Below are 72,089 nucleotides of genomic sequence, written 5' to 3' on the forward strand. Positions count from 1 at the left end.
ATGGGGTGGTGTCACATGGGTCAGCTACATTTTTTTTAAAAGATTTTATTTATTCATTTGAGAGAGAGAGACAGAGAGAGCACAAGGTGGGGGCGCAGAGAGAGGGAGAAGCAGACTCCCCACTAAGCTGGAAGCCCAAAGTGGGGCTTGATCCCTGAGTCAAAGGCAGACCCTCCATCCATCTGAGCTGTCCAGGTGCCCCAGCTATGCCATTTCTAATGGTGTCAAGTCATACAATTTACTAAACATCTCTAAGTATCACTTTCCTCTTCTGTAAATCAGAAAAAAAATAACAGGTTCCAACCTCACCACACCATTTTAAGGAATAAATGAAATAATGTGTGTAAATGTCTTAATATAATGCCATTAGTGAGAAAAGTTAATTAATTTATTAACTTAATGCATGTTAACTATCATCATCATCATCACTATTTTGGAAACACACTCCAGGAAAACAATGCATATCTATTTAACCAAAACAAGCCACTGTAACCCTAAACACTGTAACAAACTCCTTTTAGTCTAATGTAAGGTTTTCGGTAATGTTCAGTACCTATAAATCCTGTAATTGTCTTCTTCAGCAAGATACCTATGTAATACAAAATGTACTTGCTGGACCAGTTGATCAGGCTTTCAGATATGACCCAACCAATGAAAGCTGTGCCACCGAAGAAAAGACACTTACCTTACTGCTTTAATTTACTCATATAGAACGTAAAAGAATTGGAACATATATATACAGCAAAAACTTCTTCCAAAACAAAGGTCCGAGATTATCTCTTGGCCCGCTCCATTTTATGATAAATAATTAACATCAGTGGTAGCAAAGAATAAATTATTCTCCAGTCCCAGTTCACTAAATTGATTCCTAGCTCGCAGAGAGAATTATTACATCATTTTAACTCCAAAAATAACAAGACACAAAGGCCTTTCTCTCTAGTAGAAATTAATAAAGTATTTACTCCCCAAAAATCAATGCAATGTCAACTAGACATAGTGGTGCATTCTTTGGAATAAGTATACTCACCTGCTATGATTTATTTCCTTATTAACTCGTACAAAATCCCTATAAATTACTCAAGTAGCAGGTTGCAGAAACATTTTTTTGTTTTAGAAGAAGAAAAATAAAAGCCACCTGTATGTAAAATGAGGAAATACATATTTTGCCTAAATTTTCCCAGAACATTGAGTAGAAATCTAGAAAAAGAAACTAAATTTGTGAGCTACCATTCCAGCACACCTAAGGAAGATGAGAGATAGTGAGCTAAACAGATGAGAAATATAGGGAAAGGATAGATCATTTCCCTTCCTTTCTTCAAGTCTGGACTGCCCCCAAAACCCAGATCAGGCAAGTTTCCAAAGTGTCCAATCTTCTCAAAGAAGTTTACTAATAGTGCTATTGTCTTCACACAGTGAAACTGCACAAAAACTGAATTTTTCTTCTCAGTGAGTCACTGGGAAGACATCTGGTCTTATCTGACTGTTAAACTAGTCATTTGTATTGCTCCTGTTACTGAGAGCTGCCCTTCCCAGACAGTCACGGTTCTTCAGAGCAGAGAAGCCTTGATTCCCAAGCAAGGGGCTTAGACACCCATTCAGGCAGCTCTGTGCTAATGTTTCCCTCCCTCCCTTCCTCCTCCCTCCCTTTCTCCTTCCTTCCTTCCTTCTTTCCTTTCTTCTTTTCTTCCTTCCTTCCTTCCTTCCTCAGTCTTTGTCTCTGTCTCTGTCCTTACTTCCATACTCTTCTTTCTAAGCCAGACTCTTACCCTAATTTCACAGGATATTTAGGTTACTGCATAGTTATTGTTGAAACCCACAGGGCCTATCAGTAGGAAATTTTTCTGTAGTTAGCTTGTACTGTCGTTTACACAGTGTAATATGAGATCTCACCTTGTAGGTTCAAAGGTTGACAGCAATTAGAAAAACTAAATTCAAAAGCAGAGTGCAAACAAACTGGCATATTGATACAGAAGTAAAAATCTTGAAAAGACAACTTCAGTGTCAGGATTCAATTAAAAAGCCTGATAATTTGAGTTCTCTAGATATGTCCAAATACATTTTAAACCAAAATGAAACAAACTATAACATTTTTTAAAAGGAGTATCTGGAAGAATATACACATGTCCTGACTTCCTTTATTGTTTGTGGTCTTTTGTGAGACATGGAGCAGATGAAATGCGAAAGGCTGCTTTAATCAGCTATAGCTCCAGAAGTTCTAGCATGTTCCCTGATCACCTAGAAAATGTTCATGAAATGTACTCAGTAAATTGTAAAGGCACTTCACTATTGCTACTTGCTCATTTTAGATTATCTTGATGAGGTCAGTTCATAAACATAAGACAGCCCCAGTATTTGACAATAACTTGAGTTATTGAGTTACATAACTTGAGTATAATATTTTTTCAACCTAAAAGTTAATGTATTTGTCCCCATTTGAAACAAATGTGTCTCCTATTTATTATTTAAAAATCCCTTGGTGTCTGACAAGTTCTGCACTATGTTGTTTCCAATCTCAAATGAAAATGAAAGGGAGAGTTGAAGCAAATAAATAAATAAATAAATATATATATATTCGTAGGCTTCTGACATAAAGATGGCCAGTTTGAATTCTACAACCTAACATATATGATTTGTTGCAGTTTGTGTTATTAGATCCAGTATAGCAGAGACCTACATTGTAAATTTCATAGTACCAGTAAGTGTTATATCTAGCCTCCATATTATTTTCTTTCTAGTGATTTTAATTACATTGTTATAAAGTAATACCACTCTTTAGCAATAGTTCAAGAGCAGAGAGCATGTGGTAAGTGGGATGGGCAGATGTGAACCTCTGCAGCTTATGGTCTCCACTTTACCCAAGCCATGATGTTACAGGTGAGAACACTGAGCATTTGATCTGCAAATGTGCAGGCAGCGTATTCACATCAGCCCAAATGAGGGCAAATTCGCTTGACTTCCAAGTCACAAATCCTACAAGTTTCCAAGGCTAGATTTCTATGATATATCTATCCCTCGGTACCAAAAATGGATTCACTGATTGTGTCTTCACCTTACTCTATGAAGTCTCTTAGGTTTACTATCTTAAAATCTCTAAGAATTTGCAAAACATAGGAAATCACTTATTAAAAAAAGTTTAGGCAATGAGCTTCTGAAATGTGGCCCATATTGTTACCAGATACTGAAGACCAGGACCTGTGGTGGCATCTCCTGAAAAAAATTCTCATGGCTAAGGGCACATCGCAACATGTGCACATTCTAGACTCCAAATCTTCCCTCCACAGAGGACTCTGGTTGTGTATTTGAGGGTATTGAGACTTAGGTCAGTTGTGTTGGTACTTTTCAGAAGTCTCCATGTCTAATAAGACCTCCTATTACACAACCACAAAAATAGAAGAAGTTGTTCTCTCCCCTCTGTTTAGGAAGATCTAAAAATGATAAGGAATCCCTTACATGTGGGAAACTTGAATTTCATTCTCCTCATCATACTGTGAAATGTGATTACTCTTCTCTGACCAAGATTGTTAAATTGTCAAAGGGCCAGTCCTAAAAGATTTTCTAGAATTCTACTCCAAAATTCAGCAAGAATAAATACCCTCCCACATGGGGAACAGCTCAGCCGAATACAAAAAAATTTCCTTCCCCAAATTTAAGACCCAAATGTACAAGCCCTGACATCCAGAATTATATACAACATTTTTTTTCATTGTTATACAGACTACTGCCAACTCAAAATAGAAAACAGACCAATGGAAATGTGAATGGGTGACTGTCCCCAGAACTTTCACTGACATTCTTCCACTTGATTCTGTCCTGTCAGGTTGATTTTTGTGGTCGGCATCGTATTGGAGTCTTACTGGTGCGCTAATTCCCCTGTTCTTCCCAAACCCCTAAATTCTGTTAACAGTAAAACAGGATAAATACAGTTGATCTGCTCCTCTTGCCCCTGACTACAGCTCATTCTCCAAGCACAGCCTAAGATAATCTTTCAAACACCCACATCTGAGAGGTCTCTCAGGTTTTTAAAGCCATCCAGTGACTTGCTATCATCTGAGAGTGAAATCTGAAGCTGATTTCATGCCTTCAAAGGTTCTCCATGGTCTGACTCTTGCGTTTTTCTCCAGCCTCATCTTCTGCACGCCCACCATCATCCCAAACTCTTCTCTTTCTCCTGACTGTTTGAATACCTAGACCTCTCCTTCCTTCGAGGTCCTAGAATCTTCAGATCTACACTTTCTCCTGCTCTCTGAGGAGTGGTTTCAGGAGAACTAGCACTTTCTCTGGAAGACTTGCCTCTCCCCAGTCGCACCTTCTAGGTTAAGCTTCTCTGACCCCTGCTCCCACACGCCTGCCTGTGTCCCAATGAGTGTCTGCCTCCCCAGCCAGGTTAGGTTACAAGCTCTATGGAGGGTAGGACCATGTGTTTTATTGATGGCACGTCCTTGTGTCCTAGTGCAGGACATATCTTTGGTGCCTAGGACACATTTGTTGAGTAAATCATACAAACTGTATAAGCATAGCATAGTAAGTAGAAGTTAACTCTGAGCCGTCGTTTATAACTGATTCCAGCTGGTACTGGGTACAGCAATTATTCAGATTCTTTTCTCTCAATCCTCAGATCACTGGCAAAAGAGGAATTTCTTTCTCTCTCCCTCCTTGGCCCAGTTTACCGACACGGGTATAATCTTGACCACTCTCCTCCCATGTCTCTGGCCTCCCAGTTCTTTCCAGTCACAGGAATGTGTGATGCCTTGGTGATCACATGCTACAAAACAGGCTCAATCCTTACTACATTTATAGGGCTCTCCAATAGAGTTTATTTATTTTTTTAAAAGAGTTTATATATTTCTTTAACAGAGAGAGAGAGAGAGAACACAACAAGGGGAGTGGGAGAGGGAGAAGCAGGCTTCCCACTGAGCCGGGAGCCCGATGTGGGACTCGATCCAAGGACCCTGGGATCATGACCTGAGCGGAAGGCAGACGCCTAATGACTGAGCCACCCAGGAGCGCCCCCCCTGCCCCCGCCAATAGAGCTTAGTCAATAAGTAGACTTCCATTTCCAAACCAGAAAACCCATCTGTTGTGGGCTGAATTGTGTCACCACCTGCCTCCTAAAGGCATCTGTTGAAGCCCCCAGTACCTTAGAAAGTGACAGGGTTACATTAAATATGCTTACATTAAAGGAGGCCTTTAGGGGTGTCCCTAATACAATCTGACTTGTATCCTTGTCTGAAGAAGAATCTGAATAGGCAGGGAGACACCAGGAGCTCGTGCACAGAGGGAAGACCAGGAAAAGACGCAGGGAGAAGGCAGCCATCTGCAAACCCTGGAGAGAGATTTCAGGGGGAACCAAACCTGCTGACACCTTGATCTTGGACTTCCAGCCTCCAGACCCGTGAGAAAACAAATTTCTCTCATTTAAGTTGCAGAGACTGTGGTATTTTGTTATGGGAACCCCTGTAGACTAATACACTATGAAAGTTTAACACTTGTACCTGTATCTTGGAGCTGAAACTCTACCCTTAACACCACTGTTTTCCCATTTTGAATGAAGTCTTTATATCTAAGTCCAGAAAGAAATATGAACATTAAGGAAGAAAAATCTAATAGTAATAATTCATGGGTCACCAAATATGTGCCAGGCATATTTGTATGGAGCTCTGTGGTCTGTCAAAATTTTCTCCATCTCACAGCTCAGGGAACTCAGGACTACAGAGGTTGAGTAATCGTAATTGGCCCAAGATCATAAGATTAGCAAAGAAGAAGAGACTGCATTTGAGCATACACCTAAGACAGCTGAGTAGAACAGAAACAGCAAAGGCTCTGGGAGTCACATGACTTGGGTTTGAACTCGGGTTTGTTGCTAAATGACAGAGTGTGACTTTGGGCAGGTCACTTGCCTTCCATGAGTCTCAGTGTCTTCAACTGTAGAATGAGTATAATACTATGTATCTTATAGGACTAAATGTGGTAACACACGAAAGACTAAGAACATAGTATAGATTCAAGCATAGAGAGGTCCTTTGTTCTAGTTCACGCAGGCAAAGCCAGAACAAGGATCCCTGATCCCAACATTTGTAGAAGCTGCCTTATTTCAGCAGAGCTTTTTGGTTTTATTAAAAAAAAAAAAAAAAAAAAAAAAAAGTCTGCTATATTGATTTATATGCGTTCATTTAAAAATTAAACAAGTTGATCGCTAGCAGGTGGCTGATTTGTCTCTATCTTTAACTTGGCCCATGATGAGTTGCATCTTGGAATGTCTATGCACACCCCAGGCATGGGTTGAAGGAGAATCAAGTTAAGAGTGGTTTGTTTTAGTGGGTCAGAACTGAGCCAACAGAGACAAGTGTGTGTTTGGAAACATATATGTGATTAGGAATTCTGACTTGAATTTAAGTCTATTTTTACCTTGCCTTTCTTAAGGAAATCACTATTCAATCATGGCTAAAACTACTGCTCAGCTATAATTATCTCAAAAGTTTAATTAAAAAAAAAAAAGAAGAAGAAGTACCACTCAGTATCACACCTTGACTCAAAACCGCCTCCTTCCATTTTCTAGATCAGTGACCGTGGCCAAATTCCCTAGCGTCCTTAATCTTATTTTCCTCATCTGTGAAATGACCACAATAACAACTATGTCACTGTTTGGTTGTAAATAATAAATGCAACTATATATTTGCAGTGTTTAGTGACAATAACATTTTCAGAGCATTTGCTATGTGCCAGTCACGGGACCAAGCACTTCACTTGAATTTATTTATCTCAATATAGTCTTTACAACGACTTTGTGAAATAAATATCATTTCATCCTCATTTAACTGATGTAAAAGCTGAGATTCAGAGAAGTTGAGTAATTTATTCATGGTCACACACCTAGGAGGCAGCAGAGCTGAATTCAGAGCCAGGCAGTTTGATTCCTGAGGCTATGATTTTAGCTTTTATGAGATGAGTAAATGTTCAGTACCCAATACTTGGAATTATATTGAGAGAAGAACCATCTCTTTTAATCTGTTATTTAATTTTTAAAGAGAATTTTGTTCAGTTACTTAATAAAGTATAACAGTAAATAGGAATGCTTCACAAAATTACATGAATGTTGGTTTGTCCCAGATTTAACTTAGTCTCACCTAAGAATTATTTTTTTTTATTTACACAAATTACATTGATGATAAAATTGTATAGTTAGTGTCAATGAAACTGAATAATGTTATCAGCACATAAGCTGAGAAATGTATATCAGAAACCACAGGGGGATGTGTTTACTGGGTAAGGAGGACTTAGTCTGGTTTTAGAATATACATATATAGAGTCCTACAGGTATTTTTAAGTCAAAATGTACATTTGATAAAAATATGAAAAACTATCAAGACACTCTGCTTCAAAAAATACCATACCAATGTATTTTTTCCAGTCTTAACTTGTAAGTTGTATAAAAAGGTAATCACAATAGAGGGGGGAATCTCACCATCTAGTTCAAATTTTCCATCTTCTCTCAAACATATATCTCTATTTATCTGTACTTTTCTTCATTCAACATGTACAAGCACACACTTCGGGTGACCCTATGCTGGATGGTGGAGATATCCAGAAAAAAAGACTCAGTTCTTCCTTTAAGGGAAGCTGGAGAGACAGAGATAGAGATAGATCATTAAAATAAAGAGATTGGTGTTTCCACTGCAAAATTTTCATAGCTGAGTTGGAAGACAAGTGAAGAAACGAGGAAGGGAATCATTCTCAGGTGAGAAAACAGAAAATGGCAGGGGTCTGAGGTTTGGAGAGTGGGGTAGGTTTTAACTGATTTCACTTCCTAGACTCTAAAGAGGGGCTGTAAGAAGGACACGGGGCATGGAAGGCTAGGCTGTGCCCCCTCCTATGCAGTGCCCTAGAGTTTGGATAGTTTACAGATTTTGAAAATGAGAATGTCCAGACATGACTAGATCTATCAGTTACAATGTTTCCTGGGAGCAGTGTGGAAGCTAAATTGGATTTAGGAAATTTGTGGGCAAAGTAATTTAGGATGTTAACTTAACTACTATGGCTATCATAGGAGAAAGTTAAGGGTCTGAACAAAGATGGTGACAATGGAAGCTGAGAGAAAAGGGACTGAAAGGTTCTCGCTGCCCTAGATCCCAATTCTTCCCATGTACTATAAATACATAAATAAATAAATAAATACCCAAACCAACCAACCAACCAACTTGTTCTCACGTTTCCTTTTCTATCTCACATGTATTATTTATGAATTATCCAGAAGTAATTATTTAGAACAGATATTTATTGCATGACTTTGTGCCAGAAACTGGAAGAGTGCTTTATAGGTATTACCTAACTTAATTTTCACCAAATTCTTACAGAAACTGCTACTCTACTAAGAAGAAGTCTGAGGCACAGAGAGTTGAAGCCACTTGCCCAAGGTCACACTGCTGGTCAGAAACAGAGGTAAGAGCCAAATCCACACTGTGTGAGTCTGAAGCAGACGCTCTCCTGCACTGCAGTGGCTTCGGGTTCCTCTGCCTCTCACGGACTGCTTGCCTTTTAAGCTGAATCAGTCCTCCTGTCCTTCTCTCTCATCTTTCCGACTACTGTCCAATCTATTTCTTTCCACTTAATGTCTTGAACTCCTGCGATACCCATCTTCTCCCCAGCCATGTTCTCTTTAAATTTCAGCCATTTGGTCCTTGTAAATTTATTCACACTGATTCTTTTCTTGAAAAATTCAAAGCATTCCTCCATCTGTTTTTCCCTTTTGCTCCTTAGTCTGTATAATTAACCACTCCTTTCTTCTTGAAGCTATTTTTCCCCATATGTACTGCAACACATTGTTCCCCCGGCATGGTCCAATGTTCTTCTAGTGGTTCCTTCTGTGATTGGTTCCTTCCTGCTGAGGAGCTTGTCCCTTTTCTTCTCTGTTCTGTGCATGCCACTAGAGGTATTGGGTTTTTGTTTTGTTTCCTTTTTTTTTTTTTTTGTCCTCTGCTTTTCCCTTTCAATATGATCCTTCAACGTACTCTTCACATTGTGACTATTCATTATCATAATAGAATGTAAATCTCTTTTCCTGTCTTAACTTCTCAGCATTTTTTGAAGACCCAGTTTCAGATCAACTTGGAAGTCTTTCTTCTGCAGCTTACTTACAACACGTATTTCACACAGCCCTCCAAAACGCCTTCACTGCCGACCCAGTCACCTTTAACCATATCTCCAGTAAACAGCAAAGATGTACACAAAGGATTCATTCTGCTCTTAGTTAAGCCTTTTGCCTGACTTTCATGTCCCCAAATGCTTAAGTTTCTTTGTTCATAATACATGCCAACCAGGTATTAAGCTTACGGAATTAAAATTGAAGCCTGCAGGTGATAACAAGAAAAGGAGTGGTTAGGTCAGAAGAACAGCCCATCTTGGATACACAGCTTATACTCAAGTTCCTGGAGGACTGAGAACCTCTTTCCATTCTGGCGACTCTGAGCCTTCAAAGCTAGTATGATTCAATGAGTAAGCATTCCATTGAGCCAACAGTTCACCAGGCTAACAGCGACTCTGGAAGTCCTGTGCAAGTACATGATTACCGCCCTTGGGGAGCCCTCTCAAGATGACACACAAATGACACTCCAGTCTCCAAGACCTGGGATTTCAGACATAAACTTAGATTGAGACAAAAAGCAACATCCCTAAGATTTTGCTCTGTTTGCTTGCTTTTTATTTTATTTTATTTTTACTTTTATTTTGAGGAAGGGAGCGTGAGAGAGGGGAAGACAGACGTTAGGGTAGGAGGAGGAAACCAAGCTCCTGAGCCCCTCCTCTCCCTCCTCTTCTCAGGGTGGTCTTTGAGGACTGAAGCGTTTTTTTTTTTTTTTTGTTTTTTTGTTTTTTTGTTTTTTTTAGAAATAACCTTTCTGTTTTTCCTGTCAGCGTCCTGCCAGCCACTCAGCCAGACACCAAGGGGAGGCTTTGACCGGAGCTGCGAGTCAGGAAGGCAAAGATCGCGAAGCTTGGCCAGGTAACACAGCCGTGGGTTCCCCGGCGCGGGCTTGACAGTTTCATCCCCGCCCACTCGCAGGAGAGCGCCCGGCAGGGCTGCACGCGCGCGCGCAGGGGGCCATAAAAGCCGCGGCGGCGCCGAGACGCGGAGCTCGCCCACCGCCCCGGAGCCCCGGCCGCACCATGCACGTGAACGGCAAAGTGGCGCTGGTGACCGGCGCGGCGCAGGGCATCGGCAGAGCCTTTGCGGAGGCGCTCCTGCACAAGGGCGCTAAGGTAAGCGTGGCGCCCGGCCGCGGAAACTTGTCCTCCCACCCCGAGACTCCGCACCAACCGAAGGACTCCCGCAGGAGACAGGCGGCCGCGCCCCGGGCTGCCCACCGTGCCGCTTTCAAAAGCTGCCAAGGCTGACGGTCTCGAGCAGACCTCCAAAGCGGCTAGGGAGAGACCCCGAACTTTAACTGCAGAATCTGAGGTCCAAGAGGGGGAGCGTCCTGGTGTTTATTTACTGTTCTTCTGTTTCACTAGCTGCGATGACCTCGATGCCTCCCTCTCCTCTCGTCCGTAGGTAGCGCTGGTCGATTGGAATCTTGAAGCAGGTGTAAAATGTAAAGCTGCCTTGGATGAGCAGTTTGAACCTCAGAAGACTCTCTTCATTCAGTGCGATGTGGCTGACCAGGAACAACTGAGAGGTAAGAGAGGGGAATCAATCCATCAACACCGAACGCGCCTTGAACAAGCAACGACCTGAAGGCAGCCCGGGCCAAAAAGCCAGCCTCGCTCGGTGCAGGCAGATCGGCTTCCTCCTGGAGAGCAGCCACTTCTGAACTCCACTAGATAGCCTGGACTGTTATGTTCCTACTGACAACCCGATAGTCATAAAAACTAAGGGGGGAAAACCAAGATTGCTTGAGAAATCTTTTATTTTAGTCATTTGGCAGCACATGATGTAATCAAAATTCCTTTATATAGTCAAACACTGTGCTGCTGCAGTGATGACTGAAAGACTGAAATTGCAGATGGAACTTGGAAAGTTGAAATAGGCTAAGGAACTGTGGCAAACAACTCCCAGAAGGCTGGAAGATGCAAAGTTCAATGACAACCAAATGTGGCAATGTTTCCTTTTAAACATACTAGAATGCAAGTTCAAGGATCGTATCACAGACGTGCTAGATATTTCAAACCCAATGTTCTCTCTGGTTTCCCCCTCTGATATGGTACTTTAAGAATAATAATAGCCATACTGCAGTGTTAGAATTACAGAAGAAAAGTTTCTGTCAGGCTTTCCTCAATGCTTTCCTGTTTCTGGTCTCCTCCCTTAAAATAGAACAATCTGCTTGTGAGGACATACCAAGAACAATATTGGTGTGCACGATAAAGAGATTTGGTCATATGGAGCCCTGATAGATTTGTATGAAAAAAATTTTTCTGGAAAAAAAAGTAGAAAAATAAAATATATGTATTTCACAAAGTTTATTTGAAAGACTAAATTGGGGGCACCTGGGTGGCTCAGTGGGTTAAAGCCTCTGCCTTCAGCTCAGGTCATGATCCCAGGGTTCTGGGATCGAGCCCTGCATCGGGCTCTCTGCTCAGTGGGGAGCCTGCTTCCCTTCCTCTCTCTCTCTCTGCCTGCCTCTCTGCCTACTTGTGATCTCTGTCTGTCAAATAAATAAATAAAATCTTAAAAAAAAAAAGAAAGATTAAATTGTTAGGCACTTCATTAATCAAGGGGCCAAAAATCTTCCATAAAAGTCATTCTAGCACCCCATCCTTAAATAAACACTGACATGTGAATTTCTTTGAAACGTTGGGATATTCTGTATGAGGATGAAAATGAAGAGGTACCTTAGAAGGGAATGTTCCCCTATAGCTAAAGGTAATTGCTTTAAAGGAAATTATGTAATTAAATCTGAAAACGCTAATAAAGACCTATAACGTGAATTACAAGCACGACTAGAAGAGATCTGTGAACCACAGTGCTAGTGGAATATATTTTGCCAGAGGATAAAGTTTTGTTGATTGTGCATGATATTTTGGATCAAGGATAAAGTCATGCCAAATTCCAACATCCATGCTGATGAAATAGGAAACAGTATAGATCATCTGAAAGCTATTTCTGCCTGAATTTATGTAGTTTCACATGTGACATTTAACCTTAATTGTTTTGCTTCCCAGTATTTAAAATTAGTATCTTGGCTGTAAACACATTCCTTAAGGTAAGTGATTGTGGAGGAGGAAACTCAGACACATCATGAGTGACCAGGAGAAAGCATGTTTGTCATGAGAAATCCACATGTTGTCTGAACATCAACATTTATTTGCATGTAAGGAAGACATGGCCTTGAATCAAACAATTTTAGGATATAATGCTATCTATAGCTTTTGAAGCTGTTTAGGCTGTGGCCAAGGGAGACTTCTTTGAAATCACATAAATACAGAAGTGAAAAGTTTCTTGGAGATGATCTGGATATAACTCATATTGCAAATGAAAATAATACAATGTCGAGAGTGTAAGTAAATTATAGAGTCTCCCAAGCTTCTAAATGTCAACAAGAGCTGAATTGTAAACTGTCTGAGCCCAAAATTCTGTGGTATGCCAGAGAGAAGATGATGAATTAGATATTGATAAGGGCAGAGTATAAGGAATGCAATAGAGACCAGAATGAGAAAGAAAATTAAAGAAGCAATTAGATTTATGAACTTAACAATCTAATTTCCTATAAGATGGATGTGATTTTTGAAGAGTAGAACATGGTTCAGGTGGAATGCCAAAAAAAAAAAAAAAGTATTCCTTAGATGTTTTCTGCTAGAGGGCCTTTCTGGAATCAATTTGAGATTTCAAGCAGTTTAAAAATTCCATGAAAAAGTAAACAGTTTTTATTTTGTTGTTTTCTATTCCAGTATGGTACAATACTGTATATAATGGCCTTTGCAATATTTTTGACAATTAACTTGCCTAGTAATTTATCTATTTGGGAACTGATGAATCCATGCCCTCTTCAGTATGCGTGGCAGTTGTTAATAATTCTAGATTTTATTCAATCAAAATAAAGTTTGTGTGGATTTACTGTTTTCAGGGAACTCATAGATGGGCCCTAAGACCAGAGAATACATTCTGGTATCTGGAAGAACAACCATGATTGTTATCTAAAGCCTCAGGTAATAGAGCTAGAACCAATGGTAAAAGGCCCAACAAAAGAGTTTAAATCTATAGAACTCTTGTCAAAGGCTGCTTTGAGAAATAATGTGTTTCCTGATACAAAAGTGGTAAAGCCAAGTATGAAATGGCTGAGGAAGATTTACAAGGACTGGACTGGGTATGTGGATTTTGGACAACGTAATGGATGAACTTCTGGCCTGAGGATCTATGCAGACTTCACCAGGTCCAACGGAGATTTTACACAAATGAGTAATACAAAGTAGCAATAATAGTGAGAAAGAGAAAAGAATGAATAGTCAATATTGAAGTTACAGTATCCATATCAACTGGATGAAAAGTATACTTTTACTAGCTGGGGTATCAGACTCTGAAATGATCATAAGGGATCTGAATACATGAGACAACTTGTGTTTAATATAACACATATTAAAAAAAGGATTTTTGTCATAGTCTAAGCCACAGAACTTCGGTAATTTCTTCAGGAAAGAATTTTAGAGTCTGTGAGTGCACATGAGTCAGGGTAGGGGGGAGGGAGAGAATCCAAGCAGACTCCCACTGAGCACAGAGCCCCCAGCGGAGCTCAGCCTCACTCGACCTGAACCCAGGTCAGATTTTCAACCACCCAAGCCACCCAGGCACCCCAGATGATGCATTTCTAACAGGTGTCTAGGTAATGTTGTGAATACTGTTGGCTCACAAACCATGCTTCGGGAAGCAAGGCATTAAGTCTCAGTATAAGAGCATATTTTTTATTACAAAAGTAGATAAATGAAAATTAATTTCAAGACACAGGGTGGGATTGAAATGTACATATGGAACACAAGACCATATCTATAATGTCTTCTTCTTCTTTTTTTTTTTTTTTTCTTAGATACCTTTAGAAAAGTTGTAGACCACTTTGGAAGATTGGACATTTTGGTCAATAATGCTGGTGTGAATAATGAGAAAAACTGGGAAAAAACTGTGCAGATTAATTTGGTAAGCTATCTTCGCCATGTTTATTGTCTAAACTTGTGTAATAAAACAATGCTTCTAAAGAAGAAAAGGTTCTTACGTTCATGGAATCAATACAATGACTTACAACATAGAAAAAGGCAAGTTTCAGAAAGCTGGAAAAGAAGCATTTCCTTTTACAAATGGGAAGACATTTGAGGCTTCTAATTATGCAAATAAATCTGTCTTAAAAATATTAAAAGGAAATATGAAAAAAAAAAACAACCCTGTAGTTTACTGCATAACTTAGATGTGAGCAAACTATGGTCCATAGGTGAAACTAGCCTGCCACCTGTTTTTGTACGACTTAAAGCTAAAAATGGGTCTTACATTTTTTAATTGTTGAAAAAATGTAAAAGTAATATGAAATACATGAATATATGAAACTCAAATTTTAGCATCTGTAGTTTTCTTCGAGCACAGCTCTGGTCATCCACATATGTATTGTCTGTGGCTACTTTTTGCTGCAACAGCAGAGTTGAATAGCTGTGACAATGACCCCATGATGTGCACTAACTAAACTATTTACCATCTGGTCCCTTACAAAAAAATGTTTGTCAAGCCTGGCTTAACTTGTTTAAAAACTAAGTCTTAATTTAATTCCAGAAATGTAACAGAAAGCAAGATTAAAGTGACTGTTACTTTGTAATTATTAGAATTTTTATCTGAAAGTCGGTGTTTGTGTGTGTGTGTTTATGTATAATTTCTACAATGTTTGATGATCAGTTAGCTCTTAAATTACAGAACTGTAGAATTAGAAAATAAAATTTCTCTTTTATCCTCTGTATCACAAGTTGATTGGTTATCCCATTTTATAAACACACTTGACATAAGATATTGGGGTTCAGTAAAACTTAAGCCTCAGCCAAAGAAAGCTGTAAGAGCTAGGCTGTGTGGAGGGGTCACCCTGCCCTTGCTAAGGTCATTCTACAAGTCTTGCAAAGCAGGCATGTGTTAAGTACAGAAGGACCACTGTGTGTGTATCAACATACAGGGAGTGGCCCCCTACTTCATGATAAGCTCCTTAAAAACAGGATGCGTTATGTTTTTTCTTTCTTTCTTTCTCAGTAAACACAATATCTTGAAGATAGTGCTTAGTCATAGTGCATAGTGCTTAGAATGAATCTACATTCCCATGAATAATTTCTTAACTCTAATAACTTGATGGGAGTAATGAAAATTACACTACCTCACGAAAGAGCTGAACCACTTTGATAAGGGTACAAAGTTTCTCCCCAAACTTGACAGATACCTGAAGTTCTTTAATTGAGAATGAAAGGTACTCCTTCCAGCTCTTTTTAAAATTTGTCCAGTGTTCCTAGATATCATCAGTTTTCAGAATAACCTTAAAATTTATGTGTCAAATTTCTCCCAAAGTCTTTCTGGGATATGTGTGTGTGTTTAGAGACCTGACCTGTCAACATTTACGTTAAATTTGCCGCTTGCTGACAGTATAGCATGAGCTCTTACTTTTTAAGTCACATCTGAGCATATCTACATTTTATATTTGTGGATTTAAGCCACTTATACTTATCATCACCCTTTATTGGGATTTATGTCTTACACTTTTGTTCATGTTTTATTTTTAAATTAATCTTTTAAAGACTTTATTTTGGAGAGAAGAGAATGAGTAAGGGGAAGGGCAGCAAGAGAGGGAGAGAGAAAGAGAAACAGACTTCCTGCTGAGTACAGAGCGAGATGTAGGGCTCAATCCCAAGACCTGTGAGATCATGACCTGAGCTGAAATCACGAGTTGAATACTTAACCGACTGAGCCACCCAAGCGTCTCTTCAGTTCATATTTTGAATTTACTAAGTTCTCTTATTTTTGCTTTTGATCTTTTTCCATTCCTTTCTTAAATTCCACTGGATACCTCTAATTCTTTTCTGCTGATAAGAAAATTGAACATTTTATTTTATTTATTTTTTTAAGATTTTATTTATTTGTGAGAGAGAGAGAGAGCGTGCATGCAAACGAGTTGATGGGGGAGGGGCAGACAGAGAAGGAGAAGCAAATTCCCCATGGAGCGGGGAGCCTGACTCAGAGCTGGATCGCAGGACCCTGGAATCATGACTTGAACCAAAGGCAGATGCTTAACTGATTGACACACCCAAGTGCCCTGAAAATTTATTAATCTTTGGTGGTTGTCCCTGACTTATTATGAACCATATTTCATTGCATCCTTTGGTTGCCAGATGGAAAAAAAAATGAATCGAAAACTTCAGGAATATTTAAGAATATATTTTTATAAACTTAATGGCACTTTCCACAACCACATAAAGTGACAATAATTTCTTTGCATCAAGCTCTGCTAGTGAAAAAGCATGAATCACACAACAATTTTCTCACTACTGATATTTTTAATAGTTTCATCTGTAATATCTATAGATATTTCATAGACAAAGATCACTACATTATGAAGTTCCTATATTCATTGCATTCATAATGGACACCTACTATGTCTTTTCCTTAAGAAATCAGTTGTCAGGGTGTCTATGTGGCCCTGTCAGTTAAAAGATTAAGCATCTGCCTTAGGCTTAGGTCCTGATCCTGGGGTCCTGGGATGGAGTCCCTCATTAGGCTCCCTGCTTAGTGGAGAGTCTGCTTCTCCTTCTCCCACTCCCCTCTCCCCACTTGTGCTATCTCTGTCTTTGAAATAAACAAATAAAATATTTAAAAAAAAAGACAGAAATCAGCTCTCAGAAAACTGCAATGATGTGAGTTAATATAAAGAACATGAAAATAATGAAGACATTATCACAAAGAAAATGGGATTAGAATTATCAATCTTCATCTGGCTGAGAGGGCATGTTTGCTCTAACATGTCCTGGGTGAATAAACACTTCCTGCAGGCTAGAAATCCGTACAGTATCTGCAAATAGAAAATTCTAGAAGACCAGGAGAATTTTATTTGACTCCTTTGGTTACAACTCACTGTCTTGGATCCTTCCTCATTGAAATTATCTGGCCTTTATTTTTCTTCGAACTCTGCTGACATAGGGCACTCCTTAGCTTAACTCCAGGAACTAATGACATTTATTTAATTTACATCTAGAGAGCAAGATATAAGCTTTGTTACCTATATATAACTTGAAAACATGTTACTTCCCCTCCTACCTGCAACACCCAGTTCAAGACTAGATTGGAGTCTGACCTATCATTATCCTTCCAACTTGATTATCTTGAAAATATTTGTGTTTGGTTTGTATATTTTTTAGACTCTGGATGTAACTTTCACGAGACCAGGCATGTTCTGTTGCATGTTCCTCTATGTTCTTGTCTCTGTCAGAGTAACCACTTAGTTAAAGGACTTTACTACATATCTCTTCCTCTTCTGGAATCTTGTATGCCCTAATGATACCTATAGGGGTTACAAATTTTAAAATTTTATTAGAATTACTTTTATACCTGTGCAATTTATTTCAGTAGGCTATAAGCTCTTTCAAGGCATAAAATTTTTGTTTTGTGTACAGAGTAGATGTTCAATATTTATATTTACTAGAGACATAAATTACCATTCTATGATATTTTACATACATGGATATTCATTTTCGTATTTTAATACAATGTTTGGATTATTTCCTAATACATCAGTGTTGCCAAGCTCTACCATTTGTCCTTCTACTTTTACTACTTACCAAACTTACCACTTCCTTATCCGTAACTTAGCAGAACTCATCGCTCTTCCCACACAAGGGATACATTAAACCTCTTCCCATTCTTTTGTTTTCATTAGGCTATTCGGTGCTTCCTCCTTAATCTGAAGCCAACTGCAGTAGCTTTATTTATAGCTACCCAGAGCTCATTAGGAATGTTCAGGGAAGACTGAATCTTTGACTATCAAAGGTTACTCTGGCAATTGGGCGGGTGGAGGTAGATTTAACTTTGAATATTGATAAGCCCATTCTGTAATATACTTCTTTACTTTCTGATCTTTAATAAGCCTGAATAAATTCATTCCCATTCATATGGGATTTATAATATAATTTGGATATGTAACTAACTTACTGAATCGCTTAGTGTACTCAAATAAAAACGAAACAAAATAGATGGCTTATTGTGGTTGATTATTTTTTTCAGAAATACAAGGGTTGACAAAAGATTTGTACTAATAAGAGTATGCATTTAGAGTCCATCCAAACTAGATGACAGTTCTGAATTTAGAATTCATGAACTTTTATTTCATGTCTCTGGTCTTCAATTTCCCAGTTGTATAAGGATGAAGATAATTTCCTTACCCAGAAGGATGGTTAAGCTTAAGTAAGCCCTAATTTACATGAAGTATCCAGCAGGCTACTACATAGCATCACTCAATAAATTATATTTCTCCTCCTTACATTTTCTTCATTGTCACAATCTCATTTATATACAAAGTGGGTTCCTCTGTCGTACTCTGCCTCTAAGGAAGAGTTGAGGAGATGGGGAGAAATGTGGTCAAATGTACTCCTGTTTCTTGGCTCCCAAGGATGCTGATTACAAATTAAATTAGTAACTGCTCTCTGTTTTGTTACTCCTACTCCATAATGTTTAAAGATCTAGTGGAACTATTATGGTTAGGCAGAACTTGCTAAATTTTAAGTAGCGCTGCAAAGGGGAATACAATGATATTTCTCATATTTTAAAAAAAGTGAAAAAAGACTGAACACAGAGAAACAAAAGCTGAAGAAGGATTTCAGAGAAAAAAAAAAAGTGGTCACCTGTATTAGTACTCCTCAAGAACTGGGCTGAAGAAAAGACAAGAAACCTTAAAGGCAATTATTTCATGATTTAGATGACAGAATTTTTTAAATGAGAGTTAAGAGTGTAGCACAAGAACCAGAAATAAACTAAAAGGAACCTCAGAAGGGAGGGAGCTAAGATAAGGAAAATGATATATTAGGAAATTTCAGTAGTGAATACATGCACATGTGTTTTTTGTATATAGGTTATGGAAATATACATATAATATATAGCATATTATGTATTATATATACAATATATACTGCATTGCACATATAATACATGATTTAATTAATATTAATTAATTGTGGTTAATTAATATTAGCAATATAATTAATATAACATAATATATTAATATGAATATATTTAATATATATTAATATATATTAAGAAGACATGACGCCTGGTAAGAGTTAAACAAATATGCTATTACCATTTATCCATTTGTCTTTGTTACTTAATAATTATTCCCAGTACAGGGAAATTTATGAGTGGTTTTAATTTATAGGGTACTTAAATCTGTGGGAAAAACTAATTTAAGATTTAGAATACAGCACAGTTATAATTTTGGTATTATATTTAGAAATTATTCATAATCAAAACTTGAGTAAGCATGTGTTAATTAGATCATTTTGTCAGTAAGTGAATTTTTATTCACACTATGTGAAATTAACCATAAAATTTTCTTTTTCTCTTTTTGAGAGTCAAATCCCAATTTTTTGGAGGTCAAATACAAAATTGAGAGTACCTTTATGATAGACTAAAATAATACTATAGATCCCCGCTACTTTGTGTTTGTAGCTAGAACATGCCTGTAACTTTTATTTTCTTTTTTTCCCCCCTTGATGCTTGATATTTTAATGACCCAATCTATGTGCTATATAAATATTGCCAAGGAATAAGAAATATATTTAGAATATTAACAAAAACATTTTATTCTGTGGCTTCCTAACATTTCCCTGATTATACTGCCTGGGATAATACGGAAGAGATTGTTGTAGGAGAGGAGGTGAAAATATTACCTATGCCCCAGCCAAAGCATTAAACCCTGTTTTATTCAGAGGAAAACTCTCATTTGAAAAGTTACCCAGTTCTTAACTTGATAATGGATGGGAAAATAATCCTTTATCCTCCTCCACCAAAGACCTGGAAATAAATCTTCCTTTTTAAAAAAAATTAAAGCTGAAGTATTCCCAAATTTTTTATTTGGCTGCATCTAGTAGATCTAGAAAACACAAAAGCAGGGTGTCAGCAAAGCCGTAAATACCTGAGAATAAAAGCATAGCGCCAATATGCGTAAACAGAAATTCTGTCTGGACATGCTAGAAACTTAGGCAGAAACGACCAGAATCTAACTGACTTCAGTTATTTCAGCCATGTACATTTTTTCCTTCTTATATAAACCATTTAATGTTTTGTATTTTTTCTTTGTAAAGGAACTCGTGGAGATTTTACTCATTCTCCCTAAGCCTACTTAATATCATACTGACACATGGCTTAAGTGAATAGAATCTTCAATTTACTTTTTTGTTCTAGAACTAGTATTAGGGAGAATGGCAACATTGACTGTGTGTCAGGAAAACTCCAAAGGGACTTTTTTTAAAATAAAAAGAAGGTAACCACCACTGTATGCCCTCTGTTCCAGACTCATTACTGTCATGTCATTTTCTTTGCAGTATTGTAAAGAATGCAAAAAGTAGGAATTAAGATGTCAAAGGAAAATGTTCACCTTCTCAAAGTCAAATTGGAAGGAAGAGTTCTTAAATCTAAAATGGAAAATGAGGCTTCAAGTAGAAGTTTCGGACCACAAGTTGTTTTTGTAGTGGTAAATTCTCCAATGTTAGAATACAACAGGGAAGCCTGAGGAGCTCCATCGGTTAAGCGGCTGCCTTAGGCTCAACTCATGAACCCAGGGTCCTGGGATCGAGTCCCATGTTGGGCTCCTTGCTCAGCTTCTCCCTCTGCCTGCCACTACCCGCTGCTTGTGCACACGCGCTCTCTCTCTGACAAATAAATAAGCAAAACCTTAAAAAAACAAAACAAAACAAAACAAAACAAAAAAACCAGAAAGGTTGCCTACATGGGGAGGAGAGTAACCAATCAGAGTAAACTCTCAAAAAGCCAACGCAAGAGTGATGAACAAGTTTAAGTGGCGGACATTACAGAAGACCCCTTGTCCAACTGACCAAGAAGTCAAGGTCTTGAAACGGAGTGAAAGAGTTATGTGATCTCACACAACACAGAAGTCAGGAGTGCTTAATATTGCCACGCAGTGATCCCAGAATGCAGTTTCTTTTCATTTCTCTGGTCTGTCTCTCTTCACAGAGTTTCATCTTAAGAATGTTAGCAATGTAACTATGTATTCCTGCCATCACACCCATACAGAGGGGTGGGAAAGGACTAATCGTATCTTTCTGGTTTTCTTAAAAGCAACAGTCTTTTCAGCCACATTCTCTCTCACTGCCCTTTCTTGACCTGGACCTCCTCCTGCTGACTGCTCCTCAGGTCTCACTGGCTAGAAATGGGTCACCTGTGGGCTCTTAAGCCAGTCACTAGCAAAGAGAATGGGATTTCTGCAACTGAATGAAATTAATCAGTGACCACACTAAACCTGGGGTGATCACCTTCCTCTGTGTTACATGGGGAAGGAGTAGATACAAATGCCAAATAGACTTTTTATTAGAAAATTTTTTTTAAAATGACATGAAAATGGTGTAGGAAATCAAGGGTTTCCACTATTATGTATCCCAAAATCCAAGAGAATTAAACAGAGCAGATGTATGTGTGTGAAAGACCTGGATTTGAGAATGATATGCTAAGTAGGGTAAATAAATTTTGTGCCCAGTATTTAGAGAAGTAAAAGAATACTGCATATACAGTTCTCGAAGGCTCTGAGATTTGAGGTCAAGTGACAAAGCACTATGGGAATACAATTTTTCTCATAAAGTTTCAGATTGGGCAACTAAGTGAACTTTTGGGGAGGAGTGAGAAGCTCGGCTACTGTAGGCAAACAAAAGAAAAGCTACACAATGACTCGCTTTTAAAAAAAAGCAAACAGCCACTTGAAAGCCTTTCAGAGGTAGTATGTGCAGAAATCTCCCTGGGTGTCTACAATCACCATAAAAACTTCAGTCTGTGATATATAATAAAGCATAATGGCTATGTTGCTATTCCCGTTTATGTCTCTGGATTAGGTTTCTGTTATCAGCGGAACCTACCTTGGCTTGGATTACATGAGTAAGCAAAACGGAGGTGAAGGCGGCATCATTATCAATATGTCCTCTTTAGCAGGTAAGAACAAGTATGACATTCATAACAATTTCCTATTGGTAATTTGGACCACAAAAATAAATCTTCATTAATAATAACTTCCTACTGGGGCGCCTGGGTGGCTCAGTGGGTTAAAGCCTCTGCCTTCGGCTCAGGTCATGGTCCCACGGTCCTGAGATCGAGCCCCGCATCGGGCTCTCTGCTCAGCGGGGAGCCTGCTTCCTCCTCTCTCGCTGCCTGTCCCTCTGCCTACTTGTGATCTCTATCTGTCAAATGAATAAATAAAAATTTTTTTTAAAAATAAATAATAACTTCCTACTGATAATTTGGATCACAGAAGTAGATATTCAAAGTACATTTATTATCAACTTGGGAACTTAAAATTTGTTTAATTACTTGGTTTTGTTTTTACTGGCTCTGTCGACTTTTCTATTGCATAATATCAGGAGTTTGGAGTATAGGTTTACTTCTGTCACTTTAAATTATGACTTTTTAAGCTCACTTACTGTGGCACTGAGCAGTAATGCATATGAAAACATCTTTGACAAAGTAAAAGAGTGCTAGAGCCAGTAAGGTATCTCTACTCCCATGTGACTTTAGAAAGAGTATATCGTAATTGAAATCTGTTGTAGGGGAGGCCAGACTTTACCTGTAGTTTCTTAGGGTCTCTGGCCAGGCCTGAGAATTAAACTGACATAAGACAGATGAGCAAGGAAAAAGTGTATAGATTCTTAAATGTACATGAGAGTCCCCATAGAAAAACCAAAACCCAGGAATGACTAGGCCTAAGCATTTATAAACAAGGGTGAACAAAGAGAGGTAATTATGGGAAAGCCACTAAAATATATAGGGAGCTTAAAGGAAGGTGAGAATTATTTTAAGAAGGTCTGTACAGATTTCCGCTGGCCTGGACTCCCCATCTCTGATGATAAGAATGTTTCTTTCCTACTGGTATAGGAAGGACATATTTTACATGGGAGTTTCATCACCTGCTTTCAGGAGCAAAAGGAGAGGTCAGAAAGCCCATCTTACTTACACCTGCTGTTTTTCAAGTGCCTTTAGTTCTAAATAATCCTTATGCCAAAGTGGTACATTTTGGGGTGAATTATTCTGCCATCCTTCAATGCTAAACGGCTGTAATACATAGACCCAAAAATGTAATGGCTTAAATTTAGGATAAGCATATTTCTCACTCATGTATCGGTCCCAGGCAAGATTCTTGTTGCTGGGACCCTCTTCTATAGGCAGTCATTGGGAAAACTGGCTGGCTGAGGTCTCTGACATGGAGTTTCCATAGTTATGCTGGTGGGGGTGGGGTGCCGTGGGATGGGGGACTCCTTTCTCTGCAGCAGAAATAGAGAACACTGGGGGAAAGGGGGGAGAAGCTGCTTTTCTAAACCCTTTTACCCCTAGCCCAGTAATGGCAAACCTCACTCTTGTTGAGGTTCCAGAACAGAATTTGATCTCATGGCTCATCTAACTACAAGAGGGCCAGAGAATGTAGTCTAGCTCTGTGCCTAAGAAAGGAACGGATTCCAGTCCACGGCTAACCATCTTTACCACAATGTGCAATCCAAACTCTGTCTTAGGACAGTAGGATTTAGTACCACCTGATACCATATTACTCAATAGTGGCTTTAAGTCTTTGGCAGAAACTTTGGAACAACTCAACCAGATGATTTGACTTCTAAAATTCTAGGGGGGAAAAAATCACCAATGCTTTTTCAGTAGTTCAAATGATCATTTCATTTGAAGTTTTAGAAGTCTGACCAGTATTGACAGTGAGTGGTCTAAACTCTGCTTGTCCCAAAGTAGGGACACTTCCTTACATTATCTGGTTTCAGTCATGTGGTAATTTCAAAACAGGTGCTCAAAACAGGTTTTCCCCGCCTCTCCCACTGTGCCTCACCTCCCAGCTCCAGTTGTATGTCAGGGGTCAGGTGTGGAGACACCTGTGACGACACCAGAGATCTGCTTCCCAGCATTGTTCTTCCTCCCTCCTCTGCGTGTCATTGTCAGATGGTCCTTAAGTCTCTTTAAACTGCCACCAAGGGAGGCTTAGAAAGCTCCTTCCTGAGAAGTTCTCAAAAAACAAATGAGCATTTCCATTTCTGGGTTGCTTAAAGACAAAATAACACCCCTAAAGTTATTATAGAATGAATTCTACAAGCTTTTCAGGGTAAATTGGTTATTTTTCCTAATGTAATATCTACTTATAAACGATAAGATTTCAGTTCTGAGGATGTGGTAAAAGGTGAGAGCATGGGCAAGACTTAGATATTTGGCCTAAGAGAGAGCCACATTTAAATTCTGGGAGTCTGAAGCCCTAGAGTCAAATTGCCATGGCTATATCTGCACTATTTTGAAATAAAATTATAAAGAAAAATACATAAACCGTTAGAGAATTAATAAGAAGTATTCGATATCTTAATAAAAATAGAAATGTACAAAAACCTGGGGTGGTGATCAAGAGATAATCCCATGGGTTGTGTCTTAAAGCTAAAGGGCTAACAAGGACTGGAGAAGCTTGAATCCTGTTCAGGGAGCCCCTTGTCCTTCTGTCACTGGAAGTACTTCTTTCATTCCCAGGAAGTCTGGAAGCCTCAAGGTTGAATCAATTTAGAACTCTATTCAAGACATTCTGTACCATAAGAGGAGGCTTTAAAAAAAAAAAAAAAAAAAAAGGAGGCTTATTTGCCTCAGAGCATGAATAAAGATATACAATGCAGTACTGCATTTTAGCCAATAAAAATATTTAAAGGTGTCATCACACTTAACATTCATTGAACACTTACTGTTTACATGCTACTATTTTAAACATTGTGTGTGCCTTACCTCATTTAATACAACCACCCCACAAAGTGGATTCTATAATCTCCCTTTTGTAGGGAAGGAAATCCAGGTAGGAGAATTTAAGTATCTTGCACAAGCTTACACAGCAAGGAAGCAGTAAAGCTGGAATTCCCACGTAAGCAACCTGATTCAGGACCTCTTCTGTCTTAACCACCGGGTTATCTAACTCTTCTGTCCATGAGATTGTTAATTTGGCTCTCTATCCCTGATGAGTTTAGCCCAACTCTGAGGTAAAAGAAACTGAATTCGTCTAATTCCATTAAACCAAGGAAATGTGCTAGTTATCTTCAAGCCTTCTGGGCACTGCTTTAATTTCAAGACCACATGACTAACCCTCAGTGATATCTTAAGCTTTTGCCCCATTTGGCACACAGAGTAAAGCCCTGAAAACATCTGAGGAGCTTACCAAAGGCACAAGTCAAAACACATCTTTGGCAAGCTCAATTTAAGGATTACAATTAGACATCCACTTTGCTCTCTTGGCGAAGAGCTTGCTTTATCACACTACCCACCTCTGGGTGTTCATTGGCTTCTACCTGTTTCAGAGTCAACATTGGGAACCATGTGTGGATCTTTCTCTAGTCATGCAGATGAAACTGAATAAATACAGATTCAGCAATAAGATCATTTTGGTTTCAAATTACCTTTCTGGCACTCTTACAATTTAATGAATATCATAGCATTCCAGACTTCTTCTCCACCTACTATTCCTCCCAGCCAGCAGGGTGTCTCTGCTTATAATGGTTGCATAGCTTATCTTTGTCCATTGTGTTTAATTTGGTGCCTTCATGCTTATGTAGGGACGTACCCTCCCTCCATAATGCCCAACCTCCATACCTGATGCCTTTATACTGTTTCTTTTTTGTCACTGGCCAACCTGCACAGGCTTTGCCACCTTTCTTCCCACCTGGGCTTTGGCATTAATGTCCTTTAATCTCACAAAGAGGATGAAGATAAATTGCCCTGTAGTCTATCCAATTAGCAAGAACATCTCTTCTTCCCACAGTGAGATGAGTTTGATAAACACTCAGGATTTTGTAATAGTAGAAAAAGATCAGTGAGAACCTCTCTGGCTTTACATTTTCCTCAGAAATGTTACCAAGAGTTTTATACCCTTGAAGTCATAGCCTGTTGGGAGAGGTCAGATGACCAAAATGTCTGAGGAGTTGCCAGAGTCAAAGTATTTTTTCCCCTCAGCTTTATTGAGGTATAAATGACCAAATTTCTAATGCTTACTTCCTCTGTGTTTTCCGAAAGTGTTTTCTGAACTTTCTTTCTTCAGATTTGCTCCTATTTCCCTCCCACTGGTCAGTCCACTAATGGAATAGCTGTGGGTGCCGTTCAACTCTACCAGTCTTTCCTCACAGTCTCTTATGCTGTCAGTAAAACCTTAAGTTGAAACACTGGTTTGGGCAGAGAAGTTAATGAGTAATGACCACTGACGCAGACCAAGTATCAAATGCAATTAATAAGTTTAACAAACAGGAGTCAAATGGAGAGTGATTCCACCATGTATTGAGGGAAGGGTGTGCGCCAGCTGGGAGCTCCAGAAGATGTTCTGAGCGCTGTTGACCACCTAGACTCCTCTCTATGAGTTTCTGTCTATAAACACAGTATGTAAAGCTGCGCTCATGTTGACATAGTCATCCTTAACTATTAAAAAAAAAAATTGAGAGGAACAACAACAGATCAGCCTGAAGTCGGGTTTGACACCCATCATCTGGCACAAGACATCCCATGAGAGTCAAGTGTGCTTCTTATACAGTTCATTGCTTCTGACAGTGGGAAGGAAGAAGTAGTTGTCACAGGAAAAGCAATCTGCCTGCTAATCCTTCTCCCACTTGCCTATGTACTTAGCTGCAGAGGTCCTAGTGAGCTCTGGGGGTATCCTCCTCTGTGCCTTTGGGACAGCCACTCAGGGGCATTTTGTGAGAGATCCTGTTAGGGTCTCATTTCCTGAGATGGAAAATAGTAAGAAAACTTAAAAACATTTAGAGTCTCAAGAAAATACTTGAAAAATCATTGATTTCTAAAATACCAACCCAGGGATGCCTGGGTGGCTCAGTTGGTTAGGCAGCTGCCTTCGGCTCAGGTCATGATCCCAGCGTCCTGGGATCGAGTCCCACATCGGGCTTCTTGCTTGGCAGGGAGCCTGCTTCTCCCTCTGCCTCTGCCTGCCATTCTGTCTGCCTGTGCTCGCTCTCTCTCCTTCTCTCTCTCTGATAAATAAATAAAATCTTAAAAAAAAAAATTAAAAAAAAATAAAATACCAACCCAGTATCTTACTTACTTGGCTATACATTTCATCTAAACTGATATAATTAGCTTGATGTTTGTGTTGAGGTGAATGTGCTAAAGATACCTCTCTGTAAGGAGCAGCTTCTACTTAAACCTACATTAAGCATGTACAGAAAGGAGAAGGGGGATATGAGAGTAACTAGGTAAATATTCTACATGAAGAGCTACATATCAGTATCTCTTATGAGCATGGTGGAACCAAATGGATAGCATGGCACAGACTTTTTAAACAGAAACAGGATACTGAATTTCAAGGCCCTGGGTCTCCCATGGCCTGAAGAGCAGTAGTGGGACTGGAATGTTATAACAGAGCAGAAATTTCAGGTGAGCTAAAATACTCATCACCTTCTTTCATCTCCAGGCCAAAAGTAAAAAGAAGACCTAACATATTTAGGAAATGCCAAGTCACAGGCATTGTGATAAACTCTTGGTTATATGAGTTTTACCTTTTACCAACTCCCTACAACTTATTTCAAACAACTGTATATAACTTGGAAAATGTGATGAGAATTAGCAGTAGTAATAACAGCAGATTTTATTTTGCCATTATTATAAGTGTATGCCATAGAGTAGGTGATCCTACATTATCTTGAACTTTATTGGCCAGATGCCAACTGTTAAGAACCTGCGAGCCACCTTTCTTGTTTAGTACAGTCAACGTGCTTCATGGTGTCCATTGTGCTGTCTTATGGCTTAAAATGATTAAGAAGGTACAGACTAGAAGGAATCAATAAGAAAGATGAAATATATATGAATTGGCCTTTTGAGGAATGGATAAAAATGTTTAGGGTTTCCTAGCCAGATTAGGCAATGAATAGTCTTCTGGAACTAACATGCATAGATGATTACCTAGATGCTTAGATACCTAGGGATTTTGTTCAGATGTAAATTCTGACTCAGTAGGTCTGGGAGAGGTCATGAAATTCTGGTGCTAGTCCAAGGACTAGCCACACTTTGAGCAACTAGCCTCCAGTTTACAGAGATTCATGGAATGGCTATGGAAGTTCATCTCCGTTTCCTCTGATCACAGCACAGGCAATGCCTGAACTTCTAGGAAGGAGAATTTTGTTGGAACATTAGAAGCCACTTTCCAAGAATTAATAAAGTTAATTATTAACAAACAAAATTACCTTTCTGGAGAAATTTTTATTATAGAAGATGTAGTGGTTTTAGGAAGGTTTAGACCACTTTTTATGTCCTGTCACACTTTAAAACATGATTTAGGGGCACCTGGGTGTCTCAGTCAGTTAAGCATCTGATTCCTGATTTCAGCTCAGGTCATGATCTCCAAGTTGTGAGATCAAGCCCCGCGGAGGGCTCCATGCTCAGCTGGGAATCTGCATGGGATTCTTTCCCCTCCTTCTCCCTCCCCCTCTGCCCCTCCCACTGCTTGCTTGTGCGCTCTCTCTCTCTCTCTCAAATAAATAAATAAAACACGGTTTGTTAATGGCAGACAATATACTGAGAGAAAAAAAAGCAGCATTGGATAATGTGTTCTGTTATGTGGAACATCACATAATGGGGAAGTGTCCCCATTACTTTGGTCACCTTTCTGCAGGAACATAAACAGATTCTCACCAGTTCTCCCTTTTCCCTCCTCTTAGAGAAGTGATAGTTAAAAACAGAAAGGTCGGTACATGGTTTCCTTTTGCATTGTAAAGAAAACATGAGGGGCTCAGTTTCCTGCTTTTTGGCATAGCTGTTGAGCTACCATTTATCATGCAAAGACTGGTATCCTTAGACTCTCAATTTATTTTCCTAAGCTGAATTTCTTTAGCATTTCTGTGTAATCTGTTTCCTATGGCTTCTACCCATTTAAAAGAAAATCTGTTTGGAGGTCCAGTACAATTGCCCTGTCCGAACGGATTTCAGTTTTTTACACAAGATCTTTTTGAGTTTTTAACTTCTATGAGACATAGGGATTAAAGCTATCTGTTGTAAATATGGGCAGAAAGGATATTAACGATGGAAGAACTAATGTGGAAACGGAAACTATATTTTTCTAAATGACTTCCTTGTATGTTATGTAATTGCATATGTAATTTTCAGGTATTTAAATTTTTCTTCGTAATTATCTCATCAGTCAGTGACTATTTGGTGTTATTATCCTGAGTGGTTGTAGAAACTATTTCTCTATTTTGTGGGTAGCATTTCTCCTTCTTTTGATTTTTTTTTTCTAAACCTATTGTCATGATAAACAATCCTGTAACTAATTAGACATGTTATATTTTGGTGAGAGTCGTTTTGGGATTCTGTAGGTGAACGTTGCACCATTCTGGGTCTACAGTGAACTTTGTACCATTCTGGGTCTAGAGTTTTAAAGATAAAAGCTTCAGAGAGTTTAGAGAGAGAGTTTTAGAGATAAATACTCTATTCTTGACCTTTTAAATATAAATAAAAATGTCTTACAATATTTTTTTTAAAATGTCATTTCTTTGGAGACTGCCATCTTGTTGCCACAATCCCTTGTTTTGTTGTTAAGTCCTTTAACATGAAGAGCCTGTGTCTATAGGTATCAATTTGCAAGATGTTAGAAACCCAAATTAATTCCAGCAGCTGGTCATGGAGTTCTAATACTGGCAAAAGTCCCTTGAAGTCAGATGACAGGCACCAATCTAGCAGTTCAGCCAATGAAGGTCTACTCTCCGCCCTGCACCAGGGGTCTTCTCATTAGTCTGACAGATTTCAATAGAGTATTTAATTTTTTATTTATTTGAAAAAAAGAAAAAGAGAGTGAGAGCGAGTGAGCACAGGAGCAGGGGCAGAGGCAGAAGGAGAAGCAGACTCCCCACTGGGCAGGGAGCCTGATGCAGGACTCGATCCCAGGACCCCGAGATCATGACTTGGGCTGAAGGCAGATGCTCAACCAACTGAGCCACCCAGGCGCCCCTCAATATATTTTAAAGACTACTTCTCTATGCCTTGTACTTGAAAGCTACTAAACACACAGATCTTAAATGAATGTACTTCTGTAAATCCTCTTGAATTAGGATTAACAACAGCCCACGGTTTGCCAGGGTTCAGAAACCAAAGCAAGTTAGGACATGGACCAGATTTGTGGCATTTTAATTCAAATGTCAAAATGTACATTCTGATAAAAAGATACAATGTGGATAAGTAAGTCTATAAAACAAGATCTGGAGATGTTTCATCCCAAGGAAAAAAATTTATATAAAATAATAGCAAATTGTACAGCTTATTATGTGCCAGGCACTGCTTAAAGAATTTTATGTAAATTAGCTCATTTGGGACTCAGCTGCTACCATGATGGCTCTAGTTTACAGAACAGAAACATCTTGGTAGCCCTCACTTCTTCAAAGGTCACATAGCTCATTGTGATGGATTCAAAATTTGAATTTGGGGACACCTGAGTGACTGCTCAGTCAGTTAAGCATCTGCCTTCAACTCAGGTCATGATCCCAGGGTCCTAAGATCCAGTCCCACATCCGGCTCCCCTGCTCAGCGGGGAATCTGCTTCTCCCTCTCCCTCTGTCACTCCCCCTGCTTGTGCTTGCATGCATTCTTTCTCTCAAATAAATTTTAAAAAAGAATCTTAAAAGTAAAATGTTCTCACTGAAAAAAAAGTTTTTTTTTTCTTAACTCAGTCAGCCTAGCACCCAAAGTCCAAACCACTGTGCTATAGTCCCTCTCGACAACTTTGATTAAAAGGACATTTTTGAGTGGTTAAATAGTATAAGAAAATGTTGGCCATGAGATCTGTTTGATGGGAGCGGTGAAATGAAAATTCGAGTAGAGTGAGTTGGGCAGCAAATGGGAAGCAAGGAGAGTAGAAACAAGGAGTAGAGAAACTCTTTTCAGTACTTTGTGTTGTCAAGAGATACAGAACTGTAGCTGGAGGAAAATGTGAGACTATGGGTGTTACTTATAGATAAGTGATCTTGAGACATGTTCATATCTTAAGGGGCGTGACTCTCATTTGATTTTGCTCTTGATAACAGTGACCACTCTTGGCTTCTTAGAATACTATCTTTAATTTCTATGACAGGGTACCTAACTTGTTTTCTTCCTACCTCCACTGGTTCTTTCTTCACAGTCTCTTTTGTTCAGTCATCCTCCTCTACCAGAGATGGCTGCCACGTATAGTTGTGCAGGTTGTAAACCGCAGAAATTTGGCGGAGGTGGGAGCATAGGGGGTGGGAGGGCTAGGGCAGGGCACAATTTACACAGCCAAGTTAATGGTGTTTCCAGAGTCATAACATGCACACCCTGCACAATTCTATGTGCTGACCCTGAGTCCCAGCCTCAGAATATATTTTTATTTGAAGCACATAGAAACAACATATATTAGTATTGTAGGGTGAAGGTAAATAAAAGAAGTACAGTTGACCAATACTGAAACTAAACCACAATAGCAATAATATTGTGTGTAAAAGAGAAGTGGCTCTTGAGGTCTAATAGAAAATGTTGGATGTCTGAAATATTCAGAAAAAATCATAGTTAAAAATAAAAACAAAACCTTAAAAAAAAACTTTCTTGATCCATTTTGTCTTCTTTTCACAATAGCAAACTGAGGTACAGATGGTAAGTATCCACCTGGACTGTCCATTGGCAAGCTGGGGAGAAAATACGGCAGATCACTAACCCACCCTACCTGTTTGAAACATAAGAAGCAACAGTGAAAATCTATATGTATGGGAAGATAAAGAAAAAAAAAAATCTCTATTTAACTAAGTTAACTGTGACTTGCTTAAGTAATTGAAAAAAAGAATTCTCTTAACTTATAATACCCTAAAAGTAAAAACAATCCAGATATCTATCAACAGGTGAATGTATATGCAATTGATGGGTATATCTTTACAGTGGAATACTATTCAGAAAAAAAAGGAAAAATGAGCTATTAATATACACTACAGCATAGATAAAGCTTCTAATAATTATCCCGAGTGAAAGAAGTCAGACCAAAAGATTTTATAATATATGATTACGTTTGTATAAACTTCTAGAAAAGGCAAACTACAGTGACACAAAGCAGAACAGTGTTTGCCTAGAGGGAGGGGGAAAGCAGAAGGAAGAGACGACAAAGGGGCAAGAGGAGACTTTTTGGTGATGGATATGTTCATTATCTTGATTTCCATGAAACCATTGTCATGGTTTCATGAGTGTATACATATGTCAGAATTTATCAGACTGAATGCTTTAAATATATGGAGTTTATTGTGTGTCCGTTATACCTTAGTAAAGCTGTAAAAAAATTAAAATGGACACAATTTCTGAATGTTTGATACTGACTTATACAGCCTTTGAGCTAATATCAGAAAGGGAAAGCAATGCACAAGTAGACATTTTTCAGGATGTCAGTGAAAATGTCATTATAACGTTAAGATTCATAAAGGCAAGTGCCACTTTAAAAATGCAAACAAACTTTTCACATTCTGGTCACCTCTCCAATTGTACCTTTAGAGGAATGTCTGTGTTTTGTGCTTGCTTCTTAAATGGAACCACCTTATTTGATTTATTTCACTTCTGTGACACTTTGAACTAGCTTGGGTTCAGAAGTTCAGTACCTTCACACAAGTAACAAAAATTCATCCCAAATTCATCTTTGACAACATTTATGAATGGTGTCCTTATGCTTTTTGTTTCGGTGGCTGCGTCAGCTTATCTCTGATGAAGGGTCATTCTGCATTTCCTGCCATCCGTGAACACCATTCTTCAACCGACTTCCTTTGTCTTGTAAAGTTTTACAGAGAGGCAAACAGCAAGGAACTTAGAGCACGCAGCCCTAATGCCTGGCTGCTCCTACTTTATTCCCTTTGTCCACAACCCCAAACATACCTGTGTACCCTGTGCAGGCATCATAAATTCTTGCTGACTGACATCGATGAACTTAATTAACTCACACATTTTACTTAACCTAAGAAACAACAACAAGAGAGCCATACGGTACAGTCCTTTGAGATCACTGGGTGGACGCGCTATGTGTGATCTACCGTCCTCAGTGATTTAAAGTGCTCTTGAGCAAACATACTTTATAAATTGAGACCTGGCAGGCACCCAGGGAGTGGTTAAGGTCCGCATTTATTGCTGAACTTTGGCATAACACACTCAACAACTGATTGGTGGTGCTCTGGGACTGGTTAGCTGGGTGGAGATGAACATGTCTCAGCAGAATAATTTAGTCTTATTAGCGTGACATTTGATATTAATAACATTATAGTAATCAGAGATCACTGTTTCTTGACTCAGAAATCACCAACTGGAAAAATGTTAAAATGAGTTAATGGGGGAAATTTGTTAAAAACTGAAATGTACAGATGGCTCTAATTTAAAGCCTTGCTGTTGATCATGGAATTGACAATGATGAGAAATAAACTAGATAGTAACATTTCAGTAAAAGGTCTTGCCTATTGTTTTGTATCTTTTTGAGGGTTGGGTAGGAGGTAGGGGGGAAGAGATGCTAAGTGTGTTACAATTACTGTTTCTGCAGGCCAGGAATTTAATCATACATTCCAATAGTTACTATTGTGTATGTGTGGAAATTTAAACCAATTCTGAAATTGCTTGAATTCTGTTAGAGCACATGATTATGAAATGAAACAAAATAGCACCATACATCTTTATTTCTGGTTTTCTTTTCTTTTTTTTTTTTTTTTTTTAATTTCTGGCTTTCTTTACCTGAGTCATGGACAAGAAGAACTAAGCATCTTTTACAGATCAGAATCAAAAGCGGTTACTTTGACTTTTCTTAAATACTTTAGAGGGATCATCAGTACAGTCAGTGATGGGGGAAATGTCTACTAATTCATAGCAAAGAGAAGTCCTCTCCAAGTCTCTTTTCCGAAATTTACACTTCAGCCATTTGGAAGCTTTACAAAATGTAGAATAGATACTTTTTAAAAATCAAGTCTTAAAAACTGAAAATTGGTGGTAACTTACTGGGTTTAAAGGTGATTCTGCTTATGTTTCAGATAACATTTACTTGTCTTGACCAAGGGTCAGGGAGACAGACGGACTTCCATATCACTCTTGGCTTCATTCCTAGGCTGTAACTTACACGCCATCAATTCTGGCCAGTATAGTAGAGATCATGGAAGGAAAATTGTCTCGTAATTATTTTCGTGTATTTTGTAGAATAAGCTTCAGATGGAACAGGCACAAATTACTCAATCGTGTAGCAATTATTGGATTTTTGTCTGCTTATTTTTTAGTGAAATTCTTTAAATGTTTTGTTTGTTTCAGGGCTCATGCCTGTGGCACAACAGCCTGTTTATTGTGCTTCAAAGCACGGCATAATTGGATTCACACGCTCAGCAGCGGTGAGGATCTAACAACCGCACTATCTCTTGTTCTCTTTCTGTGCATATGTGAAACATGAGTTCTAGAAAGCAGAAGGAATAAATTCGGAATTCAGTGCATCTGGTTTAAAGAGAGAAAAATAAATTATCCTATAATTGTTATTATAGAAGTGGTTTTCAGATCCCATCAAGGAGCAAATGAAGAAGAGATCTCTTAAAAATGAAGTCCCTAAACACAGATGTGTTATTGAAAAATTTCCTCAGGGTTAAAAAAAAAAACAACGAAGGCACTCTTTATTTTTAAAATTGACTCCAAATGTAAAAATTGTTAACTTCAGGCCTTCTTGAGTAGAATATGTATTGTGCTCTAGATATTACTTATCGTTGGAGATAAAAAGGCTAGCACAGAGGGATGGGACGGGAATTTACCAGAGAGAGTAGTCAAGGATGACGTCTCCATGGGGCCTAGGGTGACAGGTGTACAGAGCTAAGAAAAATATCTTAGGCCTGATTGACTACATGCACTGGTGGCATGAAGTAAGAATGCTTGCCTTTTTATTAACTGAAAAGGGGGCATTTTGAATGGAACCTGAGGAGCAAGGGGAGAGTCAGAAGCAGAAGCTAATAAAAAAGCAGCTTATGGACCACAGGAATGAGCTCAGATGGATTCTAACTGCAGCCATCAGCAAGACTTTTATGCAAAGGAGTGACAAGATCAGGTTTCCATTTTCAGAAGACCATTCTGGCTATTGTTTAGAGAATGTATTAGGACAGGTGTAGAAGAGGATAGAACAGTTTGGGGGGAATCACTGCCGTGATTAATCTAGGTGAGACAAGAGAAGGGCCATACAGAGATGGAGAAGAGATGGGGATAGAGAAACTAGATGCATGAATGGTAAATGTTCAGTCAAAAGGGAAGATAAGCAGCTCTCATGCTCTTAATTCAAATTTATTGAAATTTTTTGTTTACTTTGCATAGATTTAATCTTTAATTCAACTTTTAATGAACACATAAAAGTATTACAAAACGAAATAATCCTGATGAGCACTGGGTGTTATATGCACTAGTGAATCACTGAACTCTACACCAAGAACTAATGATGTACCATATGTTGGCTAATTGAATTTAAATTAAAAAAATAAAACAATTTTTAAATACCAGGAATTTCCTATTTACAATGACAAGAACGTAAATCCGTACCGTCAATGCTCATTATTTGTGGTAGTTAGCTCTATAAAATCACTTACGAACACTGCATCAGAGAATACTGAACTGTTGTTCCTCAGGGAAATGTGGGGTTCCTTCGAGCCTATGCTCACAGCATCTTGACCATACATAGCCTAGTCTTACATATATTTCTATGTGAAGACATGTTATTTAATATGCATGGTGTTCACTATGTAATATATGAACATGAGCAACAGTATTTATACCTCATGCCTGAAGGAACCTTATCTAACACATGAGCTCTGTAAGGCGCATCACAGACTTCCCTCGCTTGGGAACACTGAACAGCACTTCACCACTATGCTTGGGAGGCGTTTTAAGTAGCAAAGTCACCAACAAAAGGCACAAAAATGGGAAAGACATAGACTGAATATATCACAAAGAGGACGTTTGTTTATAGTGTAAGAGCTGAAACAAGGGCAATTTTTTTTATCGTAGTTGGAACATTTGCTCTGTGCTTATCCATAAACAACCCCAAGCGCTCCATGACTGTTGATTTTAGGGGTTACAAAGAAACTTTAGCAAGTAAGTAAATGGAATCCAAAAATAATTGACTACCTTTTGTTTTGTAAATAGTTCAAATAAAATCAATAGGTTGAATTTGAACCAAGAAATGCTAGTCTGAAGATGCTTAAATTGTCTTCTGCATAGTGCATATTATCAAGAGTGTCTTTAGAATCAGAGTCCCAGACTTACCCCTAACAGTATTTTTTAAGGAAATATTCTCTTGTTATACAATCTTTGAAGGCAAACCTGAGATACTAATTTCTGAGCCTTGGCTTTTTACGTTTCGCTTCCTGCAGAGTTCAGTAGATAAGAGAAGCTTAGATAATCAAGTATTTTCAGGAGTTTCCCAGAAATATTGATTTTTAAAGAATTAATTATCTGAAGCTTTCAGGAATTAATTTAACGCTTTAAGTATGTATTCTTTTATTTTCTGCTACAGTCAACCTTAACATTGTCTTTGTTAGATCGCTAGAAGAATATCTGACTAGTATTTTTCACATCAGAGTCTTTGAAATGGTTTTAATTATCAGTGTGTCCCATGGTATACATTTAGAAAGCAACTGAAACCTGCAACCTTCTACTTCTGATCCACAGATGGCAGCTAATCTCATGAACAGTGGTGTTAGACTGAATGCCATTTGCCCAGGCTTTGTTAATACACCCATTCTTGAATCCATTGAGAAAGAAGAAAACATGGGACAATATATAGAATATAAGGATCATATTAAGGATATGATGAAGTTCTATGGAATTTTGGAGTAAGTAAAACTATACCAATCTTCCTTTTTATGATGGAGCAAAGTACTATCTGGACATAAGCAATAAAATGGGAAAAAATAACCCTTTAAATCTGAGAAACTAAGGGTGCTTCAAATTGCTGGTTTGGCAGACACACTAAAAAAATATTTTTTGGGGTGTCTGAATAGAATGTTTACACATGAATTCCAAGAAACAGAGCATCATAATGCCGTTGGCCATAATGAGATTTAAAAAAAATATATATGGTGTTTAGTTGCCTGTGGAAGTTATGATACCTAATTTGACTAAATTCCAAGCAATATTCACATTTACTTTTCGTGAAATTTGATATGGCCCCCTAGCTTCGACCGTTTTCCTAAGAAATGGTTTCTCAATGCACATATTTGGCGAACAGTATCTGAGTTCAAGCAGTTGGTTTCACAACACAGAATCATAACTGTCATGACAGAGGAATCAGACCACCACCTGGGATCAAATTGTGCCTCCACCCCTGACCATAAACTTATCTGTCAACCCATGGATACCTCAATTTTCTCACCTATAGAATAGAAAAAAATGCTAAAATAGCATTTTTGGAAAGTCTGTGAATACATTAATAGGTGGAAGGTTTTTAAAAGAGCAACAAGTAGATAATAGATGTTCAGTTAATGTTATCTATAATTCCTCACATTTCTATTTTGATACCATTTTTATCTGGTAAGCCTAAGATCTACTATAAGATAAAGATGAGAAAATAATCATTTTCTGAACAATAAATGTAAGTTCATAAATTCTTCCTGTCAGAATGGCAGAAGGTTTGACATGGAAATCTACCACTCAGTTTATCATCTGATTTAGTTGATATTTATCTAACTGACTAAAATACAGAGGTAGCCATAGCTTCATGATACCATTTCCCTATTACATGTTAAAGGTAGATTTTTTTTTCAAAAACAATTCAAAGTGTAGTGATAATTATGCCTTATATTGAGTTTTTAAAAACCAATGTTTCCTTTATTTTTAGCCCATCAATGATTGCAAGTGGATTAATAACACTCATTGAAGATGATGGTTTGAATGGCGCTATTATGAAGATCACAACTTCTAAGGGAATTCATTTTCAAGACTATGAAACGACTCCATTTCATGCAAAAACTCAGTGAACATCTTATATATCTGCCATAACTGAAAATAAGAACAAATGACTTCTATTAGACTATATCTTCATTAGAATATAGCTTTTAAAATGAAATGTAATTGTGTTATTGTCTGAAGCTTTCTTCCATGCATTTGATATTAACTTTATTTCTAGATGATTAGTTAGGTATTTGGATAAAAATCAGGAACTATCAAAAATAAGGATGTGAATCAAAGCTAACTTGATTTTTATAGTCCATGTAATGATTAAAACAAAGAATATCCAAGGAATATTCTGCATTTCAGAAAATGTATTTAAATTTGTGGTACATAAACATTAATGTTTTTCAGAATATCAGTTTAAAGGAGATGCTTGAATTGTTATTTAATCAATCCAGATGTAAAAATCTCATTTTGTTTTTACGTTTTCACTTGAAAAAAGAGAAGCTACCTACAATGGCAAATTTTTAGTAACAATAACTTTTACTTATATTCCATCTTTTGGCTGAACATTTCAGCTCTTTACAGATGTGGCATATTTTGGGACCAGTAGTTAAAGAATAAACTACCGTGTGAATATATCCCAAATGAGGAATCTGATGTATGGGAAAATGACAAAGTAACTGGCTGAGATATTGATCCACAGTTCAGCCTCCCATCTAGGAAAACAATGTCTTTCCTGTTTGCTTACTTTAAGGACTTTAATTTACTCCAGAAATCTCAGGAATGAAATATTTAACAGTTATAGCAAAAATGATAGTGCTCCTAAGATATTATATTTAAGATCACCTCATTAAAGAAAAAAATACAAATGTAACATTTTTCAGGTTACTTCATTTGTACCAAGTTCCATAGTGCCTAATTTTTAATAGAACTCTCTTCTTTTTCTAATCTCCAGAATTTAATTAGTATTCTATATATAGCTATTGAGAAGAAGAAATCAATTTTGTCACAGCCTCAGTTGTAAATGTTTTTGTGTGCTCCAAGTCATAATAACAAGAGGTAAAGATAGCCTGTGAAGTTTTGCTATTTTCCCAGTCAAGTATTTTCAGAAAGGATCAGTAAATGCAACTGCTTTGGGTAACATTATTTGCAAGCAATTAATGCCACAAATAGTGAAAGCACAAGATTTCCAAACCAATCATTTTTTCGTAGAAAATTGTATAAATGATTCACTCTGCCTGTTAAGTCCAAAGCTCCCATCTCAGAGTAAATGGCCTCCATGTGAGAGACTCATGAGGATTTTCTAGAGACACCGGAGTGTTACTATAACTTGCTCTGTTTTAATTCTGCCATAGGGAAATATTGCCTTCACTTTTTAGGAGTAATTTTAATAAGAATAATTCCTGTCCAGAGTTTCACATAATATATTTGAAAAAGAACAAGCGATGAGCATCCGTGAATATCTGATAGAGAAAGGTTATAATTGTGCATAAGCTTGTTCATACATTGTGGTGGTAACTCATCAGGGAATAATACAGGCATGTGGAAATGTCACTTACCTTACATATTTTCCTACTGTAATGTTAACCGCTGTAGCTAAAAATTCTCATTTATGGATGATTTTCTTGTATGGGCACTCTTTAGTATACTCTGTGCTTTGAATGGAATTTGTTTCAAATCAGTGAACTCTGCAGACGTTTAAAATCAAATACGGAGTAGAACTGAAAAAAAGGGAGTTATGTTGTAAAAGTTTATTTTACATTAAAATGTATCTGCTATAAATAGCTTTTTAAATAAATATATACTCTTATACAATATCTCTGCATACTGGTTGGGAAAAAAATTAAATTTGGGGAGGGGAAGCCTTAATTTCTTTAATTGTATTTTTTCAGTGAAAATCCTAATGTAAATAATGTGTATTTTTTTTCAAATGTACTTTTCTTAATAAATGGGGGGTTCCCAGAACAGCCTAACTAAAAATATGTGGACAATGAAATAAGATTAAGACTTGATAATGGCATTGAAATGTCCAACAAACTTAATTTTTGTATCCAAATAATTTCAGATACTTACTGTGCCATTTAAAGTTTAAGTGACTGTGATGATTTCTATTTTTGTTCTATCTGTTCACAAGTTGAGGCTACTGAAGAGGTCTGAGGATGTAAATTTTTAATAAAATTCAGTCATTTCACATACTAAATATCATCTGAAGGGGAGCTTCTTTCTCACATTTGAATTTCTAAAGGTGAATTTACTCATGCACATTGCGGGGGGACAGTGACTGACTACAGGCTCACGAATGCTGGCGTCACTATTCCGTCTCTTCCCTTTGGTTAGCTTCCCTCCTAGGCAGCTCTGTCCATATGATGGCTTCAGGATCGACAGCCGGAGTTCCACCAGCTTTCAGTCTGGCAGAAGAACTTGTTTCTGACAGAAGATCTCATTGGCCTTGTGTAGATTATGGACTGGGTACTGAGGCAGTCCATGTGGTCAAAGATCATTCTGCTTGACCAGAACCAGATGACATGCCTCTCCCAGAGGTATTGAAAAAAGAGCATTGGGGGACAGGAGAGGTGGGCAGGAATAATTCCAAGTGGAAAATTATGCGGCCATTACCAAAATGTGGGAAAACATGCTGAGCTAACAAAAGCAATAGAGGAAGACAGAGTGAACAAGGATTAGTAATATCTTAATCTCTTGGATAAATCTGTGAAGACTGTTATGGTTCCTATAACACACCTAGAACCATGTTTTCAAAACTCTGTGGGTCACATTGACTAGGATATGGTGAAAGAGAATGGAAGAAAATGAGTAGAAAACAGCAGTTGTCTCATGATATGTAATGTATACATTCTCAATCTAAGATCTTTATTATTGTGAATCACAGTCAGTTTCAAAAAGGTTCAAAAGCTACTTGTTTTAATATTGACTGCAAGCATTGCCTCTAATTCTATTTTTGAATTTCTAATTATACTACCATTTTAATCCAGTGGTTCCATTCAAATGTGTTTTTGTTTTTTTTTTTTTAAAGATTTTATTTATTTATTTGACAGACAGAGATCACAAGTAGGCCGAAAGGCAGGCAGAGAGAGGAGGAAGCAGGCTCCCTGCTGAGCAGAGAGCCAGATGTGGGACTCGATCCCAGGACCCTGGGATCATGACCTGAGCCCAAGGCAGAGGCTTTAACCCTCTGAGCCACCCAGGTGCCCCACCATTCAAATGTTTTAGCACAACTTTCGTTTCTTACTAAAATTTCATTATCAACATATAGTTACACTAAATTTTAACAGATTTTTTTTTTAAAGACAGAGAGAGCACAAGCAGGTGGAGGGGCAGAGGGAGAAGGAGAAGCAGACTCCCTGCTGAGTACAGAGCTGGATGCAGGGCTGGATCCCAGGACTCTGAGATCATGACCTGAGCCAAAGTCAGATCTTCCACCGACTGAGCCACCCAGCTGCCCCTTTAACAGAAATTTTTATGTTTAATTTTAAACCATTAAAATATATTTTTCGCCCAGATTTCAAGTGACACTTTCATACATAAATTCTCTCATTCAACAAAAAATTCCCAGTTACTTTGTTGATACATTTATATGTACATGTTTCAATAAATTGTGTTCTATGTGGATATTAGTGCAAATGTTAATGCATTGATTAAGGTCTGATCTGGCAAAGAGCATTCAAGTCTGAGGAATCTAATATGGGGAAATAGATACAAAGGTATTAGAGGAACTGAAGAGCCAAAGGAAACGGATGGGATGACAAAGCAACCAGCAGGAAGGCCCAATCACTTCCATATCTTGGTGGGACTCAGGATAGTGTCAGAACCCGGAAGCAACTGGGAAGGTTACCAAGCAAGGCTAGGATTACAGGGCTGGAGCTGCCTGGTGGGAGCTGGAACCCTGCAGGAGGCAGCCACTGCCAGACATGCGACCTTAGGAGAAAGGAGAGGGAGGAAATGATCCTAAAATCTCCTATCTGCCTGCCCTTCAGTGTTCTGTTCTTGAGGAAGGAAAATGGAGTTTGCAGGATCTGTCCCTTGTGATAAAGGGCTGAGCAATATAATGGAAGGGAATGGATTTGAGAATAAATCGACAAGTGACAGACACAACATACATTTGATATTTATCCTGCTGCAATCATAGATTTGAGCTTGCTACTTAGCACCCACTAGAGCTTATTTTTTAAGAGCCATGAGTAAAGATAGCACTCTAACTCCATAATAAAATGGTGCTGTGGTCTGGGGTTTGGTTGCACAGTAGCTAATGACCCTGCAGACATCTTGCAGATAACTAACAGCCCATGCACTTATGCACTGAGATGTACGGATTTATTACTAATTCCTATCACTCATCCTTAAGATCATTTGTCTTATTTGTTTTATGCTGTGACTTTAGCTATGTACTTAAGAAATACTGTTGCAAAAATAAAAAAAGAAATACTGTCTCACCATTACTGCATAGAAGCTAAAAAAGGATTCGGTGATACTAAAACATGTTGATCATCATAGTAAATCCTATCATGCTTGGGCTCAACTGGTTGAGTTTAAATTGTAAGAGAATGAGGTGGTAAATTCCCAGATTTAGGTTGCCCTAAAGCAATTTCATGCTAATCAGACACCATTATCTAAAATTTCAATGTGTAAGCGTAAATAAATTTTTATTTATCTGCCCTTAAATTCATATATGTGCATATATATATATACATAAGTTTCATATACACAAAGAGATAGATGATATAGGTAAATAGATAAATAGATGATAGATAGATGATAGATAGAATGGAAGAACTAGAATAGATCTGTGGCTTCCAAATGTTTTGCTCCTGTAATCACAAACAAATATTTAGAACTATGTATACTTTGTAATCATTGAGTAAGAGTAGCAGAAGATTCAGACAAACCTGGAAATTCATGGCTTAACATAATCAAACTTTTTTCTTGGCTTCCACAGCAATCCAATGCTGGTATTCAGAACGCAGCTTTCCAGAAGTGTTCAGGATCCTCTGCCTTATAGCTCCACTGTCTAGGGCTTTGGGGTAATTTACTTTCAGCAGTAGACTGGGAAAGAAAACTGCTTCTTAAACATTTCAGCCTGCAGGTGACATAAATTATTTTTACTCATAGCCCATTGGTGAGATCTAGTCCCATGACCCTATCCAAATGCAAACAATGCTGGGAAATGTAGAATCTGTAGACACAGGCTTCCCAAAACAACTCTACACAATAGAAAGGGAACATGCATTTTTGATGAGCAAATGCATTCTTTGTGTATTTTTTGCTACATCTAGCAATCTCTATAAAGCCCTTGCTCCTCACACTGAATACACACACTCCTGCTCAAGCGAAACAACCTAATATCCCATACAGTTACCACATGCAACTCAAATCCAGATCTCCGGTAGACTCACAGTCCTCTCCATCAGGACATGGGCTTCTCATGAGCTAGTGACCTGTGAACTCAAAAGAAAATTTATCTAACTTGTTCACACACACCCTTTGTAATGATGACCAGAGGGAGAAAATCTACAATAAAATCTCTCTTGGAAAAGGGGAGGCCAGGATCACTGGTCAATAGCAGTGGTAGCAAATCCTACAAGTAAGCATTGTGAGTTCTCTCTCCTGGAAGTGAGGAATTTCCTTTTCCACTCTCTGAGTAAACTCTGGGGATTTGAAGGATGGTGGAGCTGCAAGATGGAAGGAGCCTGAATCCTTAACTCACTGTCTTGGAATGCTGCCCACTGTACACCTACATTGAATTCTGTGTCTGACAGGAATAAATTCTATTTGGTTAAGTTTCTGCAATTTGGGGATGCATCTCCTATAGCACTAGACATTACCTTAGCTAATACAGTTGTTATAGAAATGGAATGTTGCCAGACAACAACCAAATCCTACCTATGTGGCATTGGCTTAGTAGGTGGATAGTGGGCAGTGAGGCTAGAAAAATGGAGGACGATGTAAAGCAAAAATAAAACGTTTGCTAATGATATTGCTTCTGTGCCTTCTGAGGATGATTTCTAGGTGAAGAGGTTAGAAGACAGAATGCTAGTAGTGTGTTTGAGTATTTTCTGGTTACATTTGCAAGGTATAGAAACCAGAAGTGAGCTCAGGCTGGAACTGGCTAGTTTGTGATAAAAATGGCAGGGGGAGGAGAGTGAAGAATCCAGAAATTTGGAGCCTTTGGGTTGGAAAATTTAACTGGCTTTAGACTTCAAATACAAAAAGGTAAGACTAAGAAATATTTTCTACATTAAAGATGCATTAAAAATGCATTAAAGTATAGGTAGGTCTGTCCCCCATGTTTATAGCAGCATTATCTATAACACCCAAATTGTGGAAAGAGCCCAAGTGTCTATTGACTGTGAGTGAATAAAGATGTGGTATGTGTACACAAAAGAATATTGCTCAGCTATAAAAAGAATGAAATCTTGACATTTGCAATTACATTGATGGAAGTAAAGAGTATTATGCTAAACAAAGTCAGTCAGTCAGAGAAAGACATGCCACATGATTTCATTCATATGTAGAATTTAAGAAACAAAGCAAATGAGCAAAGAGATAAAAAGAGAGGCAAACCAAGAAACAGACTCTTAACTGTAGAGAACACACTAATGGTCACCAGCAGGGAGGTGGGTGGGGACGGGCGAAATAGGAGATGGGGATTAAGGAGGCACTTGCTGTGTTGAGCACAGGGTGTTGTGTGTAACTGTTGAACCACTATATTGTACACCTGAAACTAATATTACTAATATTACACTAAAATATTACTAATATTATACTAACTGGAATTAAAATAAAACTTAAAAAAGTGTAAGTCTGCACAATTGTGAGTATAGAGCTCCACCCAAGCCTCCTTATCTCAAGGCAGCTGCCATTGTGTTGAAAGAAGAGAAGAAAGTGGGGAGGAGGTGCAAAGAAACATATCAGGCTTGAGAATTATGACTACCATCACTATTAAAGGTATTTGAGACTTCTTTCAGGTAAACAAAATTGACTAGAGTAAATAGATCAAAAGTCTACTAATTTTTTAGAGAATTGCTCAGCTAAAGAAATTATAAATCAGACTGAAAAACCTTTTAAGTGTTTAAGACTTAAACTTTGGGTTATGAAACTTGGATTGACAGGACAGAATGTGTAAAAATGACACAACTTCCCAGGAGATTTGGTACCATCAATCCCCTCCCCCACAAAACGGAAGACAATAGACCAAGAAGAAAGTTTTTTTGCCTGGATTTCTTCACTGGTTAATCCATCCAAATATTTGAAGAAGAAGTGATTCCAACTTTATATCCACTCCCCCAGAGTACAGAAAAAGTGGACAATTCACAATTTGTAACCTTGACTTGGAGACCTGGCAAAGACAATATTTAAAAAAAAAATAGACCAATCACACTTTTCCCATAATGAATATAAGTATAAAAATCCTAAAAGTTAAAACACAAAAAAATTCTTCCACATCAAAAAATAACAGAAAACAGGGACACCTGGGTGGCTCAGTGGGTTAAAGCCTCTGCCTTCGGCTTAGGTCATGATCTCAGAGTCCTGGGATCGAGCCCCACATTGGGCTCTCTGCTCCACAGAGAGCCTGTTTCCTCCTCTCTCTCTGCCTGCCTTTCTGCCTACTTGTAATCTCTGTCTGTCAAATAAATAAATAAAATCTTAAAAAAAATTTAAAAAAAAAAACAACAAAAACAAGTTGGATTGTTATAGTAATTGAATTTGGTTCAACTTTCAAATATATTCTGTGAAAATGAACATATTAACAAAATAAAAAGGAAAATCATATGATTATCTTAAAAGATGTAGAAAAAATGAAATTCAACATCTTTTCTTAATTATGACAACAATGTGTATAAAAAACTAATAATGGAAGAGTGATTTTTTAGTCTCATGAAAAACATCCACCAAAAAAGTAAAGGATATTAGCAGTGAAATGTTTTAAAAAGTCTTTCCCTCTGTAATTGGGAACAAATCAAGAATGTTCACTATGTCAGCTTTCATTTGAGATTGAATGATCTATCCAGTACAATCAGGCAATGAAAAGGCAGTATAAAAATTGGAAAGGAGGGGCACCTGGATGGCTCAGTCGTTAGGCGTCTGCCTTCGGCTCAGGTCATGATCCCGGGATTCTGGAATCGAGCCCCGCATCAGGCTCCCGGCTTGGTGGGAAGCCTGCTTCTCCCTCTCTCACTCCCCCTGCTTGTGTTCCCTCTCTCTCTGTGTCTCTTTGTCAAATAAATAAATACAATATTAAAAAAAAAAATTGGAAAGGAAAAAATAAACTGTCATTATTTTCTGTGAATGTGACTAGCAATGTACAAAAGTCCAAGAAACTTAAATTATTAGAATTAATGATTTGTCAAGCATGTAGGCTGTAAAAAAAAAAAAAATGGCCACAATTCTTTGCAGTCTTTTTCAACAACAGCTGGAGTCTGTTTCTGCACCTCAGCATGGGCTGATCTTGTAACCTTCTTTGTCAAAACAGTGCAGGAGAATCAATATTGTGTGATATCTGATGAGGGTTTTGCTTGCTTCTACTTTTGTGCATGGAATCCTGCCTCCTAATGAACAAGCTTGATAATAACCTGTTGATGCATGAGAGACCACATGGAGGAGAACCAACCACGCTAACTGGCCAGTTCCCAGCCACTTCAGTAGCTTGCTGCAGATGTGTGAGTGAACCATCCAAGATTAGCCAACCCTAACTCATGTAGCAGAACCACTCAGCTGAGCCCAGCCCAAATTGCCAACCCATAGAATTGTGAGATAAATAAATTGTTGTTTTAATCCACAAATGTATGAGTTCTTTGTTATGGGGAAAATGCTAACTGGTATAAGAAGGCTCTGAAAACAAAGATGGTATAGAAAAATATGTGATAAATCTAAAAACAGAAAAAAATATTTAAAATACAGTATGCTCAATACAGAAACTACCAAGTAGCCTCTGGTCTTGATGGGCTTCAAGGAAGAAAGAAAGGAAGAAAGGAAGCAAGCAAGGGAGGGAGAGACAAAGAAAGAGAAAGAAAAAAAAGGGGGAAAGAGGGAGGGGAGAAGAGAAGGAAGAAGGAAAGGGAGATATAAAGAAAAAGAAAACTAATGGGGTGCGTGGGTGACTCAGTTGGTTAAGTGTCTGCCTTCAGCTCAGGGCAAGATGCTGAGTCTTAGGATGGAGTCCACTTGGGGTACCCACTCAGTGGCAAGTCGACTTCTTCCTCCAGCCCTCCCCCATCTCATGCTTTCTCTCTGTTTCTCTCTCTCAAATAAATAAATACTTAAAAAAAAGAAAACCAAAAAGGTTGATTGAGTGATAATAATAAAACACATCTCATTGATGGCAAAGGAAAGCTATCCAAGCAATCAGAATTTTGAGGGCCCAAGATGCTGGAGAGAATAGAAACTCACTGAAATAAGTGTGGTGTTTTTACTACTTCTCCTTGGAGACACTGGATAATTTTTAAATCCTCAAGAGTGCTGAAAAACAGTAGATCACAGCTACTAAGGTGCAGAGAAATGAAATAGAACAGAGGTAAAATGTTGCACAGGGGCGGCTGGGTAACTTAGTCAATTAAGCAAGGGTGTCTGTCCAGTTGTGATTTCAGCTCAGGTAACGATTCTTAGGGTCATGAGATTGAGCCCCACATCAGAATCCACACTCGATGGGGAGTCTGCTTGAGATTCTCACTCCCTCTCCCTCTGCTCCTCCTCCTATTCTCTCACTCAGTCACTTTCTCTGTAAAGTAAATAAATACATCTTTTAAAAAAGAGTATTTTAAAAAATGGTACATGGCGTCAGGACAAATATTGGAGCTTAGGACAACAACAAAGTAGCAAGGATTTGAGAGAGCAGAATTACAGAGAAAAAGGAAGTACAGAAAAGAAAGCCCAAAGCTGGGAGCCAGTTTCAGCACATGCCATTCAAAAACCATAATCATCTTGGTTTCAGAGGCAGAAAAGCTAATATAAAGTGGCTGCTAAGAGACTGGAAAACTAAACATTGTTTGCACCAGCATCACATGTGGGGAAGAACACAGTTTAAGAGTCAGCCCCAGTTATGGTCATCACTCTAACTTAACCGTTCAGCTCTCCTACCCTAGGCCATCGCATCACACTTGTTTTAGTTTTTACCTTCACAGCATTGATTGTCAATGAGTTTGTCTTGGTCATTTGTTTTTTTGCATCGCTATGGCTTTTCTGCTCTAATACAACCTCTACAGAAATAAGAACTTTATCGGTTTCTGTTCTCCCTCTAATCCCAGCATAGAAAAGAGTGCATGGGGGGCACCTGAGCGATGCAGTCCGTTCAGTGTCGGACTCTTGACTTTGGCTCAGGTCGTGATCTCAGGGTTGTGAGATGGAGCCCCACAACAGGCTCTGTGCTTAGCGAGGACTCTGCTTTGGATTTTCTCTCTCCCTCTCCCTTTGCCCCTTCCACTCATGCTCTCTCTCTCTCTCTCTCTCTCTCTCTCTCTGAATAAATAATAAATAAAATCTTAAAAAAAAACAAAAACCGAAAAACCAAAACAAAACAACAACAAAAAAACCAGTATATGGAATATGATGTGCATCAAATAGAGATTATTGAATTGCAGAATGAAATGTCTATTAAGTGGTTAAAGCATTCTAGACTATCTTTAAAAACGTAAGTTTCCCAAACACCAGAAGTTAACATTTCCACTCTCCTTTGTCTTGATCAGATGACTTTTAGGATACTGGGTTGGAGTCAAAGGATCACATTTTAGGAGGACTTTGGAGATCTGGAGTTTGGATCTTATTTCTTATTTCTTATTTTTTCTTATTTCTTATTTTTTATTTCTTATTTTCTAATTTCTTATTATTCTATTTTTATTTTCTAATTTCTTATTTCTTATTTTTTATCTTAAGTGCAATAGGAGAAATGCGCAAAGCTTCACATACTTGGAGTTGTTTGGAGGAAGGTAGAATAGACCCAGTTTTCTCCAGGGAACAGGGCTGTGACAAGAAGAGGTGTAAGGGATGTGGTATAATGTACCATTGGAATGAGAATACTCCAAGTGAAATACATTTGCCCTAAAAGTAGAAAATGTGTTGATCATGGAGATAGACGAAGTCTAATACTAAGCATGTGCTGGGGATCCTGTACACGGCATCTCTGCACAGGTGAGAAGTTGGCCAAAAGAGCTTTAAATTACTTTGAACTTCAGGTTTATTCTATAGTACTACATAATGGTCTTTGCAATTAAGTTTATACAAAGTTTATACCATTTATGGTCACACTTTTCTTAATCATAAAGAGTAACTATGGTATTCTTTCATTATTCTGCTTCCTGTCTAACTTTCTCATATCTATTTAATAGCTAAGCACTTGGTAGGAGACTTTCCAGAACTGAGCGGCCTTAATTCCTAACCTTCCTAGCCTTCCTAGCCTACCTTGTGATCCATTTATAAAAGCAAGGACCTTTTTAAATGGATCACTGTGGCCACCTAATTTTGGAGAAATCAATGCTTATTTTATTGAGAATTGTTGTAAAGGGCTTACAAAATATTAGTCGATTAACAGTCTGCTCCATTCTTCCTGCCCATCAGGGTAGGAGTGAGGGTTAGGGTGGGGAGGTTTCTTTGGCAACGAGGATGGTTTAAGCATCAGTTTTCTTAAATGAATTTTATCACTCTTTTCTGATGGTCACTAAGATGATATGATTAAATTGATTTTTTTTGTTGTTGTATCCTCTTCCCATATCTTATCAGTTAAGGGGTGTTATATATTTATGAGATTACCCAAGCAGACACCTAGGGTTTCATGATGGTGAACATGATGCTGTTATAAAATTGAAACAGAGAATTCGATCTTTCTAGCCTGAGGTCTTTTGTTTTCCCTATCCTTTTTTCTCTGACCCACTTCTACTGCCTAAGATCAGATTCTCATAACATCTTACATGTGCTAATATACTTTTAATTTTCTCATAATTACTCTCAAGCTTCCCATGTCTGTCCTGGTCAATTAACCCTCAATATTGTGTTTGTATAATCTAACCAGGTCACTCGCCAACTCAAAACTTCCTGCCTCCTACTTTCAAAGGCATGAAATCTGGAGCTCCAGCCAGACATTCCAGACCTTTCACCATCAGACCACAATTTGCCAATCCTGCCTTATCTGAGCTAATCCTTATCAAATTACAGGCTTCCCCAAACCCCACCTCTGGCTTTTGCTTATCCTGTTTCTCTTTTATCCTCTTTCTGAATCTGTCCCATAAGGCAAGGCATAGGACTATGTGCAAGGGGGATGGTTAGGATAGGATTCCTGCAAATGGAAGAGAATTAAAATTGAGGGGATGGGTGATGGGGGTGAAGGGAGTTTTAGGCTAAAGATACTAGAAAGGGATTTAGCTAAACTAGAGAGAAATATGTTTTTCAGATTTAGCCTGGTTTAAAAGCATAAGGCATAGATTTCTGAATTTAATTGCCTGCATACAGATGTTTGTAATCAGCGTTGACCCAGATTCAGTTGAACAATGAATAAGCTTTTCATATTGTAATAGTAGCACCTAAGACAGAAAAGCAGGCCTTTCCATGGCTCCCCAAACCCCACTGGTTCAAGTTAAGTATTTTCTACTAGCCAGTTGACTTGAACTGTTTAGTGGTTTGGAGGGGGCGGGACGAGTATGAGACAGGATCCCAAACCCCCTCGTCCATCACAGGACTCCATCCCGGACAATTATTTTTTCATGTGTTCTAACACACCACAAGTCAGTCACCAGGGTTGCTGGGATGCTGCCTCTCAGTATCACTTCATGCACAATACAAGGGAGCAGGCATTGATCTCTTCTTCCCATTATCTTTGTTCATCTTATTACAAGTTATGGTGAGTTTGTAATGAGGAATTGCCAACTCCAAACAATCCTGTTTTCTGTCATTGCTATAAGACATTCAAAACTTAAAGAGACATAAATAAATAAATCAGCAGAAAAACACTTTTTGGAGATCTACACACACACACACACACAAAACACAACACAACTTGATGTCTAGAAAGCCAGAAAGGATAGAAATGGCAATCTCCAATAAAACTTTCTCTTTTAAAAAACTACTCATTTTTAAAGGTTTCTAAGGCAAATGCTAGCGTCTTTTTTCATTCACCTTTTCTTGGCTGCTTAAGCATTTTGGTGTAGAGAGAAGAGGCTGAATCCCCATACGAATTCTCAGTCACAAGCTTCCCTGAATCCATCTCTTCTGCTGTTCTCCCCATTAACAGGGAAACAAAAAATAAATAGTAAGTCATTCTTAAAGCTCCCTTTTGTTTCACTTGAATATAGTCCATCAACTCTGTTGTATTGCAGTTTGTGACAAATCTTACTTTAACTCTGAGAAACAAACTGAGGATTTTGGAGGGGAGGGAGGTGGGGAGATGCGTGAGCCTGGTGGTGGGTATTAAGGAGGGCAGGTATTTCATGGAGCACTGGGTGTGGTGCATAAACAATGAATCTTGGAATACTGAAAAAATAAAATAAAGTAAAATTACACAACAAAGAAGAACATACCATGAAAAAGAAAAGCTTACTCTGTGTCTTAAGCTGCATGTAAAAACAAAGAATGAAACACTTTTCTGTTCTTCCCTTTTCCACTACCTAAAGGGACAAACTTGATTTACTTTATTTTTTAAAAAGATTTTATTTATTTATTTATTTGCCAGAGAGAAAGAGAGCACAAGCTAGGAGAGCAGCAGGTAGAAGGAGAAGCAGGGTCCCCGCTGAGCAAGGAGCCAGATGCGGAACTCAATTCCAGGACCATGGCATGTGATCATGATGAGCTGAAGGCAGACGCTTAGTCTACTGAGCTACCCAGGCGTCCCACAAACTTGCTTTACTAATTTAGTTCTGTATTATAGTCTAAACAGTCTTCCCCAATAGGAGGGAAAGTTAAATAACTTTCTTATCTTACTTATGCGGAATTTAAGAAACAAAACAGATGAACCTATGGGAAGAAAAAAGAGACAGAGAGAGAGGGAAGCAAACCATAAAAGACTCTTAACTACAGAGAACAAACTGAGGGGCGACAGAGGGAGGTGGGTGGGGGATGGGCTAGAAAGGTGACAGGCATTAAGGAGAGAACTTGTCATGAGCACTGGGTGTTATATGTTAAGTGATGGATCACTAAATAAAAAAAACAAATAACATAAAAAAACAATTTTCTTAGATATCTTAAGTAAGATATTTACTGACTGAAGTTTTAAATTTAATTTTCAATTTAAATTACACTTAATACTATACATTTCAAGAATATCAATAGATCTACCTTTCCATTTTACATATATTTACTGAATAATCACCTTGCTTCAAGAATAGTACTAGACATCAAGGAGCCACGGTTGAGTACGTGAGTCACATGCTTGCCCTCAATTGTGTTTGGGAAACAAACATAAAGATTGTAATGGCTTTATGCAGAAGGCTGATGGGAAAATTATAATGGAAACTTTGCTCTGAGTGAGTCAGAGAAGAGGAAGCTTCATAAAAAAGGAAAATTTTGAGCCCAGCCTCAAAAGAGTTTTAAGAATTTGTGTGGAAGATGTTCTAGGGAGAGACGTACTGCATAATTAGTTTAGCAAACTATAATCAGTTCTCTGTGAGTTCAGCATAAAATTGAGGATTGGAAGCTAGTGTAAAGCATCCCATGTGTCATTCTAAGAGGTCTGTGCTTTGTGTTGGCAATAAAGAACCTTTCATGGATGTTCATAAGGAAAAGTATGAAAAAGGTTGTGTTTGAAAAGATATTCTTGGGATGTGTTCAGAATGGAATAGACAAAAGCTGTCCTGGATGTCCAGATAACTAAATGGGAAAAGATTGCAAAATCCTATAGGAGAGATGACGAGGCCTTAATAAATGTAGTAATAAAGGAGATGAAGAGGTAAGCACAGACAGGAGCACAATCACAGATCAGAATCGGCCACGCTGCATGGGGAATGAGCAATGGAAAGGAGGGAGAGTACTGACAGATTTTCTGTGTGCCATGTGCAAAGTTTAAAAAAGCAGCATCAACATCATCAGTGGCATTTATTGAGAGCTTATGCTGTTCCAGACGTCATGTCAAGCTCTGCACTTCCAACCTGGTAACAATCTTCTAAGACAGATGCCATTATTATCCCAATATTACAAAACACATGAAATTTAAACTACCTTGGGGAGACCACAGACATGGAACTGGAGTGCCAGCAACTTTAAATATTCGTTTCAACACATGTCGAAGTTTGTTATTTATTTTCTCAATAGTCATATGAAGCAGTGGTCAAGTATTAAATTCACATTATTTTAATAAACAGGAAATTGATCTGGAAAGAAATGATGGCAGCTCAGGAGTGAGCTCTGGGTCTCAGGGTTCCCACACTGGAGAACATTTCTGGCTCTCAGAAATTTACTATTACTGGAAAAGATACTATGTCCAGTTTGTATTTCACGAATGACATTTCTGCAGAAGGGATTCTAGGAAAAAACGTATCTGAGTTGACACCCTTAGTTTCAAGTGAAAGTAATTCTTAGCATACCAAGAACCGAAGGACAGGGATGCAGGGACTGCTGGAAAGATCACCAAAGTATCATCACTGCCCTTTTCTTCTCACCTATTTGAATTCTCTTTTTCTCTCTCCACAGACTGGCTTTTGTCAATGTAAGATTTTATTTTTTCTCAGGTTTTTTTTTTTCTTTTTTGCACAGAGAGGACAAATCTTAGTTACTGGGATTTTTTAAAATTAATATTCAGTTTAGCAAAGTGAAAAAATTCTAGAATTAAGTTTCCCTTAAGCTTTTAACTTTATTTTATATATATCATGTAATTCTATTTTCAAATTAGTAAAATTTAACTATCGCTTTCAGATTGGTTGCTGCTGTCTGAATAGCTCAGGTTGCAGAACTCACTGAACAATCAGCCTTCTTACAAATTAGTTAATTTAATTGCTTTTAACAGACCGCATTTATAATTAACATATTTGTTGCCTGATCTGGCCTGACATAAGAGGCAAAATTTTCTCAGGTACTTTCTCAGCTATTTAAATTTCTCTAGTAAATCTCATAAATTAAATTCATAAATATGCCAAATATGAAGTTCTCTCATGCAATTAGCAGTGTTTGCAAACTTAGAAATATTCTCTCCTGATTTTCAATTAAATTACAAGTTGAAATCAATCATTCAATTATATCTGTTTTTAAGATTTTATTTGAGAGAGAGCGGGAGAGAGAGCACGCACACAGGAGTGCACACAAGGGCAAGGGAAAAGCAGACTCCCTGCTGAGCAGGGAGCCCAATATGCGGCTCAATCCCAGGACTCTGTGATCATGACCTGAGCAGAAGGCAGATGCTTAATCGACTGAGCCACCCAGATGCCACTGGTAGTCGCATTCTTATTTAATACCCTCCCCTTGGAGGGCTGGTGTTTTGTGACTTCCAGTGAATTTCCATGAGAAATGACACTCTCTTATTTCTAAAATTAGATTGTAAAAAACCTGACTTCTGTCTGTGGTGATCTCTCTTCCTCCCTTGGTTGCTTGCTCTAATGTAGCCAGCTTCCACATCGTAAGCTTTCCTACGGAGGACCCATGAGGCAAGGAAATGAGAGAAGCCTTTAGGACACAGCCAGTGAGGAACTGGGGCATTCAGTTCAACAAGCCATGAGAAAACATCCTACCAACCACCAGGTGAGTGAATGTAGAAGCAGATCCACCCCCAACCTGGACCTTCAGATGGGACTGCATCTCCAACACCTTGATTACAGCCTTGAAGAGAAATTAAGGCAGAAGCATTCAGCAAAGCTGCACCTTGATTCCTGATGTACAGACACTGTGAGATAATAAATGTTTGTTGCCTTAAGTCAATAATTTTTGGAGTGTTTATCATAAGTATGTATAGTCAGGATTCTCCAGAAAAACAAACCAATGTGTGTGGGTGTGGGGGTGGGGTTGTGTGTGTACAGAAGGAGAGAGAATGGAGAGTTGGCAAGTCCAAAATCTGCTGAGTAGGCTGACCGGCCGTCAGTTCCAGCAAGAGTTGTTTTTGCAACCTTGAGTCCAAAGGCAATCTGTGGGCGTGGGGGCGGGGGAGGGGAGTGGCAGAACTCGCTCCTCTTTGAGGAACCTCAGTCTTTTCTCTTAAGGTTTTCAACTGCTTGGATGAGGGTCATCCACTCTATAGAAGGTAATCTGCTTTATTCAAAATATACCAGTAAATAGTAATCACAGCTAAAACTTACCTTCATAGCAATAACTGGACTGGTATTTGACCAAACTGGGCACCATGGCCTAGTCAAGCTGAAACATAAATCAATCATCATAGCATCAATAGATAATTAATATGTTTATTAAACATTATAAGTACTTAACACCAAATATGGACATATCATTCTTATCCTAATACTAAAACATTAATTTGATGTACTGAACATTCTCTGTATTTAATTTTAAACCTCCTCAAGGAAACAATTTTATTCTTCAAAGAAGAATTGGTATCACCATTGCAGTGTGTTAAAATTGTTATTGACCTGTCATTTGGGGACAGAATGAAAGACCTGGAACAGTAGACATACAGATCGACATCAATCCTGCCAGTGACAACAGGGTTCAAAACATTCTTTTATTGAATATTTCCACCTCAGTCAAATAAATGGAATTCTGCCACCTAGCACTTCAGCTAACTTTTTAAAAAATCACTTATTCTTTTTTTTAATGTTTCCTTTTAGATTTAAATAACATATTGGAGCTTGCATATTTTTCATAACTTTGTTTAACTCAAATATCACACTAGTGGGTGCACCCTGCCTTTTCCTATCTGCAGAGTAGAAAACATGGCTACTAATTGCTCCCACACTTCTACCTTTGTACCTCGCATACTAAAAGATATTGACTTCAATTTCTTGGTTTCCATATCTAAAACTCCTATAAAGATTCCAGTTGGTTCAGTTCAGATATGGTGTCTGTCTCTAGACCGGACAGTCTTACGAGAGGGGGATTATAGAGAAGGCCCTATAGCACCCATGAGAATGAGGGGTGCTAGGCAGACAATCCCTCCATTTCCAGTGCATAGGCATTAAGACTCATGATATTAGATGTATATTGCTTTAAGTTGATGAACAAAAAATTTGCATGCTCAGCTCTAAAAAGGAGAGATTTCATAGTAGCACTCTTCCCAGTTTCTTACCTGCTGGACTTCTCATGAGCCACTCTTTCTCGCTTTTGTTTCCTTTGCCTTTGGGGACATGTCTTGAAAGATGTTACTGTGGCTGATGTCAAGGAGGTTACTGCCTATGTTCTCCCCTAGGATTCTGATGGATTCCTGCCTCATGTTGAGGTCTTCTATCCATTTCGAGTTTCTCTTTGTGAATGGTGTAAGAGAATGGTCGAGTTTCATTCTTCTATACATAGCTGTCCAATTTTCCCAGCATCATTTATTGAAGAGACTGTCTTTTTTTCCACTGTATATTTTTTCCTGCTTTGTCAAAGATTATTTGACTATAGAGTTGAGGATCCATATCTGGGCTCTCTACTCTGTTCTACTGGTCTATGTGTCTGCTTTTGTGCCAGTACCATGCTGTCTTGGTGATCACAGCTTTGTAGTAAAGCTTGAAATCAGGCAACGTGATGCCCCCAGCTTTGTTTTTCTTTTTCAATATTTCCTTAGCAATTTGGGTTCTCTTCTGATTCCATACAAATTTTAGGATTGTTTGTTCCAGCTCTTTGAAAAACACTGGTGCAATTTTGATTGGGATGGCATTGAAAGTATACGTTGCTCTAGGCAGTATAGATATTTTAACAATGTTTATTCTTCCGATCCATGAGCATAAAATGGTCTTCCATCTTTTTGGGTCTTCTTCAATTTCTTTCAGGAGTTCCGTAGTTCCTTGAGTACAGATCCTTTACCTCTTTGGCTAGGTTTATTCCCAGGTATCTTATGGTTCCTGGTACTATAGTAAATGGAATTGATTTTCTAATTTCCCTTTCTATATTTTCATTGTTAGTGTATAAGAAAGCAACTGATTTCTCTACATTGATTTTGTATCCTGCCACATTACTAAATTGCTATATGAATTTTAGTAGTTTGGGTGTGGAGTCTTTTGGGTTTTCCATATAAAGTATCATGTCATCTGTGATGAGAGAGAGTTTGACTTCTTCTTTGTCAACTTGAATACCTTTTATTTCTTTTTGTTGTTTGATTGCTGTTGCTATCTTCCAGTGCTATGTTGAATGACAGCGGTGAGAATGGACATCCTTGTTGTGTTCCTGATCTCAAAGGGAAGGCTTTCAGCTTTTCCCCATTGAGGATGATATTTGCAGTGTTTTTTTTTTTTTTTTTATCTTTTAAAAAGATTTTTATTTATTTATTTATTTGACAGAGAGAGAGAGAGAGATCACAAGTAGGCAGAGAGGCAGGCAGAAGAAGAAGGCGAAGCGGGCTCCCTGCTGAGCAGAGAACCTGATGCAGAACACAATCTCAGGACCCTGAGACCATGACCTGAGCCAAAGTCAGAGGCTTAACCCACTGAGCCACCCAGGTGCCCTCTCTGTGGCTTTTTCATAGATAGATTTTATGGAGTTGAGGAGTGTTCCCTCTATCCCTATACATTGAATCATTTTAATCAGGAACAGATGCTGTATCTTGTCAAATGCTTTTTCTGCATCAATTGAGAGGACCATGTGGTTCTTCTCTCTTCTTTTATTGATTCGTTCTATCACATTGATTGATTTGCGAATGTTGAACCCCACTTACAACCCATGGATAAATCCCACCTGGTCATGGTGGATAATCTTTTTAATGTACTGTTGGATCCTATTAAGCTAGGATCTTGTTGAGAATCTTAGCATCCTATTCATCAGGGATATTGGTCTGAAATTCTCCTTTTTGGTGGGGTCTTTGCCTGGTTTGGGGATCAGGGTAATGCTGGCTTCATAAAAAGAGTCTGGAAGTTTTCCTTGTTTCTATTTTTTGAAACAGCTTCAGGAGAATAGGTATTATTTCTTCTTTGAATGTTTGATAGAATTCTCCAGGGAATCCAAGATCAAAAGTTTCTGCACAGCAAAGGAAACAGTCAACAAAACAAAGAGGCAACCTATGGAATAGGAGAAGATATTTGCAAATGACACTACAGACAAAAGGCTAATATCCAAGATCTATAAAGAACTCCTCAAACTCAACACACACAAAACAAATAATCACATCAAAAAATGGACAGAAGATATGAACAGACACTTCTCCAAAGAAGACACACAAATGGCTAACAGACACATGGAAAAATGTTCATCATCATTAGCTATCAGGGAGATTCAAATCAAGACCACATTGAGATACCACCTTACACCAGTTAGAATGGCCAAAATCAAGAAGACAGTAAACAAAAAGTGTTGGAGAGGATGTGGAGAAAGGGGAACCCTCTTACACTGCTGGTGGGGATGCCAGTCGGTGCAACCACTTTGGAAAACAGTGTGGAGATTCCTTAAGAAATTAAAAATAGAGCTACCCTATGACCCTGCAATTGCACTACTGGGTATTTACCCCAAAGATACAGATGTGGTGAAAAGAATGGCCATCTGTACCCCAATGTTCATAGCAGCAGTGGTCACAATCACCAAACTGTGGAAAGAACCAAGATGCCCTTCAACAGACAAATGGATAAAGAAGGTATGGTCCATATATACAATGGAGTATTATACCTCCATCAGAAAGGATGAATACCCAACTTTTGTATCAACATGGATGGGACTGGAGGAGATTATGCTGAGTGAAATAAGTCAGGCAGAGAGAGTCAATTATCATATGGTTTCACTTACTTTTGGAACGTAAGGAATAACATGGAAGATATTGGGAGATGGAGAGGAGAAGTGAGTTGGGGAAAATCGGAGGGGGAACAAAGCATGAGAGACTGTGGACTCTGAGAAACAAACTGAGGGTTTTGGAGGGGGGGGTGGGGGGATAGGTGAGGCTGGTGGTGGGTATTAAGGAGGGCACATTGCATGGAGCATTGGGTGTGGTGCATAAACAATGAACTTTGGAACACACATAGACAAGAATAATTAAATTAAATTAAATTAAAAAAAAAAAGAGCCACTCTTATACTCTCATGTCCACATCCTCACAATGTCTCATGCAGGCCTGCCCTTTGGAGGCAGCAAGTAGAGCTTCACATGGTTTCTCCTTTTTCAAAACTGGAATTTTGCAACATGTAGGTAAAAAAGACACACAGCCAGGGCCAGAAAAGCAAGGGCCAATTATTACACATTCTAAACTTCACACAATGATTTAATTTGTGTATTAGCAGTATGTTCTTATATGTAAACCATTTTAAGCATTCTAAAAAATAACTTTCCAGCATGATGTCTAAATGCAACTAGGGTATAATCCTATAGATAAGAATTCTAGGCACCAGAGGAAGGTAAAGAGATATTTTCGGATATAGCAACTCTGATAGTAATCCAGTTGGAATTGGAGCATGGCGGTTATAGGCCCATATGTCAATACCAAGCAGAAAAGGAGTTATTTGCTGCTTTCTCCCACTTGGGGTGTCTCTAAGTATTTAAACGTAATGAACCAAGAGGGAAAAAATGGGAAACACCTAAAGAAAACCACTGTAATGAAGCAGGAGCTTAAACAAGAACATCAGAATAAAACTCTTAATTATTGATTATTGGAAGACATAGTAGCAACAGAATCAAGAATAGAGATTAAACTAGAGGAAACCAATCCCTAGATAATTCTTCAAGCACTGAATGGGTTCTTTTCTCAGAATTCCATTTTTTTTTTTTTTTAAGGTGGGTATTCATACATGCCTTCTCAGTCTCAGGGTGAGCTCTGAAAACCTTACACCAAACCACATGAAGTTCATCTCTTTAGCTAGGTATCATCTTGGTCCTTTTCCTCTTAAATTAATTACATGTGTCATCTCAGAACTTCCCTAAGTGGCTAGAGGTGGCAAGTGCTATTTAATCATACAGTGCTTAAAATCTTTCACATGGCTAAGTGTGTATACCCAGTTCTAAAAAATGAGTAAAGTTTTGGTTATTCTAGAGTAAAAAGAAACTCCCAAGCTAGATATGAGTCACATACAATTTTTCTGTTTGGCAATGAAGTATTTTCCTCTGTTTTTCTGTACATTTTTCAAAGGTTGAAAGCAGAGACTCCACTTGAAGGAGCTTGGTGGATGATATTTAGTTACTTACTTGGAATTTATTCCACCTTTACTAACCACACTCAGATATTTCTTTGGAAATGTCCTTCCCTCATTGTGCTAGAGCCATGAACTCTTGATGGATTGACTCCAACCCAGCGCCAAGCTATATTATTTAATCCCATTTAAAGATTGTTTCAGGGGCACCTGGGTGGCTCAGTGGGTTAAAGCCTCTGCCTTCGGCTCAGGTCATGATCCCAGGGTCCTGAGACTGAGCCCCGCATTGCGTTTCCTGCTCAGTGGGGAGTCTGCTTCGTCCTCTCTCTCTCTCTCTCTCTGCCTGCCTCTCCACCTACTTGTGATTTCTGTCAAATAAATAAAATCTTAAAAAAAAAAAATACTATTTCAGCAGGGGCTGTCACCAAAGCCCAGATAAACCAACATTTGGTTTCTTCCAGGCCCAGTGATTGACTCAATCAGAGTGAATCTCAAGACTTTTGTTAAATGATTATAAAATGTGACAGTCTCTCTCCCCTTGGATATGAATCAAATAACATGTTGCCCTTGTTGCTATTGGCAGCCATTTTGTGGCTATGATGGAAGCCAATCCGAGGATGGAGCCAGAATACAGACAAGGGCACAGCCAAGAGAATCATAGAAAACTGAGACTGCATTAATCAAAACATGCCTGGACTTTTCAGATACGTGAGCCAATAAATCTGGTTTATCATTTATGCTAATTTGAGTTGGAGTTCATTACTCATAACTAAAAACATCTCAACTAATCTTTAAAGCATCTGGGAAGGTGGAGTTATCTAGAAAATGAATACTAGGACATAATGAAGGTTAAATTCATCACTATTTATTCTTATTCACTGTGGCATTTCATGGGTTCAAGAATATCAGATGGGGGGCACCTGGGTGGCTCAGTGGGTTAAAACCTCTGCCTTCAGCTCAAGTCATGGTCCCAGGGTCCTGGGATAGAGCCCCATGTTGGGCTTTCTGCACAGCGGGGAGCCTGCTTCTCCCTCTCTCTCTGCCTGCCTCTCTGCCTACTTGTGATCTCTGTCAAATAAATAAAATAAAAATAAAATCTTTTAAAAAAAAAGAATATCAGATGAAAAAAAATTGTAAGTTAATCAAGACCAAGCACCTTTTAATATAGAGAGATGATAGATAGATGATAGATAGATAGATAGATAGTAGCTGATTCAGTCCTATTAGAAATATATGCCCAAAAAGGGGAGCGTGCCATCTGGGGGTTTCTTGGTCTAAAAATTTTCTCTACTAATTATAGAAAATACCCCAAGTTGGTCATTCTTACAAAAGAAAACTTTGAAAGATCTTAACATTCAAAGTCATAATCTTAGATGGGCAGGATAAGAACAATCCTTTTTTATTAACTCTTCAGGCATTAGTTTATCAGATTAGCTCCAGCAGAAATAAGAACCCTCAGGATATGGAATACACATTTCATTAGGCAGAGGAAAGACATGAAAGAAGAGAGTTCTACCTACAGACGAAGGACAGGTGGGGTTAAGGAAGGAGTAGTAATGTGACAAATATTATTCTAAAAGCTAACATCACTTTAATTTCCTCCAGAGCCAGTCTATGTAAAGAAGGCTGATAAATTATATCTTAATGTTTGGACTACTTATTTATATGAGTATGAACCCTGACACCAACAATTGGCAAAGTTGTAAGAACATGTCCTAGAACTAGAAGTGGTTCAAGCCAGAAGCCTGCAAAAAACAAACCGAATGGATGCCACATTTCAGACTTTACAATTTGCCCTGGTATTCCCTCCCCCAGCCCCCTTCACTCTCCCAGATCATGCCAATCAATGACTTTCCTGGCAATCTGTGCTTATAAGATATTTGCATGACTTCGCTCCACTTTCTATCCAACCTGGAATGGAACCAATTTTGTGAAAAACTTCTGTCTCACTGGAAAAAAGCAATGATTAACTCCCAGAACGGCATCCAGACGTAACGGAAGCTGGTTCAGCTCTTAGTTCATACGCTCTGCTTTTCCAAAAGAAATGGGGTCCTTCTTCCTCCCATTCTGCTATCGACTATATATTTAACTGCCATTTTTTCCCCTAACACATTAAATATAAGATGTTCGTTTTGAGGGAGGTTTCTAAATATTTATGGAACAGCTTGAAAAGAAGTCTTTATAAAACCACTTCGGGAAAAAAATTTTTTTGTTCTTCCTACAGAAGAAAATATCTTAAAATTATGTTTTGATTTCTTTCTAACTGAGAGAAAGAGAAAGAAAGAAAGAGGTATTAAGATGTAAAACTACCACTTGACCGCTTGGTAGTGAGCTAATATTTTATAAAGAAAAATTATTAAGAAAACTCTTTGGTGTGTAAAATCAAAATATTAGGAAAAACCAATGCTCTGTACAATTTTTTCTAAGTGAAAAAATCCTGCTCTATACATCTAGCTTATGGTTTGTTTTCAGGAAAAAAACATCATTCAAGCCTCATTTGAACCCTGGTACCGATTTGCCAGTAGATTAATGCCAAATTCTGCTATTTTTGAGATTCTGACCTTTTATTTTGTTTAATCGGGAAATATTTAAAATTATACTGTTTAGGCATCTAGGGTTCACATCAGCTCATTTGCCCGCAGCTTAGCCTCCTCCATAGGGGTTCTGGCAGAAGTAGAGAAGCCTGGTAGAATATCAAAGTTTATCAAGACACAGGATCTACAAAGTCTTAATTTTTCCCATTACTCTGGATCCCACACACCCAGTTCCGCCCTAGAAATTAGTAATACAATCCAGAAAGGAACATGGGAGTTACTAAATTGAATATAGTTGAGAATCCTAGATTCAGATCAATTTAAATTTGTTTATAAATTGCTAATAAAACATCTGTGAGTATGATGCCAAAAAATGAAAACTGAGAAAGTTTACTTGCACACCATTTCCACAATGGCCCCTGTGATCAGTTGATAATTATACTTCATTCTTATAATCAAAGAATCTGAATCCAACGTCTAGGAAACATGTGAAATAGTTGTCAGAAAGAATCTTATTTCTTATCTCCCTCTGAAAATCTCTACCTCAAAGACAGCTGTGGTTATCTAGATGATGGCATTAGAATACAGTGTTTCCTAAACCCTTAAAGTAGATTCCTCAGTATGACTCCTAACCTTCAGTATCCTGCAGTATTTCCAAGAAGAAAAACAAAACAAAACAACAGAAACCACAAGATGCTATACAGAAAAAAAAATACTGAATATACTTATATTTTTAATGTCAAAATTTTCAACATTAAAGTATCCATCATAGTTTTTATTTGTATCTTTCTATTTATTTATATCTTTCAGACACCAGTAAACAACTTCTAAAATTAAGTAACTTTTATGAAGAATATACATAGCATGACCTCAAACTTTAGGTTTTGAATATAAGGTATAAGAGAAATGAAGTAGACACATGATCTTTCCTTTTCCTGCTTTGCATCAGAGCAGTTCTTTTTTTTTTTTTTTTTAAGATTTTATTTATTTATTTGACAGAGATCACAAGTAGGCAGAAAGGCAGGCAGGGAGAGAGAGAGGAAGGGAAGCAGGCTCCCTGCTGAGCAGAGAGCCCAATGCGGGGCTCAATCCTAAAACCCTGGGATCATGACCCAAGCCGAAGGCAGAGGCTTTAACCCACTGAGCCACCCAGGTGCCCCTGAGAGCAGTTCTTTGATGACCCATTGTCCTACCTCTTTCTGTTTCTCCTCTGCCTCTCTGACACATTTTCAGGGAAAGGGACCAAAATATTCATTGAACATTGGAAAAAGTAAGCTCTAGAAGAAATATCTTAGGACTATAGTGATAGAATTTATTTTCTTATTGTAGTGAAAATAATAATATTTTGAATTTAAAATGTCTTTCCCTTAAACCATTTGGACATATTGCTTTTGTTTTTATTGTTAATACATTATCCAGTGTTCCCTTGACATACTTAAAACCACTTGACTCATAGGTAGATCTCAGACTAGAACCTAAGCCTTCCACGCACATGTCTAAAGTTCATTCCACTAGGTTATGTATTGACCAATTCATGAGGTACCCATCTAAATAACAGAGCCTAAAGGTCTCTGAATAACAGTAGAGGGTCACACCAATCAAAGTTACTTTTCCTCTGGGTGTGAACTCTGTTGCTTTGTGATAGAGCTAATTTTGATTTTTAAAATCATCTCCTGGTTTTTTCCAGCAGAATTATTACCTAAGGAAGGAACTGCCTGAGCTGCCTTTGAGTTTAAATTTAAGTCCAGTCATTTGCCTTCATGGCCTCTGAGCCTGCCACGTGAGAGAACCTTATCAAAATCACAGTCAGGAAGCCAGATTTGGATAACGGTGAATAGATGGATTTCCAGGGACAATAAGTAATGTACTTCTTAACTGGGGCAATACATTAATAAATTAATAAATTGGGAAAATAAAAGAGCAACTATTTCACAGGATTGCTGTGAGTTTTAAAGAGAACTTACACATGTTCATAATATAATATATATAATAATTATATATAATATATATACACAATATATTGCCCATAACTGTATTTGTGTTGCATATAGAACAATGTGTGTGTTTCATAAATACTCTATTCTTCTTTTTTTCAGTTTGTAGCATTTTATTTTTATCTATACTCTATTAGCGATTGTCCCAACACATCTGATGTTGAGCTCAGAAACATCAACCAGCTATAAGCACCAGTCAAGTCCCTAGGCCAGCCTGGATAGGCCTCTAGTCTCACCTCCATCCCAACCTTCCCAAAAAATGATTAGGAATATTTAGCAGAATTACTTTGATCATCTTAGTACATTTACTCAAAGCTGAAAATATTTGAATAGCCTGGTCATTCCTTAACCTTAAGTGTATATAAACTTTGTAAAACTCACTTATAAAATTTTCAGTTGGATTTTCAGAATATTTCCTGATGTTTAAACATTATGTGAATATATATGTATATATTCATATGTATGGCCATATGTATTATATATGTATCAATAATATGTGTATATAATATATATGTACATACATTCAGTGAAAGATGTGGAATACAGCTTCATGTATTAAATTGTCAAGTTTTGGGGCACCTGGGTGGCTCACTGGGTTAAAGCCTCTAACTTTGGCTCAGGTCATGATTCCAGAGTCCTGAGATCGAGCCCCACATTGGGCTCTCTGCTCAACAGGGAGCCTGCTTCCCTTCCTCTCTCTCTGCCTACCTCTCTGTCTACTTGTGATCTCTGTCAAATAAATAAATAAAATTAAATTGTCAAGTTTTAAGAATGTTCAGTAATAATATATAATGAATGTGTTTAAATTACTGCACTCAGAAAATGATCATAAAATGAAAGAGACATTTTCCCAAGGGTTAACTGGATTTCCTTTCAGTATTTCAGTTCTAAATATGGCTTCACACACAGGTACAGCATATGATAATAAACTTTTTAGTCCTCCTTCCACAATCCATATCTTTTTTTTTTTTTAAGATTTTATTTATTTACTTGACACAGAGAGAGAGATCACAAGTAGGCAGAGCAGCTGGCAGAGAGAGAGGGGGAAGTAGGCTCCCACTGAGCAGAGAGCCCTATGCGAGGCTCGATCCCAGGACCCTGGGATCATGACCTGAGCTGAAGGCTGAGGCTTTAACCCACTGAGCCACCCAGGTGTCCCCGCAATCCATATCTTTAATAGTTTTCCATTCCATTTTTTTTCCTCAAAATATTGGTTTGTTATTTTTAAGTTGTTGATACAGCCAAGAGGGAATTGCAAAATCTTTAACTAAGAATTCTTTCAATCTACCTTGCTTAAATACTGTAAAACAAAAAAGCAACTCTATGAACTGCATAACCATACCTCTGTGAAAAGATAAAGTCAAGAGGCTTTAAAAATACTAAACTTCATATAGGAAAGAGAAGTTTTAATTTTTAAGGGTTGTAGAGTTTTATATTTATACATATAAGTCAAGTTTATTCCAAATAGTCACATGTTTGGATGTTGATGAATGTCTGCCTTAGGTAAGCTTTCATAGTCTTAACTTGCTTATTCATAGTTTCTTTTTTATTTTAGTTTGAACTTGAAACATGGTTTTATTGTATTGTACAGTAAAGACTTTAGGACATGGTTGTTTGCAAATATATTGGACTTAAGATTACCTCAGGAGCTAGAGCTACATATAATTCAGACTGGGATAAATCAGATAAACATTTCAGTCTTTGTTTAAAAAAAGTAATTTTTATTATATGCCTTGTTGGTTTTTTCCTGGGCAGGGCGTCTTTACTTGCCCTGTTTTCTTCTGTTTTATCAGTCTTCTTTATTTACATAGCAGTTTCCTTCAACTTAAAACTTCCAAGTTAATTTGACATGAAGCTGTTTCTTTCTGGATCAGAGAAAGAAAATATGTCATGTATTATTATCCTTTTCTTTATTAAACCATCTGGACATCTGGAAGCAGATTCTAAAGCTGTCAACTTCTCATGATATAAAGCAAATATGCATTATTCTATGGAGGAAACTAAAACAGAGGCATTCTTTCCCCAGCTCTCTACCTCATGGAAAGAAGTTTAATTTATGGGGAGTTCTGTGAAGGACAGCCTGTAGCAGGGAGGAAGGGCATAGCAATTACCTCAAAAAACAAAAAACAACAAAACAAAACAAAACAAACAAAACAAAACATCCAGAGTTTCATCAAATAACTCCCAGATCTTTGAAAATTTGCTCAAACTCCATTTAATTTTTGACAGAGCCTCCAGATACATAGGAAGTGAAGCATAAGCTTCCAAGCCAAAATGTTCTTCACAGATGGCAACTGAGAGGGAAAACAGTGGTGTGTTCTTTCCAAAGCCGTTCAGTCAATTATGTATTGTAAGGCTTCACAAACAAGGAGTACTTACAACATACAGTGACTGTGAGATAGGCCAGGGAGCAGGTAAAGTGCATTCAAGTAGAGCTAAGGTATTCCATTTCCTAATTTAACCTCTCAAAATAACAAAGGCCCACCCTAGTATAATGCTTCTGAACAATTAAGAGTGGTAGGATAGACACTGGGAAGGCAATAGGATCTAACCAGCTTCAGTCAGCTGCTATTACACAGCTGAAAAAAAAAATGCATTCTTGGATAATCTGAGACTTAAAGGGACATAATATACATTAATTGTTTAGTCCACTAAATCCACAGCTCAATTATCAAAGTATCAAGGAATTAGTAATAGGAACTACAACAGGAAGCGCCTTTCCTTCTCTATTCTAACACAGAATTATTCTCTATGAAATCGTCACATTAAAATTTTTAAAAAACAGCATTTTTGATACAAAGCTAATGCCTCCAACTCCCAACATTTAAAAAATTATAAAACATCATAGTTTTACTTTATCCAAAGCACTAGGTCAAGAAAGCATTCACATCCACACCTGTAGCATACATAGACAATGATTTAGCTACTTAATAGTCCTAAACTGCCATTAAACCCTATTTATCTGGACAATTCTATTATTCACACAGTTGACTCAGAATTTTTGTTCTAGGGTTATGGGGGTGGCTCAGCCGGTTAAGCATCCAACTCTTGGTTTCAGCTCAGATCCTTGGATCAAACCCTGTGTTGGGCTCCATTCTCAGCATGTGGTCTGCTTGAAATTCTCTCTCCCTCTCCCTCTGCCCCTCCCACTTATGCTGTCTCTCTTTCTCAAACAAATAAACCTTTAAAAATAGTTTATTTTAGTCTATCCCCTGTCACTCGTACAGAATGATAGTACACACCAAAGCAATTCTGTTTTCTTTAATTTGAATTTAAGTTAGTTAAATAGGGTATTATTAGTTTCAGGCACACCAAAACAATTCTTAAAGATGCAAACTTACATTTATTAATCTCTGTAGACTGATGCTCTAACTTTTCCCACCTTGGTAAAGAGACTGGCTTCTTCTTTGCCCTTCCCCAACAACTATTTCTTGGATTGAAGATGTCTTTGGGATTCCCTATGGCCCATTCTGCAGATTTGTCTATTGTATGTCACCTGTCACTGGTGAGGGACCTCCAGGCTGCAGTTCATACTGGGAAAAAAAAGACTCAGATTTATGAGAACCTATACACAGGCTAACCTTTCTTCTCTCACTGATATTTTAAAACTTTTCTCATTGTGTATAGCTTTTCCTGATCATGGGCTAATGCCTGACAGGCAGGTTAAGTCTTGTAGATTTCTGAGAGTTTAGACTCCTTCAAACTGGACTTCCAAACTTGGAAGCAATTTTAAGAGAGCAATTTCATACTTTGGCTTTAAGAAAGTACTAACAATTTCCTATTATAAATGATTTCAATATACATCTTTAAAGTATCAAAGCCAATGGATTTTCATCAGGCTCAAAGAAAATACTAGTGTTTTTCAAAACTCATCATTGTTTCTTTATAGCTGACCTCTCTATTGGCAAAATTTTCTGGATTATATTTGAAAACTCTGTAGCACATTTTAAAATCACAAGTTGATGTGTTTTACTTTAAATGAAGATTTTCTATATTTGCAATAGAGGAAAATTTACCATTATCATTGGATCTTTGCACCTTAAAATAAACTTTATTTTAAGCCACACCTTTCAGTGAGATTTGACAAAAGAAGGCAGCCAAATCTGGAAGGTTATGAATTCTGTAATGGAACTTGATTCATGGTTTCTAATAAAGATATTTTAATGCCCCTGCCAAGTTCAGCAACAAGGCTTGCCAGAACATAGACTCTCAAGTAAGCCTACCCCTTAATCTTGTGTGAGAAGAGAAAACAGGCCCAACAGCAATAGGGGCTGGATATGAAAGTCCTTCTCTGTATTACGTTTCCCAGTAAAGGTCAGCAATACCACCAAGCAACAGCACATCAATAATATCTGGTAGTTTTCAGAGCATCAAGAAGAGGAAGAGGCTTACGTATGGTCAATTGAGTATCTGTTTACAGAAGAAAGTTCTTGTGTGAATTACTCTCTTAGGACAGGAATTTTTCCTATTTACCAGGGACAACTTTTGATTATTCAGGTTGGTTGGGGTGGAAAGAGCGGTGGAAGGAACAAGACCAATCAAAGTGATAGACAATGAAAAACTCAACTGTGGTTGGCTCCTAATTTTGTTTTTGTACTTTCATTGGAATATGGGTGTGTCTGGCATTCTGAGAATTTGAATTTCAAAGTAATAAAAGTAGACCATAGAGATCTGAGTCAGAAAGCTGGAAAAATCATTTTAGCTCTCTATCTGCTCAACTTCTGGTCACCCCATTCCTTGCCGAGGGTGGACATCTCCACTTCTCCCATTATGACCAGATTTAATTAAGTGGAACATAGTATTTCTTATTTTCAACCGGAAAAAAGAGGCCAAATTTTCCATGGAATGATAATATAAAATTTAAAGATTATTTATTTATTTATTTGACAGAGAGAGAGATCACAAGCAGGCAGAGAGTCAGGCAGAGAGAGAGGGGGAAGCAGGCTCCTGCTGAGGAGAGAGCCCGATGTGGGGCTCGATACCAGGACCCTGAGATCATGACCTGAGCCGAAGGCAGCAGCTTAATCCACTGAGCCACCCATGCGCTCCAAGAATGATAATATAAAACTTGAGCAGCAGAGATTTAATTGCTCCCTAAGAAAATTAGTGGAATAAAATCAATTTGTTTCTTAGGAAACTGTAACTTGTCATCATAACGTTTCAGAGATATTTAGCCAAATACAATTGACAATTGCATACAATTTGCAAAACAAGATTGCCGCTGGAATTTTTACCACCCCCACTCCCCAACACACACATACATCCCACATCCTTAAGACTGAGACAAGATCTAAACATCCAGGTAGAGGCACAGAAGGATGAAAATCCAGGAAACACCAGAGAGAGATTCGTCACCTAGCAAGGGAAATAGTGAGAGACAACCCAAGAACATCTTTAAGAGAAGACCCTCCCCAGGGCTATGTGAGTGATCTTACAAGATAAAGAATAATTTAAAATTTATTTAACCTACACATTCTTCCGTTTTCAAAGAGGTAAATATTTATATCTTTGGCAGGTGGAATAGACTCAGTGTTCACTCACAGAGATACTGCCATTTCTGTGGCTGCTTCAAAAAAAAAGTTTTAGAGCATGATTTAGATGTTTTACAATCATTTCCCTAGCGCCAAATCCTTGGAGTCACTGTTTTTGATGAACCAAATAGGGTGCACAGATGCCTTAAAGCTTGGAAAATTGTTCACCACAAAACACTTTAAAGTTGTCTCGGGAAGACAGATATTTCTAAACAACACTAATTCAGGGACTTGGCTAACATATTGGATATGGAAAGTAGTGCTTTCTTGCCAAGTTTTGGAGATGTTTGCACAATATCCAGATGATTGAATTATATACATGGCAAATCAAAGTGACAAATATCAGTTGTACAAATCAAATTCTTAAAGGTATTTGATGGAATATTCTAAATTAAAAATCAGAAACTCATCCCTTCTCTACAAAAAAAGTGGAAAATTAATGTCTTTTCTGTTTTATCCACCTATGCAAAAGCAAGTGATATAAAATGTTGTTAAACTGGGAAACCTTATTAATTTTATAACTGATGTTTCAAATGACATCTTTATTATAGAAAGGGATCATATAAGTTACTAAGTACTCAGAAGGTTATCAGTAAAATTTAGCTGAGCTCACCTGGCATTTTTATTCAACATAAAAAAAATTTGTTTAAAAAAAAAACAGGTAGAAAATTTAACAACAGAAATAGGGAACTATAACTGCACATTCATAAGTTAACATTAGATAGGAAATAAACAAAAAGAAATCCAAATAGTCTTTGACTTCACTGGCATAAATGATGCTTGAGAGCATGAGTTACAAATACAAAGTCAATATAAAAGAGAAAATAATATTTCTTCTGTAATGCACCTCGGATTTATTGTGAAAGATATTAGAGAAACATGTTACATGATAAAAAAAGGAAGAAAACACTAATTATTTTTCAAAGGATTTGAAAAGTTGATCTTAAAGTTGATTCACAGGAGTGCCTGGGTGGCTCAGTCAAATAAGCATCTGCCTTTGGCTTAGGTCATGATCCCAGGGTCCTGGGATGGAGCCCTGCATTGGGCTCCCTACTCAGGAGGGAGTCCACTTCTCCTTCTCCTTCTGCATTCCCCCTGCTTGTGCTCTCTGGCTCTATCTCCCTGTTAAATAAATTAATTAATATATAAATAAAATAAAAATAAAGTCAGTAATGCTAGTATTATACTACTATTAAAAGTTTAATATTGAAAAAAATTCATATCAGAAATACTTTATGGCACATGCAAACTGTAATTCTTCACTCACTAATATCCAGACCCTATTGATTTCTAGTATTTTCAAAGTTAAAGAAATAAAATGTGAAGTACTAGGTTGAAGCAGATGAAACTGAATGCATAACCATTTATGACCTATAAAAATGGCAGTTTCATATGATTCAACTTAATAAATTGTTAGGAGAGTATTAAAAACCTTTATGTGGCTGTAGCCACATAACTAATCTTGGTAAAGTTAAAGCTGAGTAGTGATTGAACAACTGGTAGGCCTTTTATTATACTACATATTTCTCTACTATCTATCATAGTAAGTCCTACATGCACCAAAGGAGAAATATTGGTCTCTTCTACACAAACTGTCCATTGAGAACATTAAATAAAAACTTGGGCTCAGCCTTTAAGATAAAGTACCTGTAAAATTTACATTTACAATAAGGAGTATCTCTCTGAGAATGAGGGATCTTAATTACTTTAATTGGCTAACTTTCTTGAAGGTATTAAGCATGACTAAATAATTTTGTGTGGCAACAGAATATTCTAAAGTAACAAAGGTCCATTTTTAGTTAAAAACAACAAGATATATGTCTGGAACATATATTAAATGATAG

At 37.9% G+C, this 72,089-nt stretch overlaps 1 protein-coding gene across 3 annotated transcripts; it reads left to right on the forward strand.

Moving 5' to 3' along the window:
- The first annotated feature begins 9,946 nt into the window (after positions 1-9,946).
- Positions 9,947-39,958, forward strand: LOC111153747 (15-hydroxyprostaglandin dehydrogenase). 3 transcript variants are annotated; one of them, XM_022512957.1, is made up of 7 exons: positions 9,959-10,251; positions 10,544-10,667; positions 14,007-14,113; positions 22,042-22,138; positions 34,469-34,545; positions 36,854-37,017; positions 38,022-39,958. In XM_022512957.1, exons 1-7 carry the CDS (start codon positions 10,159-10,161, stop codon positions 38,158-38,160), a joined length of 801 nt encoding a protein of 266 aa, XP_022368665.1. In that variant the 5' UTR covers positions 9,959-10,158; the 3' UTR covers positions 38,161-39,958. The 3 variants fall into 3 exon arrangements, with proteins under 3 accessions (XP_022368683.1, XP_022368674.1, XP_022368665.1); XM_022512975.1 differs by lacking the exon at positions 36,854-37,017 and having other exon boundaries at positions 9,947-10,251; positions 38,022-38,119; XM_022512966.1 differs by lacking the exons at positions 14,007-14,113; positions 22,042-22,138 and having other exon boundaries at positions 9,950-10,251.
- Positions 39,959-72,089: the final 32,131 nt, after the last annotated feature.

Source organism: Enhydra lutris, unplaced genomic scaffold (genome assembly GCF_002288905.1).
Source record: "Enhydra lutris kenyoni isolate GAN:26980312 unplaced genomic scaffold, ASM228890v2 scaffoldscaffold3, whole genome shotgun sequence".
In the NCBI taxonomy this organism is placed as follows: domain Eukaryota; kingdom Metazoa; phylum Chordata; class Mammalia; order Carnivora; family Mustelidae; genus Enhydra; species Enhydra lutris.

What these genes read in the sequence shown, in the direction of transcription:
- LOC111153747 (XM_022512957.1), top strand. Translation starts at nt 10,159, where the DNA reads ATGCACGTGAACGGCAAAGTGGCGCTGGTGACCGGCGCGGCGCAGGGC. An exon ending in AAACTGTGCAGATTAATTTG is followed by an intron (nt 14,114 to 22,041) that starts GTAAGCTATCTT and finishes TCTCTGGATTAG; the next exon opens with GTTTCTGTTATCAGCGGAAC. An exon ending in CAATATGTCCTCTTTAGCAG is followed by an intron (nt 22,139 to 34,468) that starts GTAAGAACAAGT and finishes TGTTTGTTTCAG; the next exon opens with GGCTCATGCCTGTGGCACAA.